Here is a 72,089-nt window from a genome sequence, read left to right on the forward strand (position 1 = left end):
TGCACGTGCTGGTCAGTGATTATGTCAGGCATGATTGGCCACTACCACAATCATTTGAGGAAAAGCACTTCATACTACAAAAAATATGGGAAGAGCCCCTGCCAGAGGATCACCGGTATGGAAGGAAGATTTATGCAAAAGGACCTCAAGGGCAGGTTAGACCTCCTATAGTACCTGCCTTTACCTCTGCGCGTTTTCAAGAGGAAACTCTCAGGCAATTTCAGCAACAGTACATTGAGAGGCACCCATGGGCAACCCCAGTCAAAGCATCAGATCAAAAAGGGGTGGAAGGATTGGGATTTGAAAAGAAGAATTATAGGAACAAGTCACCAACATTCATAGCTGAAGGTTCAGGTTCCCAACCGGCCGTGCCAGGTGTTGACCGAAGGACGCGAGACCGCTCCCTTAGAGCAACCGACCGATCAAGAGAGCGGGACCACCACCCACAGACGCCGCTAGCACTCAAGGAGTGGAGTAGTGGGGTGACAAGGAGGTAACGGCCACCCGGGTCTATAAAAAAACACCTCTTTTTCCATGCCCAGGGTGACGGGTCCTTTGTAATGCAGTATTACTGAATAGGAACAGGGAATTCAACACCCTTGTCTCTCTCTCTCTCTCTATCCCTCTCTCTGTGTGTTCTTAAGTATGTAAGGATGGTGAGGTATCCCCATTCTAGGGAAGCTCAGCGTGTTTTAAAGTAGTAAGTCTATCTTGGAATTACATGTGTTGCGGGTAAAATTAGTGTGTGTGTACTTGCAAGGGTGTGTGTGCATGTACGTTCTACAGGACACGCTGAAGAGTGCTCAAGGAACCTGAGGGGGTACTTGCCACCCCGGGTAAGGCCTTGCCCGTGCCCTAGGCAACACTAGGATATCTATCATCTTAAAAGATTAAAAAACACTTCCCAATAAGTATAGAAAAATCATAGGAAATTGTTTTATAGAATGTCCCTTGAGCACCAATTATGCCAGAGGGAATCACCACGAACTCATAGCGGCCTTGTTCGGTTCTAAAAGCTGTTTTTGGAATGTTGGCCTAAAAAATCCAAACTTGGTGGTAGCCACTCTTCAAGTTGAAGCATCTAGAACTTGTTCTTGATTGTAAGCTTGTTTCATGATCTATATAGTCGATGCACAATTGGTGCGACCTTTCCTTATTTATGACAGAGAGGATGGGTGATGCGAATGGAGATGACCTCAGACGGATCAATCTAGCCTGATCCATCTCCAATTTCCCTTCCAATGCTTTTGATAAGCAATAGGAAACTCGCTGGGGGGTTTTGGGTCAGGAATGAGCATGATCCAATGGTCTTTTGGTTGATAGGGTGGAACTTTCAGAGGAAGGTCATCTCTTAACAGGATGTGATGATACCTTTTCAATCCCGGGTTCGTGTTCTAGTTGTGATATTGTGGCGTTGGATCCATAAATGAAGCCAACCTGCTTGGGATTATAAGTTGCAAAATGCTTTGAAGAAACTCGAACATACAATAATGCAATTTTGGCTCCCTTCTTGATGACTCACTTTGCCTTGAGATGTGAGATGAATGGGATACCTAGAAGACTCTAAACATCAGTGAGGGTGACTAGGGTAGGCACACCTTTTGTGATGAAGAACGTGCTCATATTGCTATCTAATCATTAGCAAAATAAGGGTTCCCAAGGATCATGTCACACCCTATGAGGGGAGCGGCAAGAAAATGTTGCTCAAATGCTACTTGTTGAACAAAAAATTGTTCCTTTTTTTGCCACCTTTTCGGTGATCTGCATGCGGATACCTGGTGTGAACCCATCAACATCGAGCACAAAGGGCAGCATGATACACTCTAACTTGGCATCTAGATGTGGAGACAAGATCCGTTGTGCTACCAGTGTTGAGGATAATGGTAAATATGTGGCCCTTTGTACCACCACGCTTGTGGCTGGGACTACTGAGGTTTTTGAAGCTAGGGTGGTTGGTTTGATTGACGCTTATTGCCTTTCCTTCCACATCATATAGTCCTCCTTCCCTTGCTGTTGATATGACATCACAAACAGCTCTGTTCAACCATATAGGCCTTTTGCTTCTCTACGTATAGTAATCCACCTATTATCCTTGCCCTTTGTTTTTGTTGGGAGTCATCTAGGCTTGCAACTATTGCTTAGTTTCTCATTCTTGTTGTTGTTATTACTGTTGTGGCCCTTCCCATTATGCTACTGCAAAGAATTCCCACCTATTGCTTGCTTTGGCTTACCGTCATTTAGCTCTATCTCCTTGTTTTGTGTCAGTGCCAATGCGTCCTCATATGTCTTTGGGTTGAGATTTTTGATCGCATATATGATTTGAGGAATCCAACCCTCAAGTGAAGGCCCAGAGCTTCTACTTATCCGTAGCTTCTATTTGCTAAGCTAAGGTCAAAAGTTTGTTGAAGTAACTCAAATTTGGCATTCCTTTCTACTTGAGTTCAACAAAGTCATCCTCCAATGTAGTGAGTTATTGTGGAGGGAGAAAATAGTGCTTGAAATTTGAGATGATTGTGTCCCAATTGTAATGTTCTCCAGTCATATTTTGGCATATGAGGGTTCTATACAGTCCAATGCTGCCACCATGGCACAGCCTTGCTTGTGAGATGAGGGGCTGCTAGGTGAACCTTGTCCTACGGGTCCCTAATCTTAGCTAACATAAAGTGAGCCATAAATTGTTTGATGAACTTATTGACTACACCATTTTATCACTTACCATCATACTTGATGAAGCTAGGCAAGCTGCAAACCAAGGGTTGAACTGTGATAGTACTACCTGGTTCTTTTCCACCGTCATAGGGAAAGAACTCTTGTCCCCCTTTGCAACCGGATTGCCCTCATCCTCGACCTCCTCCTCAATCCCCTCTACGATAGGATACTAAAACTTCAGGTTTGGGGGTGGGGTCTATGGTTCTCCATTTCCCAAACTTGGTGCTAGAATGCATTCTTGTAGGGCTATCACCTACTGTTGTGTCATGACCTATGTGATAGACAAGAAATTCAAATTTTGGGAATTCAAGGCATCTGCGAAAATGTAAATGGATGGTATCCATCTTGTCTAATACCTGCGATTGGATGGTACGGATTTGCTCTTGTACTTGTCACTCCATGGTACCTCAGTTGTAGGAAATGGTAGGTCGAGCCCAGGAAATGGTGTTTATGTTTTTCTTGTAGATTCCATCATTTCTCAAGCTTGGAAACAGCAAGGAAACTTCATTTTTTTGTCCCAAACAAAAGGTTGAATTTGAAGGCCATGTGGTAGATATTAAATGTTAATAGTGTCTTTATGAAACATATTACATGCAAATCTCCCTTTCTATTGACACACAGAGAGCCACAAATCCATCACACACACACACACACACACACACACACACACACACACACACACACATACACACACACACACACACACACACACTATGATGAGAAGGATAAATTTTCCTATAAAAGCAACCACTGAAAGGAATTTACAATTAAGAGTGCATCTCTTCTCCTTGGTGTGGCCATGTTGGAAAGGTTTGGATAGGCAAGTAGATTGTGAATGAAATGAAAAGTGAATATGAAAAGCTTAGATTTGTCAAAATATCTAAGTGTTAACAAAATTTTAAAACTACAAGAGTTTCAAGAAGAAGACATGGTATTTTTGAAAGTAGACGGAAGAAAAGCTCTATTTGACTCGGAAAATTCAAGAAATGGGGACCTTGTTATGGAGGACCATCCATTGGATTGGAGATCAAGCTTATTGCATAAAGTTTTGATGTCTTAGTCTCCTCAAGAAATACTTGATAGACACTCTAGTCTTGCAGAAATCAAATTCAAAATAAAACTTTTAAGACATTGTGTCCTCTCTCTGTCTCTCTCTTTGTCAAATGTAATAAAGCAACGAAATATACAAACATAATTAGTTTATTTGTGCACATACTTGCTCAAGTAAAACTTGCCTTACAAATTAAACTTGTTCTGTAACTAACTTTGCTTTTCTTGTTTGAGTGACACTTGTTTAAAACCTATCTTCAATGACAACAACAACGATGCCTGCAAACCAGGTACATACTCTCTCTCTCTTTGTCAAATGTAATAAACCAATGAATTGTACAAACACAATTAGTTTAATCGTGCACATACTTGCTCAAGTAAAACTTGCCTTAACATCCAAGATGCATAATAGCATCTTGGATATAAATTAAAAAAAATTATTTTTACATCCAAGATGCATAATAGCATCTTGGATGGAGAAGCTAGAGAAAGATAGCAGGCTAGAGAGAGAGAAGCTAGAGAGAGAGAGAGAGAGAGAGAGAGAGAGAGAGAGAGAGAGCAAGCTATGCGCGAGAAGGGAAGGGCCAACTGGGTTTGGAATGTTTTGAACAAATGCATTGTAACGGCATCGTTCCAACTGAAGTGACCTATGCCTGCATCCTCAAAGCGTGTGCTGCTGGAGCCATTGACAAGGTATGGAGGCAGGGGCTATTGGAGTATCATATTGTGGTGTGTGGTGCTCTCGTGGTCATGTATGCCAAGTGTGGCGCTCTTCATCAGGCGCAAAGTGCTCTAGAGAAGCTCCCTTCTAGGAAAGTTCTGTCCTGGATTGCTATGATTGCAGGATATGCAAGGCCAACACGCTCTGCATGTTTGAAGCTGTTGACAAGGGGAAACAAATCCATGTCGAAATTTCAAGGCACGGGTTGCTGCAGAAGCAGATCGAGCTGGGCAATGCTCTAGTGGACTTGATGTTGGGCGCAAGGGGAAACAAATCCATGAGACATTGCAAGGCAGAGGCGAAGGCGCACAGAGAGAGAGAGAGAGAGAGAGAGAGAGAGAGAGAGAGAGATTAAAAAAAAAGGAAAGGGAGGGGGGGGGCGGAGTGCCAAGCACTCGCCCCCCCTTCCTTTTTTTTTTTATAATGTAGTTTACTTTTAAGCTCCTCCCCATCTAACTAATTAATGCAATTTCATTTAAGATTGGGGAGGCATAATTAATGAAATCAATTTCATTTAAGATTGGGGAGGCATAATTGCTGAAGTAAAACTTGCCTTACAAATTAAACTCTTTGTGTAACTAATTTCGCTTTTGTTTTTTGAGAGGCACTTGTTTAAAACCTATCTTCAATGACAACAACGGAGCCGAAACCGAACTAATAGGCGCTGTAGTACCGGCAGACCGGACAGCGGTGCCGGTTCACGGCAAGGTGGGCAGCGTGGTTCGCGAGGAAGGCTGCCCAGAGGCTGCATATGCCTACCCCTTTCAGAGTGTGTGCGACGTGCCAGCACAGTTCGATGTGGAGTACCACCTTGTGGCTCCTTTCAGCAATGCATTGATAGCCAAAGGGGGATTGACGGCAGGTTTCGGCTCCTCCGTTTCTTTCACGGGCAACCAACACCGACTGCTTTCACTGTCACCAACACCGAAACCGAGAAGAAGCTTGGGTGGCAATTTAGTGCTTAACCAAAATTAGTGTGCTGCTCTGCTCTGGTTTCGGCTCCTCCGTTTCTTTCACGGGCTGTAGTACCGGCACCCATGCAATAGCTTCTCTGTTGGAGAAAAGTTACGGTAGCTTCTCTGTTGAAGAAAAATGTCTCTCACAGTTATGGTACCTTCTCTGTTGGAGAAAAGTGAAGAAAAGTGGCGGTCTCGTGAATCATTAAAAAGTTGAAAGGTTTAAAGTTATTTTTCCACTCTGCTTTGTGATAGGGCTCTAGAGAAGATAGGTATGGAACTTGGCGAGTATGTAAAAAGGACGTAAAAACAATGCACACTTGTCTTTTTGGCGGCATCCTTAGGGATAGTTTTTTTTTACCAAGTATGGGAATGTGAAAGCAACCCTGGGAAAGTGAATTATAGCCCATGTGACCAAACTTATTGTACAATGTATAATGATGCTAGCCTGACACTTTGTTGCGTTGTTGTACTCTTTGTGGAGACAAGTGAACGGCTTTCAATAATGCACCCTTGTTATCAGACACACACACATTTGTTACTGGCAATCCATATGAACCATACCAGCATCTACTAAGCATATTCCACATCCTCTGAATATCATCAACAATAAGAGAAAAGATCGGAACTTGGAGATCAGGATGCAAAAAGGATAACTTTCGTGCTTTGTTGTGTGAACTTTGTGGAAGCAGTAAAAGAAAGTATAGAAAGTGAATAGCCCATGTGACCAAATTTACATTACAATGTAAACAATGCACAATTGTCTTGAAGTGATCATTTTTGCGACATCCTTCGGAATAGTTTTTGTTTTATCGAGTACAGGAATGTGAAAGCAACTATGGGAAAGTGAATTATAGCCCACGTGACCAAATTTATTGTACAATGTATAATAATGCTAGCTTGATAGCTTTGTTTCTTTGTTGTACTCTTTGTGGAGATAGTATGTGAAAGTGAATGGCTTTCAATAATGCACCCTTGTTGTAATATATATATATATATATATATATATATATATATATATATATATATGTGTGTGTATATATACATACATATATATATATATATGTATGTATGTATATATACATACATATATATATATATATATATATATATATACATACATATATATATGTATGTATATATACACACATATATATATATATATATATATATATATATATATACATACATATATATGTATGTATATATACACATATATACATATATATATATATATATATATATACATATATATATAAGGAGATGGAAGAACGTGAAGCAAAAACATAGCTCTGCACACACGTTGGCTTTCTTCTCGCGCGCAGCTCTGCAACACTTCCCGGGATTCAATTCAGGTGCTTTTTTTTTTCTTCTGAGTTATGGCTTCGAGTACCCTCTCTGAAAACTACCATCTGCATTCAAGGTGTTGGAGCATGAGGCAGCAAGCCCTTTGCTACCTGATACAGAGGTTCTTAAGCTTCAGCCTTTTGATGAATCAGTTTTAAAATCTGTGCTTGATGATGCTTTCACGAAAGACCCTTCTGTAAAAGGGGACTGAGTTGTACATATTGTTCCTCAAGTAGCATGGAATCATATGAATGTGTTTCATTCAAGGGGGCTTGTCCTGTACTACACGGGAAAATTGCCGCTCATTAAGGATGTTGCTATGGCCATCGATGCTGGTTTTCAATACTTTGCCATCGACAAGATTTTTTATGCAGGGCAAGGGCTCTTTGAAGTTCTACTTCATAATCCGGAAGATAGAGATCAATTTCTCAGCACTCCTACTATTCTATTGCATCAACAGGTTGTGCATGTATTTCCTTGGAAGCCAGTGAGACTCATAAAGGAAGATCTTCTCACTAACTCTCCGGTATGGGTGGAGCTGTTTGATTTGCCTGCCTTCTTGTGGGCTGGCATCAATGATATAGCAGGCTCACTTGGGAAAGTGCTTTTCTCACCCTCAATTAACTCTCCTAACAGGAACAAGGTTTGTATCATGTGGAAGACAGATGAAAAATTCCCTTCCACTAGAGATTGACATCGGAGTGGACAGGATTGTTATTTATTTGAAATGGGGATCTCTTACAGGAGCATGATCTCATTGTGGTAATATTGGGCATTTCTCCAAAAACCGTCCTACTCTCTCAGCAGTTGACATAAAGCTCATTCCCAGTTATCCTGGAAGTAAAACGATGGTTCCTTCTGAGCACATCTTTGGGAAAACCCGGCTCCCTGCGTCACAGCCTTCATCCCCTCCTTCTGTTCCTAGACAACAGGGGAGGCCTCCTATGCATGCTTCTCCTCATAAGGGACATATGAATCCGGTCAATCAGGCATCTGCATCAGTGCCTCCTTCTACTTCCAAATCACCTGACAAAGGGAAGAGGGCTATGGATTCTGATGGGTTTACCAATGTGTCGTACAGGAGAGCTCTTACTAAACCCCGAACCAGGTACTCCTTTTCCTCTGGCTATTCTAATTATAATAATTATGCTGCTCTTGCTCAGGATCTTGCGTTAGAGGAAACTATGCATACAAATAATAGCTCAGTTAATCTTGAGATTGTCATGAATGATTCAGAGCAGTCTAGGGAGCCAGGGGAGATGGTTCCAAATACCCAACTTGCATGAAGATTGCTTCCTTCAATGTGAAAGGCCTTCATAGTCTTGATAAATTGAAGGCTTTATGGAAATGGATTTTAGAGCAGGATTTTGATGTGGTTTGTATACAGGAACATAAGCTGCATGATAAGGCACACTCGGTGGGTCATTGTCATCAGTACTCTCTGTTTTATGGTGGTTCTCCTGATGGCTACTCCGGTACATTGATAATAGTAAAGGATAATCTTAATCCTACACTTCTCCTTAATCATGCTTCAGGCAGAGGGCTCTTTGTCTCATGTAGATATGATGGTATTTCTATCTCGGTTGGTAACTTTTATGGGGCCAATAATTCCAATGCTCGATGTCAGTTATAGGATTGGCTCTGTACTGTTAATATGGTGGATGGTTTTCTCTGTGGGGATTTTAACATGCTGGAATTTTCTCATGATTCTGCAAGGTGCAGGTGTTTTGTTAGCGACAGAGAGAGATGTGTGGTAATCTGCAAGTGCTCATCTATGTTTACTTGATATGTGGGTTCAGTGCCATGGTATGGATTGCTGCGGATACACTTTCCATTCCGTGTCTCACTCTAGAGCATGGTCATGGCTGGACTGTATCTATGCTATGGGCCTTGAGACTGGCTGCCACCAGTATGTGATGTGCAGGTATGTAGCGCAATGCACCTTTCAGATCACTGCCCGCTACTCCTTCACATGGTTGTGTTTGGTTGGCAGCATGCTATGGGCGCTATGCATCAAAAACGGCTGCTTATGGTTAATAACACTCATCTTGGGCGGGGCCTTTTTCATAATACTGTTATCAACTTATTGCAGTATATTCAATCGCAGCCCTTCAATAATTTGCAAAAGTGGCAGGCCTTTACTACTGAAATGCAGCATGTCATTCGTAAATGTGGCAAGTTTTATGCTCAGCAAAATCGCAATCATATTGCTCATGCTCAAACTGCTTTGGTTCGCCTTTGGGAAGCGGGTAATGTAAGGCTTCTAAATAAGCAGGAAGAGGCAGAGCTTAGAAGATAGGTTAAAATTTTGCAAGAACATGACACTGCAGAGGCATCCAAAGCGAGGTCTATGAAAACTTACTATATCGCGTGCGTTCAAGGCCTATTTTAAAAATCCCTTATCTGTGAATTTTTGAATGAATTTATGTATCCTTTTCTATTCAAATCTGTATTTTTTTTCCAAAATATAAAAAATAAATCCCCTATTTAAATATATTTTTGTAAGTTTTATATATTTAAAATATATTTCTATTGAACTCATCTGATAGGCAATTTTTTTGTAAGTGACCCCCCCGAGGGTAATCTTCAAAACTGGTTCCTCGGATGCCAATTTCTAGGGTTGATTTTCCTCCAAAATTCGTAAAACCTTCTCCACATCCAACAAATTGTTGCTCATATGTTGTTAAAAAAACTAGGATATCATCTTAAAATATTAAAACACACTTCCCAATAAGTATAGAAAAATCATAGGAAATCGTTTTATAGAATGTCCCTCGAGCACCAGTTATGCCAAAGGGAATCACCACGAACTCATAGCGGCCTTGTTCGGTTCTAAAAGCTGTTTTTGGAATGTTGGCCTAAAAAATCCAAACTTGGTGGTAGCCACTCTTCAAGTTGAAGCATCTGGAACTTGTTCTTGATTGTCAGCTTGTTTCATGATCTATATAGTTGATGCACAATTGGTGCGACCTTTCTTTATTTATGACAGAGAGGATGGGTGATGCGAATGGAGATGACCTCAGACGGATGAATCCGGCCCGATCCATCTCCAATTGCCCTTCCAATGCTTTTGATAAGCAATAGGAAACTCGCTCGGTGGTTTTGGGTCTGGAATGACCATGATCCAATGGTCTTTTGGTTGATAGGGCAGAACTTTCAGAGGAAGGTCATCTCTCAACAGGATATGATGATGCCTTTTCAATCCCGGGTTCATGTTCTAGTTGTGATATTGTGGTGTTGGATCCATAAATGAAGCCAACCTGCTTGGGATTATAAGTTGAAAAATGCTTTGAAGAAACTCGAACATACAATAATGCAATTTCGGCTCCCTTCTTGATGACTCACTTTGCCTGGAGATGTGAGATAAATGGGATACCTAGAAGACTCTAAACATCGGTGAGGGTGACTAGGGTAGGCACACCTTCTGTGATGAAGAACGTGCTCATCTTGCTATCTAATCATTATCAAACTAAGGGTTCCCAAGGATCATGTCACACCCTATGAGGGGAGCGGCAAGAAAATGTTGCTCAAATGCTACTTGTTGAATAAACAATTGTTCCTTTTTTTGCCACCTTTTCGGTGATCTGCATGCGGATACCTGGTGTGAACCCATCAACATCGAGCACAAAGGGCAGCATGATACACTCTAACTTGGCATCTAGATGTGGAGACAAGATCCGTTGTGCTACCAGTGTCGAGGATAATGGTAAATATGTGGCCCTTTGTACCACCACGCTTGTGGCTGGGACTACTGAGGTTTTTGAAGCTAGGGTGGTTGGTTTGATTGAGGCTTATTGCCTTTCCTTCCACATCATACAGTCCTCCTTCCCATGCTATTTGACATGACATCTTAAGCATCTCTGTTCGACCATATAGGCCTTTTGCTTCTCTAAGTATAGTAATCCACCTATTATCCTTGCCCTTTGTTTTCGTTGGGAGTCATCTAGGCTTGCAACTATTGCTTAGTTTCTCATTCTTGTTGTTGTTATTACTGTTGTGGCCCTTCCCATTATGCTACTGCAAAGAATTCCCACCTATTGCTTGCTTTGGCTTACCATCATTTAGCTTTATCTCCTTGTTTTGTGTCAGTGCCAATGCGTCCTCATATGTCTTTGGGTTGAGATTTTTGATCGCATATATGATTGAGGAATCCAACCCTCAAGTGAAGGCCCAGAGCTTCTACTTATCCGTAGCTTCTATTTGCTAAGCTAAGGTCAAAAGTTTGTTGAAGTAACTCAAATTTGGCATTCCTTTCTACTTGAGTTCAACAAAGTCATCCTCCAATGTAGTGAGGTATTGTGGATAGAGAAAATAGTGCTTGAAATTTGAGATGATTGTGTCCCAATTGTAATGTTCTCCAGTCATATTTTGGCATACGAGGGTTCTATACAGTCCAATGCTGCCACCATGGCACCGCCTTGCTTGTGAGATGAGGGGCTGCTAGGTGAACCTTGTCTTATGGGTCCCTAATCTTAGCTAACATGAAGTGAGCCATAAATTGCTTGATGAACTTATTGACTACACCATGTTATCACTTACCATCATACTTGATGAAGCTAGGCAAGCTGCAAACCAAGGGTTGAACTGTGATAGTACTACCTGGTTCTTTTCCATCGTCATAGGGAACGAACTCTTGTCCCCCTTTGCAACCAGATTGCCCTCATCCTTGACCTCCTCCTCAATCCCCTCTATGATAGAAGACTAAAACTTCATGTTTGGGGGTGGGTTCTATGGTTCTCCATTTCCCAAACTTGGTGCTAGAATGCATTCTTGCAGGGCTATCACCTACTGTTGTGTCATGACCTATGTGATAGACAAGAAATTCAATTTTTGGGAATTCAAGGCATCCGCAAAAATGTAAATGGATGGTATCCATCTAGTCTTATACTTGCGATTGGATGGTACGGATTTGCTCTTGTACTTGTGAGTCCATGGTACCTCAGTTGTAGGAAATGGTAGGTCGGGCCCAGGAAATGGTGTTTATGTGTTTCTTGTAGATTCCATCATTTTCCAAGCTTGGAAACAGCAAGGAAACTTCATGTTTTTGTGTCCCAAACAAAAGGTTGAATTTGAAGGCCATGTGGTAGATATTAAATGTTAATAGTGTCTTTAAGAAACATATTACATGCAAATCTCCCTTTCTATTGACACACAGAGAGCCACAAATCCATCACACCAACACACACACACACACACACACACACACACTATGATGAGAACTCGGGGGGTCCACTAATAAAAAATCATCTGTATCACGTGCGTTCAAGGGGTAATAGAAAACCCCCTCTACCTACATGCTATCAACTAATAAAATTACCCCTCTTTCTTAAGGAACCTACAGGTTTTTTTCAAAAGTGTAATTAAAAATCCCCTCTTGTATGTAATCCTATAGGTTTTGTCAATTAAAAAAACCCTCCTGTTGAACTCACGTGCTACACTTACATTTTTTTAGGTGCATCCCCCGAGGATGAGAAGGACAAATTTTCGTATAAAAGCAACCACGGAAAGGAATTTACAGTTAAGAGTGCATCTCTTCTCCTTGGTGTGGCCATGTTGGAAAGGTTTGGATAGGCAAGTAGATTGTGAATGAAATGAAAAGTGAATATGAAAAGCTTAGATTTGTCAAAATATCTAAGTGTTAACAAAATTTTAAAACTACAAGAGTTTCAAGAAGAAGACATGGTATTTTTGAAAGTAGACGGAAGAAAAGCTCTCTTTGACTCAAAAAATTCAAGAAATGGGGACCTTGCTATGGAGGACCATCCATTGGACTGGAGATCAAGCTTATTGCATAAAGTTTTGATGTCTTAGTCTCCTCAAGAAATACTTGATAGACTCTCTGGTCTTGCAGAAATCAAATTTAAAATGAAACTTTTAAGACATTGTGTCCTCTCTCTGTCTCTCTCTCTCTTTGTCAAATGTAATAAAGCAACGAAATATACAAACACGAAATATACAAACATAATTAGTTTATTTGTGCATATACTTGCTCAAGTAAAACTTGCCTTACAAATTAAACTTGTTTTGTAACTAACTTCGCTTTTCTTGTTTGAGTGACACTTGTTTAAAACCTATCTTCAATGACAACAACAACGATGCCTCCAAACCAGGTACATACTCTCTCTCTCTTTGTCAATGTAATAAACCAATGAATTGTACAAACACAATTAGTTTAATCGTGCACATACTTGCTCAAGTAAAACTTGCCTTAACATCCAAGATGCATAATAACATCTTGGATATAAAAAAAAAAATTATTTTAACATCCAAGATGCATAATAGCATCTTGGATGGAGAAGCTAGAGAAAGATAGCAGGCTAGAGAGAGAGAAGCTAGAGAGAGAGAGAGAGAGAGAGAGAGAGAGAGAGAGAGAGCAAGCTATGCGCGAGAAGGGAAGGGCCAACTGGGTTTGGATTGTTTTGAACAAATGCATCGTAATGGCATCGTTCCAACTGAAGTGACCTATGCCTGCATCCTCAAAGCCTGTGCTGCTGGAGCCATTGACAAGGTATGGAGGCAGGGGCTGTTGGAGCATCATATTGTATTGCGTGGTGCTCTCGTGGTCATGTATGCCAAGTGTGGCGCTCTTTGCCAGGCGCAAAGTGCTCTAGAGAAGCTCCCTTCTAGGAAAGCTCTGTCCTGGATTGCTTTGATTGCAGGATGTTCAAAATGGGCAAGGCCAACAGGCTCTGCATGTTTGAAGCTGTTGACAAGGGGAAACAAATCCATGTCGAAATTTCAAGGCATGGGTTGCTGCAGAAGCAGATCGATCTGGGCAATGCTCTAGTGGACCTGTATGTTGGGTGCAAGGGGAAACAAATCCATGAGACATTGCAAGGGAGAGGCGAAGGCGCACATAGAGAGAGAGAGAGAGAGAGAGAGATTAAAAAAAAGGAAAGGGGGGGGGGGTGGAGTGCCAAGCACTCGCCCCCCCCTTCCTTTTTTTTAAAAAAATGTAGTTTACTTTTAAGCTCCTCCCCATCTAACTAATTAATGCAATTTCATTTCAGATTGGGGAGGCATAATTAATGAAATCAATTTCATTTAAGATTGGGGAGGCATAATTGCTAATGGGATGTATAAACAAAAAAAATTATTTATATACTCAATACATAATGGGACAAAAAACAAATTCCACGGGTTTTTTTTTTCCCGTCCCGATCAAGATGGTGGTGCCCAATTTTTTTCCCCGGCCCTCGACCCCTGTCGTCCACCGCCCATAAAAAATAACTAATAAAAAAAATCCCCTCCCCCATTTTTTTAAAAAATTGAATGCTTTGGACTATTTCTCTCTCAAGCTTCTCTCTCTCTCTCTCTAATTTCATATTCTCTCTCTAGTCACCCCTACCTCTCTCTCTCTAGCCTCAAATTCTCTCTCTAGTTGCCATCTCTCTCTCTCTCTCTCTCTCTGCCTCTGCTGCGCCTGCAGGCTGCAGTCCACACATTGCATACATGTTCATGAGACCACCACACTTGGCATACATGTTGACGAGAGCACAGCCTGCACCGGCAGTAGAGCACCGCCTGCACCGCACTTGGCATACATGTTGACGAGAGCACCGCCTGCACCACCACACTTGGCATACATGCGATGGGGCAGCTTACACTTGGCATACATGTTGCTGAGAGCACCGCCTGCACCGCCTGCACCACCACACTTGGCATACATGCGATGGGGCAGCTTACGTTTTAATGGTGAATATATATGCAGCACCCCAGCTGGCGGCCAAAGACATTGAAGCCATGAGAATAAGGAATAAAGCATGGAAGCTTGCAGCATGGACTGATCCAAATAATAAGGTGCAGAGCATGCACAGAGCAAAGAGATCGAGTTGAAGCTAGAGGATATGGAACACAAAATGTTGCAGGCAGGCTTCTTCCCAAATGAGTTGGGTGTCACGAACCCCTGCCTTTTATTCTCGCCATGGATTTGTTTTGCCTTGCCGTCTGCTCTGCAGAGAACCAGAACGAGAGAGAGAGAGAGAGAGAGAGAGAGAGAGAGAGAGAGAGAGAGAAAGTACACAAAAATTTAAAAAAAAAGGAAAGGGGGGGCGCGTGCCTGGCACACGTCCCCCCCTTTCCTTTTTTTTTTAATGACCATCCAACTTTGCATTTTGGAACCAGCAGCCACAACTAATTAATTAATAGCATTATTTTTTACTTGTTGGGAACCATAATTGCTGAAGTAAAACTTGCCTTACAAATTAAACTCTTTGTGTAACTAATTTCGCTTTTGTTTTTTGAGAGGCACTTGTTTAAAACCTATCTTTAATGACAACAACAACGATGCCACATACTCATCACAACTCTGTTTAAGACAAATTGAATGGTTCTCAACTCTTTACTCCCATTCCACTACCTAGCATTATACAACAACTAGCAACACCTAAATAACTTCCATGTAATTTTTGTCCATTCTTTAATACGCGAAGCTACTAAAAATTACAAATCACAGTGTTTGTTAATTTGTCGCTTTGTGTGGTGCGTATAATTTTCTTAGCAGAGTTTAGGCGTGCATACCTAGTTGTCAAATGTAATAAGCTCAATGAAGTGCACAATCTCTCTCTCTCTCTCTCTCACACACACACACACACACAAAAGAAGTTGCAAGCTCTCTCTCTCTCTCTCACACACACACACAAAAGAAGTTGCAACTGAAGCTGCTACTTATTGAAACTGTGGCACAACCACAATCCTCCGCAGGAGAATATTGATGTTGTTCTAGTAGACCCTGCGTAGGAGGAGGGGCAGGTTCCCTGAAGATTCAGAGCCAGAAGGCACAATCCAGGAGAATGCAAAACCGGAGTTTGAGCCGATGCCGGTGAGGCCAACGAGGGCGGGAGCGAGGAAGAAGTAGCTTTCGCAGCGGGCGCCCGTGGTCTCTGGGCAAGGCAAGGGGACATTACAAGCTCTAGCCAAGTGAAACTCGGTGGCATCGTCATCGTCCACAAAGGAAAGGACAACGGAGCGGTGCCAAGCACTAAATTGCCACCCAAGCTTCTTCTCGGTTTCGGTGTTGGTGACAGTGAAAGCAGTCTCCAAGGTGATGTTCTCGGAGGCGGATGACGAGAGCGCTGTCAACTTGAACTTGTACCCTTCATCGCTCTGGTTGCCCGTGAAAGAAACGGAGGAGCCGAAACCTGCCGTCAATCCCCCTTTGGCTATCAATGCATTGCTGAAAGGAGCCACAAGGTGGTACTCCACATCGAACTGTGCTGGCACGTCGCACACACTCTGAAAGGGGTAGGCATATGCAGCCTCTGGGCAGCCTTCCTCGCGAACCACGCTGCCCACCTTGCCGTGAACCGGCACCGCTGTCCGGTCTGCCGGTACTACAGCGCCTATTAGCGCCACCATGGCACCCATGCAGAACATGAACATGAATATGCTGCAGAGCACCAACCAAAATTAGTGTGCTGCTCTGGTCAGCATATATACATTAATTAAGCTGCAGTAAATCATATTAATCAGAGAGAGAGAGAGAGAGAGAGAGAAAGAGATACCCAAAATTAGTGAGTTGTTCTTAGCATATAAACATTGATTAAGCTGCAGTAAATCATATTAGAGAGAGAGAGAGAGAGAGAGAGAGAGAGAGCGCTACCTGCGCGCACCAGCCATCGTCGCGGATTTTGCTTGTTGACAGTTGTAGGTATCTGTTGAGGGCCGAGGCTGGAGCTCAATTTATAGTGATCCCAGCTGAGTTACCGCTTGCCCCGTGCGCGTGTGTCACGTGTGGGGAAAAATGTTTCTCACAGTTACAATAGCTTCTCTGTTGGAGAAAAGTTACGGTAGCTTCTCTGTTGAAGAAAAATGTCTCTCACAGTTATGGTACCTTCTCTGTTGGAGAAAAGCGAAGAAAAGTGGCCGTCTCGTGAATCATTAAAAAGTTGAAAGGTTTAAAGTTATTTTTCCACTCTGCTTTGTGATAGGGCTCTAGAAAAGATAGGTATGGAACTTGGAGAGTATGTAAAAAGGACGTAAAAACAATGCACACTTGTCTTTTTGGCGGCATCCTTAGGGATAGTTTTTTTTTACCAAGTATGGGAATGTGAAAGCAACCCTTGGAAAGTGAATTATAGCCCATGTGACCAAACTTATTGTACAATGTATAATGATGCTAGCCTGACACTTTGTTGCGTTGTTGTACTCTTTGTGGAGACAAGTGAACGGCTTTCAATAATGCACCCTTGTTATCAGACACACACACATTCGTTACTGGCAAACCATATGAACCATACCAGCATCTACTAAGCATATTCCACATCCTCTGAATATCATCAACAATAAGAGAAAAGATCGGAACTTGGAGATCAGGATGCAAAAAGGACAACTCTTGTGCTTTGTTGTGTGAACTTTGTGGAAGCAGTAAAAGAAAGTATAGGAAAGTGAATAGCCCATGTGACCAAATTTACATTACAATGTAAACAATGCACAATTGTCTTGAAGTGATCATTTTTGCGACATCCCTCGGAATAGTTTTTGTTTTATCGAGTACGGGAATGTGAAAGCAACTATGGGAAAGTGAATTATAGCCCACGTGACCAAATTTATTGTACAATGTATAATAATGCTAGCTTTACAGCTTTGTTTCTTTGTTGTACTCTTTGTGGAGACGGTATGTGAAAGTGAATGGCTTTCAATAATGCACCCTTGCTGTAATATATATATATTTATATACAAACAACAATAGTAACGAGGTTTACCAGCGTATATACCAGCGTATCGTAATTTGGATCATTGATGATGTCAGACGATGAAGGAAGAACGTCGACTACTTCTCTTCCAAAGGCAGATGATAGAGGGAAAGCAGCGGCTAGTGCGGGCTCCAGTATAGAGTTTGCAGATCTTACAATGGCCAATGTGGCCAGTTTAATTTTGGAAAGGGATGAATCTTGACAGCAGAGGAGAGAGATAGTGATCAAAAGGAATCGCATGAAGACTGCCTATCAGAGGCAGAAATCAGAGGCAAAGATAGGCCATTCAAAAATCTCTCATTTGAGCTTCATTTGCACAAGTTAGACGGAGATAACGCTTTTCATGCTAATTCACTAGATTGTGCATTTGAATGGCTTTTTGTGATCCATTTTCAAATCTAACATGATAGATGCAGTGTACAGACCATCTTCCGACTCAAATCCATCGATTGCCAGCATATTCTCCACTAGAACTTTCTTTTCATTCGCTGTCGTCAAACATACTACTGGGCTAGCCACCGCATATTTTGCTGCTATGTATGCCACATCCACTGAACAGAGTGGTATCAACTTGGCATTTTCCTTAAGAAATTATTCCTCCTCATCATCCTCCAACTCTTCCACCATATTCATTGTTTCGCAAATCACCGGCCATATTGCACTTCTGAGTTGACTACATTCTCGCAAGGAGACCTTCACTTTCTTGCACTCCCAACAAATGCTCATCTGATTAAACTCCCAGCTATGCTGCACCTTTGCTTGGCGCAACTAGGGTCTGCCCAACAGCAGATTATATTCATCATTGGCATCTTCCATGCACATTACCACAAAAGACATAGAATAGATTATATTCATCAATCGGATTATACCTGCTGAACCCATCCAGAAAAGAATAGATATCATGCCCTGCTACATCATCCAGAATTGAGTCCATGTATGGCAGTGGAAACATCCAGGATGGTAGCCGCATTTAGCTTCTTGTAGTCCACACAAATCCTCAGCTTCTTGTTCTTTTTCTCCACAATGACGATCGAAGAAATCCAATCCGAATTCTCTATGGGTGCTATGAAACCAACTTTCAGCAATCTATCCAGCATCTCCTTAACTTGCAGATTAAGATTGACTGCATAGACTTATGATTGATAACAATAAGAAATAGACAGAAACATAATAGACTGCAAATTAACCTTGCTCTTCACACAACCAGTGCGATCTCTCATTATCTACCCCAAAAAGAAAAATAAATTTCCCCATTCCCGCTTATCCCTGCCTACTAGGGATTCGTTGAAGAAGGGATGGTCGTCCATGACCATCCTCGCCATAAAATGGCTGCGAAATTTTTTCCAGAGTCTCCTTTGTACGGAGGACTCTCAAACGAATGAAAAGATAGACTAGGCTTTACTCCAGTCTCAAGGGAAACAAATAGGCATTAAACAGGCTTTTTCCCCAGCCGTAGAGGGAAACTTTCACACGAATAAGCATAAAACGTTCTTTTTCCCTAGCCGTAGAGGGAAACTTTCACATGAATAAGCATCAAACGGGCTTTTTTCCCAGCCGTCGTTGAGGGTAGACATCTTAATAACTAGAAATTATTTAAATACAGTAACTTTAAAACAAACTTCTCTTATGGACAATTCATTTACTCAATCCATGGCCAGATTATGGCCAATCAGGAACAACTAGAATCCTCCAAAAAAACAACTTTTGTGACACCACCATAGATTGAAATGAACTAAAGCTAAATTCATCTTTCTTTCCTTGTGCAAGCAGACTCACAAAGCTATCTTACACTTTTAGACATTTTGGGGTTACACCTACATTTCAAATGGCAACAACACAAGCACATCCTTCTCTCTTCCTAACTACAATGTAAATGTATCAAACAACGTATATGCATCCTTCCCTCTTCCTAACTACAAAGTAAACGCATCCAATGAAGTGTATGCATCCTTTTCTCTTCCTAACTATGATGTAAACGCATCCAACAAAGCATATGCATCCTTTCCTCTTCCTAACTACAATGTAAACGCATCCAACAATGCATATGCGTCCTTCCCTCTTCCTAACTATGACATAAATGCATCCAATGATGTGTAAACGCCCTTCCCTCCTCCTAACTATGACGTAAACGCATCCAAAAATGTGTATGCATCCTTCCCTCTTCCTAACTACAACGTAAATGCATCTAACCACGCGTATGCATCCTTCCCTCTTCCTAACTATAACGTAAACGCATCCAAAGATGTGTATGCATCCTTCCCTCTTCCTAACTACGACGTAAATGCATCCAACAATGCATATGCATCCTTCCCTCTTCCTAACTATGACGTAAACGCATCCAATGACGCGTATGCATCCTTCTCTCTTCCTAACTATGACGTAAATGCATCCAACAATGCGTATGCATCCTTCCCTCTTCCGCACTATGAGGCATATGCATGCAATGACGTATTTACATGCATTTACTTTTCCTAACGGTGTATGTATGCATGCAATGATGCATTTACATGCATTCCCTCTTCCTAAGGATGCTATGTTTGCATTCCCTCTTCCTAACAATGCTATGTATGCATGCAACAACGCATTTACATGCATTCCCTCTTTCTAGAAATGTATGTATACAAGCAACGATGCATTTACATGCATTCCCTCTTCCTAACGATGCTATGTATGCAAGCAACGGCGTATTTACATACATTCCCTCTTGTTAACGGTGTATGTATGCAAGAAACGACGCATTTATATGCATTCCTTCTTTCTAATGATGTATGTATGCAAGCAATGATGCATTTACATGCATTCCCTTTTTCTAACGATGCTATGTATGCAAGCAACGACGCATTGACATGCATTCGCTCTTCCTAACAATGTATGTATGCAAGCAACTACGCATTTATATGCATTCCCTCTTCCAAACAATGTTAAGTATGCAAACAACGCATTTACATACATTCCCTCTTCCTAACGCTGCTATGTATGCAAGCAGCGATGCATTTACATGCATTCCCTCTTCCTAACGGTGTATGTATGCAAGCAACGATGCATTTATATGCATTCCCTCTTCCTAAGGGTGTATGTATACAAGCAACAATGCATTTACATGCATTACCTCATCCTGACGATGCTATGTATGCAAGCAACGATGCATTTACATGCATTCCCTCTTCCTAATGGTATATGTATGCAAGCAACGATGCATTTACATGCATTCCCTCTTCCTAACGATGCTATAAATGCAATCAACAATGCATTTACATGCATTCCCTCTTCTTAACGGTGCTATGTATGCAAGGTAGTGGAGTTAGAGCAACCCTCAACATAACAAGGAATTTCTCAAGAAAAGGCATAGCCACTTTGAGGGCAAAGCAATGGGATCCTAGCATCATCTAGTGACCTACAATGAAACCTAGAGTTCTCTTTAATGGCATAGTAGGGAAAACCTTAACCTTCTTTAGGCAATGGAAATTTGGCAACATACAAAGCAATGACTACATAGCTATATTCAGCCAATGAAGTTCATAGCAACTTCAAGTGAAGGGTCCCTAGCAATGTGCCAAGCAATGAACTCTTAGCAATAACCAAACAATGGATTCATAGCAATGATCAATCAATAGGTTCATAGAAATAATCAAGCAATAGGTTCATAACAATGATCAAGCAATAGGTTCATAACAATGATCAACAATAAATTCAAACCAATGATCAAATAATAGGTTCATAACAATGATTAACAATACATTCAAAGCAATGATCAACAATAGATTCAAAGCAATGAAAGACTCATAGCAAGATGAAAGAAGAGGAGAAAGAGAGCCAACCTACCCCAATTGGGGGCAAAGCTTGAGGGTTTGGATCCTTGAATAGCCCCTTGCCTTGATTCTTTGCTTTCCTCATTCCCTCTTCTTGCCCTTGCCTTGATTCTTTGCTTTCCTCATTCCCCCTTCTTGCCCTTGCTTTGCTTTCCTCATTCCCTCTTCTTGCCCTTCTTTGCTTTCCTCATTCCCTCTTCTTGCCCTTGCTCTTGCCCTCTACTTGCCCTTGCTTTGCTAGTGGCTTCAAGGGTCCAAAAGAGAGAGAGGGATGCTCCCAAGCTATGTGTGTATGAGGATTACTTCCACTAGCCACAAGCCTTCCACCGCCAATGAAAAAGCTCTCCACCTTCCTTCTTGACAAGCTTCCCTTTGCAAACCCCGTCTTTCCTTGCTTGCCTTCTTGCCTTGCCCTTTGCTTACCTTAGCCTTCAAAGGCTCCTACCCAAGCTCGATGGAGAGAGAGAGATGCTCAAGCGCCTCCTCACGGCTGTCTGCACGTGTGGGTTCATGAAGGAGAGAGAGAGAGAACGTTGGCAGCCGATTTACAGACATTGAGAGAGAGAGATGCACTTCTTGGCTAAAATTTGGATTTCTAAAGCTTAGAGAGAGGGAGAAATGCTTCAAGGCTATGGGTTTTTTAAAAAAAGACTAAGAGAGAGAGAGAGACTACATTTTTTTCATTTAGAAGGGATGTGAGAGAGAGAGAAACTTTTTCCCCAAGCTAGGAGGTACATGCTTCATTCCCTAAGCCTTTCACCTTTCTATCCTTCTCTTACACAAAATAAATTCATGGTACAAGGTGCCCTTCTCTCTTTTCTTCCCCTCCTTTCATCCTTACAAGTTAAATTCTTCTTACAAATTTGTCTGTCCTTTTTGACAAACCCAATTTCTATGCTCAACTGCATGTCCCCATCCCATTACTTCCTTATCAAGGCTAGTTGGTGCTCCAACTAGGATTTAAAATCCCAACGGAGCTGCGAGTTCCTGCGTTAAATCCTTGCCCACGCAGTTTTATAAAAAATTTTTACCAAGGTCCGGGATTTAATTCAAGCGATTGAAAAATTTTGTGGTATGGCCGTCTTCGTGTCTTAAAAGAAAAAACCTCCAACGCAAAGCGAGGATCGAGCGGTCTTGTACACCTCGCTGGAGTTCTTTTTAAAAAAAATTTAAATGTACCATGGGTTTGGATTTAAAAAATAAATCTTTAACTCTCTCGATGCAACCCTGCTCATAATTAAAAAATTTGACTGACACATAGAGAACAAATTGAACCCATATTTCTGCTGCTGAACTTGATCCATTAATTTTTCAAAAGAGCATCCATATTACATCAACGGAGGGGGGAATTTAAATTACAAAAACTTTTGGAAGTCGGTAAAAGCTGTTGATTTAAAAATATATCATTCGAGGGCGGGGAGGGCCCTTACAAACTCCCCAATAAAACAAAAAAAAATTCCTTACCTCGATAGATATGGAAATTTCTTTAGAAGCTGGTCCCAGTCCTCCCAAGAAGCCTCTTCAGCAGGGTAGCCCACTACACCAAAACTTTGCGTAGTGTCCTGGTCCTCAGCCGCTTTTCTTAGGACTGCAAGATAACTTCAGGTTCCGCCAGTACCTCATCCTACGACACAAAAGCGACATCATCAACTCCTAAAACATGCTATGGATCAGGACATACTTCTTTAACAAGCTGACAGGGAAAACATTATGAATCTTAAGGTGCGGTGGGAGCAATAATTCATAGGCCTGATGCCCTATCCTCTTTGTGACTTGATAGGGGCCACAATATCTAAAGGCCAACTTTCTGATCTCTTAGGCTTAACTCTTAGGAAAACCATTTCTCCCACTTGAAACTCTCTGGCTGATCTTTTCAATTTGGCGTAGCTCTTCTGTCAATCAATGGCTACCTTGAGATTTTCTTTAATTGACTTGAGTTGTTGGTCCATTTCTTCAAGCATATCTTTGGTAGTTGGCATTGAAATCAAAGGATCTGACAACTTGAGGGGAGTTAGAAAATCTTGTCTAAACAAAGCCTTAAAGGGAGTCATGCCTAAGCTTCTGTGATGAGATAAATTGTAGGCAAACTCTGCAAGGGAAAACTAATGTTAATTGACATTAATGTTAATTGCAACGACACATACACATGCAAAGACACATACACATGCTTTCCTCTTCCGAACGAAGACCATGCAATGATGCATTTACACGCATTCCCTCTTCCTAAATATACTATGTATGCATTCCACGAAGCATTACATGCATTCCCTCTTTTGAATGATGATGCAAACGCATGCAACGACACATTTACACGCATTTCCTCTTCATAAATATACTTTGTATGCACGCAACGATGCATGACGCATTTTCTATTTTGAATGATGCTATGTAGGCAAGCAATGACGCATTTACATGCATTCCCTCTTCCAGGAAGTCTAATAATGTCAAGAAGTGCATGAACGTAATAAGTAATGTTGCACCTTTAATCTGGAGGTGCCACATGACGTGAGCTGTTACTGTCATGGAGGCCCTCCATGATTGAGAGAGAGAGAGAGAGTGTGTGTGTGTGTGTGTGTGTGCGTGAGAGAGAGAGAGAGAGAGAGAGAGAGAGAGAGAGAGAGAGAGTCTACGGATTGTTTGCTGCAGCTCCCGAGAGAGAGAGAGAGAGAGAGAGAGAGAGAGAGAGAGAGAGAGAGAGTCCAGGGATTCTTTGCTAAAGGTGCTCGGGCATGTCAGAAAGAGCGAGAAACAGAGATCGAGGGAGAGCAAGAACCGTTGCAGAAGATCCCAATTTTCATTCAAATTGTAAAATTTGACGTTCTTGAAACATACTATTTTTTTATTTTCTCAAAAATGGTAAACTTTAAGGTTCTTGAAACCACTTGGAAAGAAGTGTCAAAGACATTGGTTTTTGTACCACCTATTCATGCTTCCACCCTTGATTGTTGTTTCCTTTTCTCTTCTCGAAGTTGATGGGCTTCCTTTTCTCCTGTGGTTTCTTCTTCTCAGAGTTCACTTTGGGCTTCTTGTTGCTTCTTTGGTGATGCCGTCCTATTTATAGGCACTGGAAACATTTTCTAGAGTTAGGTAATTACCTACCTCTCAAGTGACCATCCAATAAATGAGCCTAATTAACACACGTGAGATGCCATATTCTAACATAGAGATCCTCTAGTTTAGACCATACCTCAAAGGCACTATTGCAAGTTTGCACTGCCGGGGAGACTTCTGGTGATACACAAGGAGGACCCATCAAAGCTGCACAAAAACACCTCCGCAAACACGCCTATTGAAAGAACCAAACCGAGCCCTTTAACCGCTCTCAGAAGACACTCTCCAAGAAGAAAATTCAAGAAAATGCACCAGAATACCCTCTCTGAAGAGGGGAATAGCCGAGGAAGAAGTAGGCCGCAAAGCTGCTTGTAGGGTACCTTTGGAAAATACCTCCGATACCATTGTCCAAGGTTGAAAACAACCCAAAAGTGCAGAAAATAGCAAAAAACAGCCACCAAATAGCTTCTCCTAGTCACCCGACGCCCCCCGCACAACAGTCAAGAGGCCACCACCTAGCAAAATGCTGATGAAAGAGGGATCCACAACTGAAAACGCTGATGAGATATAGTCCGGGGCTGAAAATCGTTGTAGGAAGGAAGGTGCCAATGCTGAAAAACGCGGAGGAATAGCAGTAGATTGATGTGCAGATGCTTTAGCCTTCACATAACTAGCCTTCACATAACCAGCCTTGTTGGAAGCCACTTACGTTTATGCTCCATGAACTAACTCATTACTTGCTCTTGAATCGGCTCTTCGGCTCTCCAAGAAGCTACCCTAAACCCTAAACCAGTTGCAGGTGCCCAGCAAGAAATACGCCCGGCTTAATGCACACATCGTCATAACATGCATTGATCCATGCATTGATCTCCCACAAGCGACCTTGCATAATGAGCGTCCTCGTTACATGCCACAGATCTTTGTTTATTACATTTTTAAAATTGTTCAATGAGAGAGATGCAGAGAGAGAGAGTAGTATGTCTCATCTATTTTGTATATGCAGGTTTCTATATTCTCGTGGAGCTACAGACACACCTCTTTGATACACCTGCAGTATGAGTGATCCCACCAATAGCGCTCACCCGAGCGCCGCAGACATAGATCGCTTCTTGCTTTCTCTTTCACTTGATCAGCTAGATCAGGTGTTAGGCAGAGCTGCGACTATGAGGAGATCCAGTACATCTCAGTCGCGATCGCGCTCATAGCAGACTCCTCCTTCAAGATCGCGCTTGCACCAGACCTGTCCTTTGCACTCAGAGCATACCGTTGCGTCGGCCATGAGCCGACGTAGTCATCGTAGCAGACTTTCACGAGAGTCTAGGCCCGATTGTTGCGACGGGGACGACGATGCAGTTTCTCCTACACATGCGGCACAGAGTGCTCAGAGCACGCCGAGGAGTGTCCCGACCACTATACAGGAGACGCCTGAGGTTTTGGCCAACGAGGGTTCTCCTTCTCCAATCAGGACTCCGACAGTTTATGGCAGGAAGGTGCCAGAGGGATATTCATACCTCATCGATCGTACAACCGGTGAGATCATCATGACCCCTAAGGGGAAGAAGGTTATGAGACGCATGCACAAGTTGTGGAGACAGATCTTTTGACACACTGTCATGGTCTCTTGGAGGTCCTTGGATAAATCCTCCAAGGACTATATTATCAGTACACTACATCATGAGTATGCCCTCTAGGGGGGATGCTTTTGATGATATTTGGATGGGTGTGCACATGCACGACTACATCAAGCATCGAAGTTCAGACACACGGACTACAGATACTCAACCTGCCTGGCTTGACAGAGAGGAGTGGAGGGGTATCAGAGAGGAGAGGATGACCACTCCAGACAGGTGGCAACAGCAGCAGAGGGACGCAGTCAGAGCTCGAGTGGAGGCTAGATCCTCCCATCACCTTGGGAGTGGCGGCTGGGCCAGTTTCGAGGAGGATTTTGTAAGATTCTTGCACTAAACACTCTTTTACTTATGCATATTTTGACTGGCCAGCCGCGTGTTGCATAAAATCTGACTTTTGATTTGAATTTATGTTCAACAGTATGAGATCACTGGGAGAGCGCCATCTCGGTTGTAGAGGGCATATGGACAGAAGCAGGGCTTTTTGGCCACCATTGCAAACTCTCCAGGTGGATGTGAAGTTTGATGACAATAAACCTGAAATGATGGGAGAGTCTTATGCTCATCTTATGATGGGCCGAAAGATGGAAAAAGAATCGACCTTGCTAATCCTAGTGAGGAATCGAGGCCTATCTATATTGCCACAGATTTGACTCCTGAAGAGGAGGAGTTGTTGATCTCAACGCTCAAAGAATAGCGAGACATTTTTGCATGGAGCTACAAAGACCTGAAAGGGGTAGAGCCGACTATATGCCAACATACTATCCCCATGAAGGACGATGCAAAACCGCGAAAACAAAGGCCTTACACGTACAATGATAATTTTGGAAGAAAAATCAAGGAGAAAATTGATAAGCTGCTAGAGAATGGGTTCATTTACAAAATTTAGCACACTGAGTGGGTATCACCAATTGTGATTGTGTCAAAAAAGAACGACAAGCTGCGAGTCAGTGTTAATCTTAAGCAAGTAAATGCTGCAACCGTAAGAGATAGCTACCCTCTACGTATCACTGACCATGTGTTAGAAAGAGTAGCTCGAAAGCAAGCTTACATTTTCCTTGATGTTTTTTTGGGCTATAATCAAGTGTCCATAGCACTACAAGACCAACACAAAATAGCTTTTGCCGCTGAATGGGGTATTTTTACATACTAGGTTATGCCATTTGGGCTAACCAATGCTCTAGCCACATTCCAGAGGCTAATGGCTCATGAATTTAGAGAATATCTGTGGGAATTCCTTGAGATTTTCATGGATGACCTGTGCGTACATTCAACTAAGTGAGCCGATCATATAGACCACATCCAAAAAGTCTTTGAGAAGTGTCAAATTTACCAAATCTGTCTCAACCTAAAGAAATGCAAGTTCATGGTTCGACAAGGCAAAATTTTAGGGCATATAGTGTCCAAAAATGGCATTTCGATGAATTTAGATAAGATTAGTGTAATTGTTGAACTTCCTAGACCCGTAAACCCTAAGGGAGTACAATTTTTTATGGGCCATTGCGGCTATTACAGGCGGTTCATTTACATGTACGCCGAGATTGCAAGACCTTTGTATGCTTTATTGGTTTTCTTTGAGTGGACTCTAGCATGTGAGGAATCATTTGAAAATCTCAAGACAACATTAATTTTGGCACCTATTTTAAGGTCCAGATTGGGATAAGGTCTTCCATGTGCATATAGATGCATAGGATGTATACTAGCTCAACCGAGAGAGAAAAACATGGATTTCCCTATCTCTTATGCCAGCCGACAAATGAACATTGCGGAAAAGAATCACACCACAATGGAACGCGAAGGTCTTTCAATGATCTATGTTGTTAAGAAGTTCCGCCATTACCTCTTGGCAAGCGAGTTTGTATTTTTTGTGGACCACCAAGATCTTCTATACCTTGTAAATAAGCCATGATCCACGGGACACATTGTGCAATGGTTTGTCATTCTTCTTGAGTTTGATTTCACTGTTGCCGTAAAAAAGGGGTCTACTCATCAACGGGCCGATCACTTGTCTAGAATCACTTCCGGAGAAGAGCCATGTGGAGTAGATGATGACCTTCCAGATGCGGTTCTCTTCCGGGTGGAAATTGTGCCTAAATGGTGTGAACGAATTGTTCATTTTTTGACTTTGTTTACTCAACGAATTGGAAGACGATCTTAATACTAAAACTGAATTTCGAGAGGCTAGTAAGCGCTTCCAACTTCTTGCGGGAAGATTGTATTACTTAGCTGATGACGGAATTTTGCGTTTAGTAGTTTGCCTAGATGACTACCCCGTTATCTTGAGTGACTCGCATGTGAGCTCCTGCGGTCTCCATTTCTCTAAGGAAAACATGACCCGATGAATCTTATGGCAAGGATATTGGTGGCCGATGCTTCATGATGATGTTGCCAAGTTTACTAGAGACTGTAAAAAATGCATTTTTAAGAGACCTGTTCCTCATGCCACTCTTTACCATCTTAGTCCCAGTCCTAGTTAGAGTGCGTACATAATTGAATATCTCAAGAAGGGAAGATTGGAAGATTCCACACCTAAGCATTGACAACAGGCTCTTGTTGTAGAGGCTGCAGCCTATACTTTTGTAGGAAAGCAACTCTACAAAAAAGGCAAGGACGGTAATTTGCGCTTATGTGTGTGCGAGAATGAATACATTTCCATATTATGCCAGGCACAAGCGGGAATAGTGAGTGGGCATTTTTTGAGGGAAACCACAGCACAAAACATCCTTTGGTTAGGTTTATGGTGGCCCACTCTATTTCATGATGCACAAGAATTTGTTAAGTGTTGTGAGCAGTGCCAGAGGTCTAACACTCCTACCATGTACGACAATATGCCATTACGGCCTATGATGAGTACAAGAGATTTTGCCAAATGGGGAATTTACAAAAGTTGTCGAAGGATCTCGAAATGATTGGGAGATCAAATTGTAAAGTGTACTATGGGCATATCGAACGGGATATAAAACATCGATTGGCACCACGTCTTTCAATTTAGTCTTTGGACTAGACGCTATCCTGCCAATAGAATTCTTGGTACCAACTTTACGCGTAGCAACTTCCCTAGACTGGAACGGACTCAAATTTTTTGACAGGGTAGAACAATTGGAATGCCTTGACGAGACACGATAACAAGCCGTTGTTGGCATGTATGCGGAGAAAAGGCATCAAAAACGTTGGCACGACAAGAATGTATGAACTAAAGAGTTCCAAAATGGGGACTTAGTGTTGCTTTACACACTCAAGAATTAGAAGCGTAAATTAAAATTGAGAGGACTCGGTCCATTTGTTATTAATGAGATCACCACAGGTGGTACAGTACGATTGGAAACATTGGACGGTGAACCAATGGCAACTTTCCTCAACGGTAGTCACTTGAAAAGATTTCATGAGCCTTTAACGGATGGTATGTTTGAGCGTATGCATGCAGCCAAGAACAGGAAGTTGGCACTCCAACAACTCAAGGAAGATGCTTAAGTGGAAGCCAAAGAATGGATGGCTAAAGCCGGATGCAGATTCAATGGTCGAATTACAAAGCAACAATGGAGACGATTACATTGAGCCACTGCTAGTGTCAATTGGTATCTCTTCTCCCACACTTTTGTTTACAGCCATTTTGGATTCAGGGGCGGATGTTAATGTCCTTTCGGCAGAAGCTTACCAACACTTGAGTGCTCATAAGTTGCTACCTTCATCAGCTAACTACAAAAACACTTGAGTGCTCATAAGCTGCTACCTTCATCAACTAACTTTTGTGTAGTTTCACAAATATAGAATTCGACTACTTAGGGGTACTCACAACTACTATATATCTACAAGGTTGCCAAGAAGACCGCATTTTTTACGTGTCGGCAAAAGCAAAATGTGCACAGGAAGTCATACTAGGCAGGAACTCGATGGCCAACCACAAGTGCTCTATTGATTGGGAAAAGTAGGTTATCAACGTAACTATGGATCAACAAAAGTTGACACTACTTCCTCTAAAGGAAACAACAAATCCCATTGTTAAGAGGAAATCAGTTGCAGATAGCTCTCAAGTGAATACGCGTAAGCTTCCACAACAACAACCACTCAGAATATTACACACAAGGGAACCAAGCCTACCACCAATTTTTACCCATACCAGAGGTTTGGGAGCTAGCCAAAGGTGGCTACCTAAGAAGCTCAAAAAAGCCCAAGGGTATTATGAGGAAAACCGACAACTATGGTTACCGAATAAGGATCAACTTCACACACCTTTAGCATCAAAGTATCAGTAGATACAAGTCTGATAGAACCAAAAACAACAAATACAAACCCTAAACACATGATAAAGACACAACCAGATAGACTTACTACCAAGCAATGGCTACCCAAGAACAAGCTACTGCCTGTGCAAGACGAAAATGTTGTTCGACACTTAGGAACTACCAAAGTAAACCAAACTTCTGTCAAAGTGCCAACATCCAAGATAATTATTCCAACAAGCCCAACAGATTTCAATATTGTCCTTCTTGCAAAACAAAACGGCAAGGAGCTCATGGATCTAGATACTACCAAGGTCGAATACTTGTCCACAGTCCCAGAATTCACAGGCCATTCAAATATAAGTCCATAGACAGCTCTTAGCTCTTGGTCCTTGATAATGATGTTCTCTACCTTGCGATATAGGGAAACTATAGATCACTCATTGACCAATGTGTATGAAAACACAATGTCATCCGAGGACTAAACCCGTCTAGAGCTTGGAAACTTCCTTCTCAGGAGTATGCACATTAGCAAGCTCAAATCACTAGACTACCCCTTTCTTATCAAAGCTCAACACCTCCCTCAATCCCTTACACACATACACTTCAACTAAGAGAATAGAAATGAAGCCCACAATCCCACATGCCTTGCTACATTCCTAATCTACATACCCTAGCATTCTCTAGCTTCATTTGATTGATTGAATATACTTTCCTAATCATGCAAGCACCTCGGGGGGTTCACTCTATGAAAACTTACTATATCGCGTGCGTTCAAGGCCTATTTTGAAACTCCCTTATCTGTGAATTTTTGAATTAATATTATTTATCCTTTTCTATTCAAATCTGTAATTTTTTTCCAAAATATAATAAATAAATCCCCTCTTTAAATATATTTTTGTAAGTTTTAAATATTTAAAATGTCCTTCTATTAAACTCTCGTGATATGCACATTTTTTGTAAGTGACCCCCCCGAGGCAAGCACTCAAACAATGTGAATCCCACTTGTTCCCACAAGCTCTAGCAAGCATGCAATCCACGATTGTCAAGCCCACAAGCTAAGAGAAGGAGTCAATCCAATGGGTAGCTCATTGCCATGGGTATGGGCAAGAGCAAGCTTCAATGGAGACCTCCACACACTACCCACAAGCATGCATAAACAAGAAAGCAAAGCATTCAACTAAGCAAGACTTAATCTACTTCAATACATAAGCGATAGAGAGAATAAGGTAGAGACTTCTCATTAATCCAAGGAGCATAAGCTCAATAGTACATAAGAGGGAAAGAGAGGGAGCTTAATGCTTGAGAGCTCTTCTCATTAGCATCTCTTGACAATACACAAGGAAGTAACCCAAAATTCTCTACAAATGGGTTTATATAAGGGAAAAACTCAAAACTGCCCATACTTGGGCGGCCGGGCACTAAGTGGCCAAATGAGATTAAATATACAATTTGGAACTCCATGTGAGCCCATCAAGTTATATTAATGTTCCCTAGACCTGGGCTTCCCATATATACATAGAAAATAATAAAAAATTGGTTCCCGAGATTTTCTCGTAAACTGCACACTTAATTGATGGTCCCGTTCCGCTTTGCATAAGATTTGACGGAACACTCCCCCCTTCCTTGACTGTGTCCATCCTTGGACATGCTACTTGGTTGTGTCCTTCTTGTCCTTTATGCCCTTGCCTCCTTGTGTACTTTTGGTGCGAGGCCTAATCAACGAGATTCCTGTGGCCATCTCTGAGGGAACCGGTCTTCCAAGGCCTGTGAGTGGTTGTGGGGGTGGTTGAGGCCTTTCCCTAACAGGCACCTCCCCTATAGGTGGAATGTGTGCATTGCCTTGATCTTGTGGTTGCGAAGCTTGAGCTTGAGGATGAGGTTGTGCCCATGGGTGCTGCCTTTGGCTTCGTCCTCCTTTGTTGACCCTGATCACTGTTCGCTCTACATCATTTATGCAATTCAAGATGTTTTGCAGTGTAACCTCAGTTTGCCTTGTTGGCACATTTGTCCATCGGAGTTTCTTGTACATGTCATGCTACATTCTGATTTCTTCCGGATCTGTGAGAAGTGGTGCATCTAGTAGCCTTCGTCGGATAAATGAATGCCCGACAGGTGCTTCTGGGCCAAAATTGTTTGAGATGTAACTTGGAATGAAACCGGTGGTCATCATCTCCTCAAATGCTATTACATAGGGGCTACTGAGATGGCAAACCCGCTCGTATAGTCCATGCACTGTCTGGGGAAGGGGGAACTCATTAAGGTCCCATGCAAGCTCTTGATCACCAAGGTTGTACTTGTAATATCTGGGGTCCTCCTTCTTCTCATTCTCAAAGCAAGTAAGTAGAGTGTGGATGAGGCATAAAAACTTACAAAGCATTAGCACACTGAAGTCAGGCACCCCTTTGTAATACTCAATGACGTGCTCACATAGATTTGTCAGCCACTCATCGTTGATCTCTGTATATCCCAGTGGACTCGGCAACTTAGGGAAATTCAGTAGATGCAGATTTTCCTGCTGCATCTTCTCAAACTCTCGCCAAGTATGTCTTCTCTCTGTTGGGCAATACATGGGGTCAATCCGCATCTCCCTTGGGGAATCATAATAGATCTTCAAAGTCCCAGCCCTCTTCTTCATCCACTTTGCTGGCCATTCAAGCTAGATTTCCCACAAAGACTTGTGGTACATGCTTGGTGGCTTTACATATCCACAACGTACTTGCTCAGGGTGTATACTCTGCAAGCCAAACAAGTAAAAGACAACGATGAGGACACATCCAAACCAGGGAGCTCAGAAACGTCAAAAAGAAAGAAAAAAACGAGAAAATTGAGGAAATAGAGAAAGACAAATAGCTCACAAGAATCAGACTTTGATCAGGGTTTGAAAAGAGTAATAGACTCGAGAAAAAATGAGGGTAAACAAAAGCAAAACCAAACAGAGACTCAAGGAAAGAAAGAAGCAGGGAAACTAGCTTCAGAATCAAAAAGCAATGAAGGAGGATCGATGATTGTTGACAAAGTTAACGAGACTCTCGATGCCCTTCTAAAGGCATGGAATAGTCGAGTAACATCGAAACACCAATCCCACCCAAGTTAACGGAATACCCAGACCCCCTACAAGAAAAGATTGATTTGGTGAGGCACCAACAATTGATTTGAGACAGGCAGACAACCTTTGAGGGTCCTCATCCATTTCAGCCTAGGAGAATGAGCATGACGCAGCCAGTTTTAGAGACTATCCAAGAGGTGCCTGAAACTGAGCGTGATGAGAGCCAACAGAGTGGTGAACAAATCTTGCCAAGAGAGGAACCTGCTGAGGTAGAACCAGAAGAGTTAGAACTTGAAGAGAACATAGAAATCACCTCCATTGTTTCTTCTCTAGAAGACGAGATGGCTGATGAACTTTGGCAACAAGTCAGAGATCTTAAAGAAAAGGACAAGCTTTCAGCTAAGACAACTCCACTTTCAGTAGTGGGAATGACGGAGTATCTTGGAGTAGCGAGAAGCTTATCTGATATCCAGTTGCACGCAGGAGGAGATCAAGATAGTGAGGCCAACACCTTAGCTACATTACCATCCTGTTTGGGTGAGTATGAAGCTAGGACCGAAATTGTCCAAGTGCCTCAGTCTAGACAGATAACTCCTGATAGGAAAGAAACTGCACATTTGTAAGCCATATTATCAGCTCTTGTCACTGCAACATTACCACTAGCGGATTTTCTAAAGGTTAAACCAAAGCTGTGGCAATATGTGGCTGAGTTGATGGATAGCAGAGGCCTTGCGTTAACAAAAGAGCTGGTTGCTAAGGAGCAACACAAGGACAAAGTGAGTTCTATCCGGCAACAGTGTGAAAGATGCGTGGATTTGTGAGGTACCAAGCCAGGATCTACTGGAAGAAGATAGGAGAAAAACCGATCGATTGATAAATATCAAAGACTACATTCCGATACCTTTTCCTGAGGACAACATAGATCCTTATGAGTGGAATCACACTTTAGCCACGATGGATGTGTGTGCTTTGCCACCACAGACTCAATTTTGTGATGAAGAGGGCTACAAAGTTGTGCCTGTGAGAGTAATGATGGTGGTACAAAACTGTGAGGCAAGTACTTCCAATGTTGTATCACCTTGTAAGATCAAGTCACAAGACCCTAACACTCAGAAGAGGAAAGATGGAGGGCAACAACAGAAGAAACACTGTCCACAACAATTCAACACTCATAAACCGAGAATGTTACTAGCAGCTCAAGGCTACCATGAAGGCTCCACTCATCTCTCGCTTCCTAAGAAGAGCTTAGTGACCCCATCGTTTAGCCAACGACAGAAGAGAACGAAGACAAAGAAGAGAAGCTCAAGGACCAAGCTTGGGAAGAACAGTGCTATGCCAACAACAACTACCATGTGGATATCCAAAAGAGTACTTCAAGCTCAAGGATACTACAAAGGATCCACCCGTCTCTGGTTGCCAAAACAAGATCTGTGTCTTCATTGCTTCAGCTCAAGCGTGACCAGGGCACTCCACAGTTGCCCAAAGGTACTACCTATCAATGGAGGCCAATCAACAAGGAACAAAAGAAGATGTTACCAAAGGCTCCAAACAAAGCCGGACAACCATTGCAAATCTGGGACAACAAACAGCCGGCTGATACCTCAAGGCCATCAATAATGAACAAGGGAAAATGGGTGCCAAAACTCACACTTGAGGTTGGAAGGTGTTCCTTAGTGGAGGATCTTGCTTCAACTTCAAACACCATCATGATTAAGGACACAACCACCACTCAGATCAACAAGAGATTCAAGAATCCAACAAGCACAACCACGTCACTACTGCACCCCACTCTTGAGTCAGGTTCTGAATATCTAACCATAAAGGAAAGAGCCGCCATGCTCTGGCAAAACTCTTCTTTTTCAAGTCAAGTCAAGTTGCTACACTTTAAGCTGCTAGCATAAGAGTCGGAGTCGGGTAGCTAAGCCACCAAATGAGCAAGGCATTAGTCCTACAGCTTCAAGTAATATCTGTGCCTAGACTGCATGTAAATACGTTTTTCGTTTATTTTTGTTTGTTTTTTTACGTCCTGGTTGGTGAGCGGGATATATTAGTGCACCGCTTATGCCGGATGGGTAAGCAAAGAGTCGAACTCTATTTCACTAAATGGAGAAAAAGAAAAGTCCCTTCACTCATGCACAATACACTCTACTTTTCGGAACCTCGACAGAAAATGCCACTTGACCGTACAAATGTGAGCCTAAGTACCGTCTTGTATGGTTAATGTACTCTGTTTCTACCTCAAGTATCATAATATCCCTAAGAGCACATACACCAACATGCTTATCACCAGCAGGGCACTTAATAAAGATGAAGGCATTTTTTTCCATGTGGTTTTTCCCTTCGTCCATACACTTTCTTGTATATAAATCATTATGCACAAATCTGAGGCGATACCAACAAAAGATATCTTCAGTCCCATCCCTTGCTATTTTGCACCAATGCTCGATCAACTTGCTTCAAGGGGGAAAAGGGAGCTTACAAGCATATGGGCAGTGAGAAAGAGTATCCTCATCTTCAAAAGCCACTTAACCAACTACCTCAGAAAATCTCTTGAGTACCCTTAGGATTTTTGCGCACCACATACGTTTCTTGTTATGCATCCTCTGTGAAGCATCTAGGGCTCAATCTGAGCATTGCATTAGGCATGCTTCTGAGTGATACCCATGCACTTAAAGCACAAATAAATACAGGTACCACAAAGCTAAGGAGAATAAGAGCATTTCTATGAATGCACTTCTATTTTAAAAGGTTGTAGGTACTTCAAGTTATCAAGCTACCTCTGCAGAGCAGCAGCACCTCAAGAAGTTTCACACTTCTACACTTTCAAAGCCAAAAATCCAAAGAGGTACGTCCAACACCCAAAGGTTTTCACAACACGTCTCACCCACAACAACAATCAGACTTGGGGGAGTCAAGTCTGCTATGTTGGTTAAGTTTCGTAGTAGGATAGTGGTACGTTTTTCAAAAATCCATTCATATGTTTGTTGTTACTAACCTTTTAACCCACACATTAACTTCATTACCATAATCACTATGGTTACAAATTCAATATGTGTAAAGCATGCAAGTAAGCAAGCAAATCAAACACTTGCAATTTAAGTGATGCTTCTTTGACTTAAAACAAAGAGCCATGCAAAACCATGCGTGACTGACATTCATAAGTTTTTCACTAACCTACTGAAGCAATCAACTTGTGAAAGGATTTTTCGTGACTACAGTTGGCTGCCACTTTTGCTAACCATTCTTGTGCAGCACCACCGCCACAAAAGAACAACTACAGACACCTTTGAAGCACTATACTTCAAGCATGTCCGAGGACGGACATGGTTTAGACTTGGGGGATTTTTTGGGGAACAGATGCCTTTGGTCCTTACAAGTAAACACGCGACAAATGCATGAAGAAAAGAGTGCCATTTGTTATGAAGAGCTGCGGGAGCGACATGACAAAACAAGAATGTGGGTACGCCAAAATAGGAAGGTTTCCATTTTTGGATCTTTTAAGCCCTTCGGGTTACGGGATACAAGGAAAGTACCGCATGAGAAGCTAATGTAAAGAGAGCGAGAGCTACAAGGAAAGAGAGTAGCAGCGGGAGCGGGAACCCGAGAAATCGGTTTTTGAAGACTTTTCCTATTTTTAAGTAAATCCCGCCTAAGTGCAATGTAATAAGTGTCAGGAGGGAAGATGGGCTCGTAAGAGTTCCACGATGTATAATTCTTAGCCTATTTCCCCGTGTTTTAGCCATTCTCTTAGTGGTGTCCGCCCAAGTGTGAAAATACTAGTAAGTTTTGACCTACGTATATAGGTGAACACAACTAAGAAATGAGGGCTTTTTGGTTTTCTCTAAAGAGCTCTCCATTTTAGCTCTCCTCTACTCTAAGCTAAGCTTCAAGCTTCCATAGCTTAAGTACCCATTGTAATAGATCATTTATGATTAATGAAGAGGGCAATGGCTTCTCTCTTCTTCTCTTTCACCTTCTCTTTGTTTATGTGAGCAATGCATGAGTGATTCTTGCTTAATGTGATTATCGGGACTTCTTCCCCACTTTTGCTCAGGGCTTCATTTACCCTTTGTGGTATTTCCTGACTTCACGGAGCTCTGTGCAGATATTCAGTTGTTGCCTCAGCTCTTGTTCTTGCTCTTCTTGCTTCTAGTTCTTCATTATTTGCAAAAGGTCTGTCGATGAAAATGTTATCTAGCTTTGTCTCTTCCTGTGCTTTCTCCATTCTTGCCTTCTTGCTTTTATTCTCATGTTCTTGTTCAAGCTTCCACTTTCGTTGTTGGCGTTCAATTCTTTCTTTGGCTTCAGCTTCTTCAGCTCTTTTTCTTTCATAAGCTTCATACACTGTTAGTGTAATTGATTAAGCTCTTATAAATTGTTCTTAATTACGACAATAGCTTGTGTATCTGCGCATAACAATTGTAGTTAATTAATTTAATTAGATAGGTCTTTCAATTAGCATAATCATGAGCACTTGATAGACATGAGCATAAAGAGAAAAGACACATATTGAGGGGCCGATTTCTTGAGCCCACGAAAGGCTTTGTATTAATCTTTAGCTCAAGCTCATTTAAGAGTCATTGCTTGAGAATAATACATCATAAGAACCATGGGTTCTAAGATCTCCAAAACCCATACAACTTGATAGCTTTAAGGAGCTTCTTGTAAACATTCTCCTATTCTCAAGCCCTCAAATACCACACGGGCAAAGAAGAACTTTCAGAGAAAAGGAGTAGAGTTCATGTAGATGAAGGAGTAAGCTTTCATGGAAAGCTTTATAAACTATTTAACAAAATAGCTACCAAGGAAGGTAGCATAAGCAAGCTATGTATTCTAGAAGGAGAGAGTTCAAGCATGTAGAGCATGAAGAGAGCTTTTTGCAAGATGGTCTCTATTCAGCCTGCCTGATCACCTCTGTAAAAGGCGCTTTTGGCTTTGATCTCTTCTACAAAGGTGTAGACCTTGAAATTAGCTCAATTTTCGTATAAAGTTTTTTGAATTCCAACCTTCTATGAGCAAGTTATGCTCATTTTAGTAAAGACTGCTTTCTCCCCCTTTTCAGAAATAGCAGTTTTGACATTTTTGGAAGGAGGGAAGGTCCTGAAGCATGGGGATAGGGAGCGACCTCTTTTGGGATTTCTTTTGGGACTTTTGAAGGGGTAAGTGAGGCTTCTTGGTCCTTGACACCATCCACTTACCCTTCTTGCCCAGAAGCCCCCGTTCCCACTACCGTAAGCCATAAATTGCTCATTTTTTGGTCTCCCGGGAATCCGTTTGATCTCTCGAAAATCATAATAAGATCTTAGAAAATTTTCCTTTGCACTTTTGAAGTAGCATTCACCTATAAGCACCTCCTATTGCCTGAATGCACCACTTGCTCATTTACCCTTAGCTTTAATTAACATTCTCTCTCTAGAAATAACTCATTTCTAGTGAGATAATATCCGTTTAAAAGCTAGTAACTTATTTGATGCACTTGTAAAGGTTTATATTTATTTTAGCATTTAGTTATGCCTAAATATACCCCCTTGCATAACATTAGCTTTCCTTTGCTCTCTCTCTCTCTCTCTCTCTAGAATGGCCACTTTTTAGAGAGATAAAGTCCTAAAAAGCTCATCAAAATACAATTTGATGACATTACCCCGCCCTTAAATCATAGTCATCCTCAACTATGCATGTATTTAAGGAAAGGCCTTAACATTTTAGCATTTTGCTTTGGATCCACTTTTAGCTAAATTACACCATTCCACAATAGATGTAATCTACTTGGTACTTGGGAGACACAGCTGCCGCAGCGTGTAACACATGATAGCACATTAAAATACCATTCCGCAATAGATTGATAGTCTATTCAGTGCTTGAGAGACAAAGCTGCCACAAGCGTGTGTCACTCATACATGCATGTACTTAAAAACATTTAAAAACAGAATGAAGACAAAAGAATAGAGAGAAACCCTACTTCATTACCTTTGTTTTACATACTTGTCATGTATTATAACCTTCCATTTGGTTATAAGCATTTACAAGTGTCATTGAGTCCTTAAGCTGCGGCTCAACCATCCATTTAGCATCATCAAAAGAATGATTCTTAAATTTAACTAAATACTTACGGAGAACTTCACCATTTCGTAGCAGCTTATCTTCATGCCTAAGGATACTCTCTGGTTGGAGAATTTCCTCAAGCTCATCAAATTCTGGTGGGTCTTCTATAATAGGATTCGTAGGGGGAGTACCCTTATAAATCTTTAACAAGCTTACATGGAAGGCATTATGAATATGCCAGTGATCCGGCAACTTTAGCCTATAAGTTGTTTCATTTATCCTTTCCAGAATCTGAAATGGACCATAGTAGTGACGTGCTAGTTTGGCATAGTACTTTTGGTGAGCTGAGGGCATTCCTTGCCAATCTTTTCTCGTGGTCTACCATAGGCGAGCCTTGGGAAACTTGAGCAAGACCCAGTCATCTTCCTTGAAATCAAGGGATCTTCTATGCTTGTCATCAGCGCTCTTTTGCTTTTCTTGGGATGCCTTTATAGCATCTTTTATCTTCTCAAATGACGTTTGAAGATCACGCACATATTCATCTACGACAAATATGTTTTGATGCATCCTCAAGATTGGGGGAACTTTTGTTCTACCCTCAATGATCTCAAAGGGAGACTTTCCCGTAGAGCTATGCACCATATTATTGTATGCATACTCTACTAGGGGTAGGTACTTTTTCCCTTGGTTGTGATGTTCTACATCATTAACATAGTTTTCTAGTAGATCCAACACAATGGAATTGACTACCTCACTTTGCCCATCCGTTTGAGGGTGATAGGTTGATGAGAAGTCCAATCTTGTACCCATGTTCTCAAATAGTCCTTGCCAGAAGAGACTCGTTAGGCAAGGATCTCTATCTGAGACTATTGACTTTGGCAAGGCATGATACTTAAATATCTGCGAGATAAATAGAGTAGTCATATGGGGTGCCTTGATAGTCTTTTTGACAGGTATAAAATGTGCTTGTTTTCTAAACCTGTCTACTATTGTCCAAATACCTGTATTACCATGGATAGATTTTGGTAGCCCAAAAATAAAATCCATAGAAATACTCTCCCAAGGATCATCTGGTATAGGCAATGGTTGTAGCAGTTGTGGTTGCTTCCCTCTATCATACTTCACTTTTTGGCACGTCAAGCATTGTGAAACATAAGCTTGTATGTCTTTTCTCATTGACGGCTAATAGAAATATGTCTCTATAGCATTATTTGTTGCTTGAATTCCGCGAAGCCCTGCATAAGGAGGAGCATGGGATTCTAGCATAACCTTTTCTCTCAAACCTTGTGTAACACATAGCTTTGAGTCATAGAGAAGAAATCCATCTTTTAACATGTATGGATCTTGTGTCTTCACAATGGCTAAAGCAGACATGACATTGGCAAAATCTAGATTAGTAGCATATGCATCTATCATGTTGGATAGATCATTGTGATGTGCTATTGATATAGCATTTACCCTTGGTCTTACAGCGGCGAAGCCCTGTCAAATTTTCTAGAAGAAGCCAACGCTTAAGCTATGGCAAAAGATAAAGGGACAGAAGGAAAAGAGCACAGCGTACAAAGCTCCCAACCGCACAAGAAGGTGAAATACCACTGGAAGAACAACAAGGAGAAGCAGGAGAGCCTAGAGTGCCACCCTCCAATGCATTCACGTTCCGTCTAGATCTCTATGTAGCGGATTGCTTCGTGGATTCACACATCCTCATTGAAAGAGGGATCAGCCTGGCAAGAGGTTACTTTTTGGATACCAGGGGGATTGAAGTCAGATTCGACATCCCTACCAGAAGGTTTTTTGCAACTACATACCCTGGATCCGAATGCACCATTCATATGGGAAAGCCTGTGTCTACAAGGATATTTTTCTTTGCCGCCATGGGGGCCTGATTTGCAAAGAGCATGGGAGCTCCTTTCGACAATGGATGACGCCGGCAAGAGCAAAGTCACTAATATGGCAGTAAGGGTTGTAGAAGTACATGTCACAAGGGAACTAGTGTGCAACGCATTGCACCTTCCCAGCGACAAAGTACCCTTAAATGATAGAGCCCTGAAGACAGTCGATGATGTGCTCGTATGAGGTGGAACCTAGGTGGGATCAACTCCGCCACCAAGCCATCAGATTGGCACTACAAGTGTACATGCAGCATTTTCACTTTCCATACCCTCATAGATGGAGTGTGCCTGTTGGGGTCACCATTCCTAGTGGCTTCCAATCAACTCTCATCTTATTAATGAAGAAGAGGTCAATGCGGAGAGCTTAACCCGGCTAGCTCACGGAGGATACCTTGCGGTGTCAATGCAAGGGAATCTCTAGCTTAGCAATGGGAGATGACTAATGGTCACTCATCCACTAATGCACACACACACACACTAATCGAATGGGTTTAGCTATGGAGAAGCTAACCCACTCACTCTAATCTCACTCAATCACTCTCAATCAATGTGTTAAGCTATCTATTGACTAACATTCACAAGCCTACAAGCACTTGATCAAAGCCCACAAGTCTAATAGATTAACTACTTAACCCACAAGCCTTAATCTAGCACACAAGCCTTTTCTTAATCAAGCAATGTAAGGAATAGCATTCATTGGCAAGCATTTCTTCATCTAATCAATCATACACATGCATACAATGCTTCAATGCAAGCCTAATAAAGCCACAATCAACCTACACTTAACTAATTAAGAAATAGAATGCTAATCAAGAAGCAACAATATCACACACACACACAACCAGCCCAAAATAGAACCTTGCAGAGAAGCTGGTCGAAGTGAAGGACGTTGTATAGCTGCTGCGCTCTGTAGATCTATAGCTGCAACACTCTCTCTCTCTCTCTCTCTCTCTCTCTCTCTCTCTCTCTCTCTGCGCTTATCGCTTGCCACTAGCTAGTACAATATGCACTAGCGCTCTGAGCAGCTCTCTCTCTCTCTCTCTCTCTCTCTCTCTCTCTCTCTCTCTCACTGTGATCTCTGCGTAGCTAAATGCCTTCAGTAGATCGACGTGGCACGAAATTGCAATAGTCTGCACCTTAGCTTCTTGGCGGGCAATTTGTCGCTCAATCATGAAGATAAGGTCTAGTTACCTAGCTAGATTGAGGTTAGTTCAGGTATAACTAATAGAGGGCCATTCACACATGCATCAAGGGCCTTTACACACCAAAATCACGACCGCCAAATAATTAGTTTACTACAATGGTTTTAACTAAGCAAGAAGCAAAAAATTCCACAAAAAAAAAGCTGGGTGGTTGCAAGATAGAGGTGACCCACTTTTGGCACTTTGTAGCCAAGTGTGACATAAACTACAACTCTTAAAATTGTTATCACATGGACACACAGGACTATGAATATGTTACCCCACCTTAAAAATACAACAAATTGGCATCATTTGAATACTTGGCATATACTTAGCCCCACCCACCAAATCGAAAACGGTCCTTGGGGTGGAAAAAGGAAACAAGGTGAGAGCTGACGACTTTCCATTACTCAATTTGACCCAAATGTTTTTTGTTATGTTCATAAAGCAAAGGTCTTACATATATATAAGAATCACTTGAAGTTCACATATTTTTTAATTATTACAAATTATTTACACTACTTTTACTGAGCCTCTAACAACCTGATGATAACTTTCAAGGAAGATCTAAAAAAAATCAATCGTTAACTTTATGTTTAAATCATACTAGCACATTCTATTAACTTTTTTCTAGCATTTGACCATTGGATCTTGAAAGTTGATATGTAGATCATTGAAAGTTGGTGAACGCCAAATTGACACTTTTTTAAGAGATTTTTTTCAAGATAAAAATTTATAAAAACTAGCAAAATACATTTAAAAAATCCCAATAAATCAAATTAAGTTGTACACATACTATATATTTGGTCTGCAAAATGGCTTGATAATTGGATCTATGAGGTGAAAGCTATAATGTTTTTTTTCTTTTTATTGTCATGCAGAAAAATTTGCGACATCTAATACCTATGATATGTCCGTCCACCTACATTTTGAGTAAACAACCTTGTTTTTGATCATCTTTTGTAATTGGGATCTCCAATATGGGTTTTATGTGCCCACCAAATCTTATCTCCAATGGAGCTTTCTAGATATGGAAACTAGGTGTTTCAAAGTGAAAAAATGCCTGTTTTTGTGCTGTCCAGAGAGGTTCAAGGTGACAAAAGTGGGGTACCCTTAACTCGCTACCACCCTGCTAGGTTGTGAGTCTCAAAGAATACCTTGGCGCATTGCTCTTATTTTGGACTTTTTTTAAATTTGAACGAAAAATAAAAGCCTTTTAAAGAAAAATATACAAATAATTTTAGTAGCTTGAAATAAGAAGCACAACAACTGCAAATAATGATAATGTTAGACAAGAAAGTGAATTATTTCATCAAAATGTTTAATTTTTCGATAATTCTCTAATCTGGTGCAATCACCAAGGAAACGGCCGTTAACTCAACATACATTACGTCCTCATCGGAAAGTGAAGCATCCAATCAAATGGGTGATTCCACTTCCATGGGAGGGAATACTAATCCTTTTATGCCATCTCCAAGCGCAAACAATCCGACCTATGGATTGGACATAAAACTTGTGCACATAGGAGAGAATAGGCATGGGGCTCAATTGTACATGGACCCCCAAAGCAGATTGGCTGTAAAGATGGAGGATATAAAATCTCCACTTGAGACCGAAGTGTGGGTCAACTTCCAGGGTGACCGCTACATGAGTCTCGGTGGGATAGAATATGTTTTAACTCCTTCTTTTGAGCATATGACCAGTTTAGGACACATCTATCCACAAGGGACGGACCGAGCAGCAAGGACGGAGCCACACCCCGGCTTCCAAAGCAAGGCGGACAAACAGGGACCAACACCTTCAGCACCACCGATACCCACGGCGGAAACCGCTGTCAACCAAGAGGTGAATTCACAGCGGAGAGAAGAGGTATTTTACAGCTTCAAAATATCTCGTATTCATGTAGACAATCAATATGTTGCCCTGTATGCTGACATGTCAGGAACAATTTATAAAACGGTAATTTACGCGGGTAAAGATGTGTTTGCCTGGAGTTATAAGTACTTGAAGGGAGTGGATCCGACAATTTGTCAGCACACTATCCCTATGAAAGATGATGCTAAGCCCAGGAAACAGAGACCTTACACGTATAATGACAATTTCGGTAAAAAAATCAAGGAAGGGATAGATAAACAGCTGGAAGCGAAATTTATCTATGAGATTGAACACACAGAGTGGGTCTCACCCATTGTGATTGTACCCAAAAAGAATTGAAAATTGCGAGTCTGTGTCAATCTTAAATAGCTGAATGCTGCAACAGTGAGGGACAGCTATCCATTGCCTATCACAGACCATGTGTTAGAGCGGGTAGCGGGTAAAAAAGCTTATAGCTTCCTTGGAGATTGTCAGGCCTATGTACGCACTTTTGGTTGTTTTCGAATGGACTCCGGAGTGTGGGGCTTCATTCAAAAAGCTCAAGAAGGCATTGGTTAGTGCACCCATACTTAGGGCACCTGACTGGAACAAGGTTTTTCACGTGCATATTGATGCATCGGCATTCGCAATCGGTTGCATTTTAGCTCAACCAGGTGATAAGAATATGGATTTTCCAATTTCTTACGCAAGTAGACAGTTAAATGTAGCTGAGAAGAACTACACAACTACGGAGCGAGAGGGGCTTTCTATGATCTATGCTGTAAAGAAATTTCGGCATTATCTTTTAGCCACCCAATTTGTGTTTTTTGTTGATCATCAACCGCTTTTATATCTAGTCAACAAGCCTTGTGCTACAGGATGGATAGTGCGGTGGTTTGTCATTCTCCTTGAGTTTGATTTTACCGTTGCAGTTAAGAAGGGTTCAATGCATCAAAGAGCAGATCATTTGTCAAGGATAACATCAGGAGAAGAACGCACGGGAGTTCAAGATGACCTTCCAGACGCTTCACTATTTAGGGTTGAATTAGTACCTAAATGGAGTGAACAAGTTGTTCATTTCCTAACAACAGGAACTCTAAACGATGTTGAAGACAGTTTGGAAGAGAAGACTGAGTTTATAGAGGGTTGCCAAAGGTTTCAACTTCTTTCGGGAAGGTTGTATTACCTAGGTGACGATAAAATCCTTAGATTAGTGGTATGCCCTGAAGAATATGAAGACATCATGAGCCATGCTCATGTAAGCACATGCGGCTTCCACTTTTCTAATGAGTGCACAAGAAGACAAATTTCTTGGCAAGGATTTTGGTGGCCTACACTTAAGGAAGATGTGGCCAAATATATCAATACCTGTAAAAAGTGCCTTGAAGGGGAACCTATTCCCAATGCAACGTTTTACCATATAAATGCTTTACCTAAGTGGAGTGAGAGCATTACGGAATATCTCAAGACGGGAAAGATGGATGATACAGTTCCTAAGCATAGGCAACGATCAATGGAGGTAGATGCAGTCACTTATACACTTTTAGGTGAAGAGCTCTACAAGAAGGGAAAAGATGGGAATTTGCGCTTATGCATATGCGAGCATGAATATATCCCAATCTTACAACAAGCACACGAGGGAATCGGTAGTGGACATTTCTCAGGAGAAACCACTGCTAGAAACATTCTTTGGTCAGGTCTTTGGTGGCCAACACTTTATCATGATGCTCAAGAGTTTGTCAAGCGGTGTGATCAATGCCAAAGATCTAAGACCCCAACCATGTTCGATAATATGCCTTTACGGCCTATGATGAGCACTAGGGCTTTTGCCAAATGGGGAATAGATTTTGTAGGACCGATCAAGCCACCCGCGAGAGGCTCTCATGCTAAGTATATCATTGTAGCCACAGACTATTTGACAAAATGGGTGGAAGCAAAAGCCACAGTCAAAAATGATGCAAGAACCACGGCAAGATTCCTTTACGAGTATGTATTCACTCGCTATGGACTTCCAATTGAGATAGTAAGTGATCAAGGCAAACACTTTATCAATGAATTGATTGAATACTTGCTTGCTGAGTTCATGGTCATTCACAGACGGTCAGCTCCATACCATCCCCAAGCAAATGGACAAGCGGAAAGCACTAACAAGATACTTGCTTGCTGAGTTCATGGTCATTCACAGACGGTCAGCTCCATACCATCCCCAAGCAAATGGACAAGCGGAAAGCACTAACAAGATCCTTTGCACAGCATTGACAAAGGTAGTTGAGGGATCTCGTAGTGACTAGGAGAAAAAACTACACAGCGTATTATGGACTTATAGGACGGCTTACAAAACGTCGATCGGCACTACACCTTTCAACTCGGTCTACGGACTAGATGCCATCCTTCCTATTGAGTTCTTAGTACCTACACTACGTGTTGCTACGTCCCTAGAATGGACTGGACATGAATTGGCTAGCAGGATAGAGCACTTAGAGAAATTAGATGAAACAAGGCTACAAGCCATTGCAGGCATGTATGCCGAAAAAAGAAGACAAAAACGCTGGCATGATAAGAATGTAAGATCAAAAGAGTTCCAGCATGGAGATCTAGTGTTACTTTATACACTAAAAAAACAAAAATGAAAACTCAAAATGCGAGGACTTGGTCCTTTTGTCATCAATGAGATCACCAATGGAGGGGCAGTAAGGTTGGAAACACTCGATGGTGAACCTATGGGATCATTTATCAACGGAAGTAGATTGAAGCGCTTTCATGAGCCTTTAACAGATGATATGCTTGAGCGTATGCACGCAGCAAAAACAAGGAAATTAGCGCTTCAACAGCTTAAGGAACAAGCTCAAGCTGAAGCCAAGGAAAGAGCTGCAAAAGCTAAAGCCAGGAGATTACAAATCTCCATGGTAAAGTTGAAAACTTTGGAGGTGGAGGACTACACGGAACCATTACTGGTATCCATTGGAATCTCTTCTGCAAACATCAACTGCACGGCAATCTTGGATTCAAGAGCGGATGTCAATGTGCTCTCCCAAGAAGTTTGTCAAAGCCTTCAGGCCAACAAGCTACTACCATCAACTGCCATTTTGAGTAGCTTCACCAATTTAGAGTCGGTTTGTCAAGGGATCCTCACAACAACATTATATCTTCAAGGAAACCAGGAGCCTTGTACTTTCTATGTTACAGCCAATGAGGATTGTGCTCACCAGGTCATACTTGGAAGGAATTGGATGGCCAGGCATAGATGTACAATTGATTGGGATCAACAAGTCATCAACCTAACCATGAGCATCAAAAGGCTCACCATTCAACCATTTCAGTGCAACAAACAGCCTGTTACAGTGGAAGCAACTGAAGCCAGCACTTCTCAGGTAGCATTTCCACAGCAGTTACACAAGCAAAAGTCTAAAACTAAAAGAAGAAGACCTAACAAGCCAGCACAAGGAGTACACTTCCAACGGGCATACAAAACTCAGAAACGGTGGGTCCCAAAGAAGTTACTCAAAGCCCAAGGCTACTATGAAGGTAACCATCAGTTGTGGCTACCAAAGCCAAGCTTAAGGAGGTCAATTCCAAATCCACAGGTAAAGAACGCACCACACAAGGCAGCAACCTTTGAACTCAAAGCATGTCAATCGCATTCAGAGGCTTCAAGTTCAAAAGCGGTAGCACCAACAAAGAGCAGGCCGATGATACATCAATACTGGAAACCAAAACAAAAAGTGGTACCAAGCCAAGAGGAAGCTATTGTGGTCAAAGAAGTTATGTCCATTGGTACACCACCTCAACAGAAGGGTTTGACAAGAGATCGAGCAATACCAACTCCACAAATAAAGGGCAAGGAGAAAATGAATGAAGACTGCATTCCTCCTTCCAACTTCAAGGCACTGCCACAAACAAAGTAGCCTGCTGTCCACCTCGAGACTTCAAAGAAGACATTCAAGAATCCAACAAGCACAACCACGTTGCTACCGCACACCATTAATGAGTCACATTCTGAATGTCTAACCATAAAGGAAAGAGCAGCCATGCTCCGCCAACACTCTACTTTTTCAAGTCAGGTCAGGTTGCTACAGTTCAAGCTGCGAGCATAAGAGTCTAGAGTCGGGCAGCTGAGCCACCAAATGAGCAAGGCGTCAGTCCCACAGCTTCAAGTAATACCTGTGACTAGACCGCATGTAAATATGTTTTTCTTTTATTTTTGTTTGTTTTTATGCGTGTCTAAGTCCTGGACGGTGAGCGGGATATATTAGTGTGTTGCTTATGCCGGATGGGTAAGCAAAGAGTCGAAGTCTATTAAACTAAATGGAGAAAGAGAAGAGTCCCTTCACTCACGCACAATACACTTTATTTTACGCAACCTCTACAACAAATGCCACTTGACCGCATAAATGTGAGACCATGAACCGTCTTGTATGGTTAATGTGCTCTGTTTCTACCTCAAGTATCATAATATCCCTAAGAGCACAAAGCAGTAAACAACAACATGCTTATCACCAGCTGGGCACTTAATAAAGATGAAGGCAATTTTTTCCCAAGTGGTTTTTTCCCTTCATCCATAAACCTTTTTGTATATACCATAATAATCAATATGCACAAAACTGAGGCCATACCATCAAAAATACTCTTCAGCATCGCATATGGGTTGTGAGAAACACATCCTCATCAACAAACGCCACTTAACTGACTGCCTCGGCAGATCTCTTAAGTACCCTTAGGATTTTTTCGCACAGCATATGTCTTTTGTCATGCATTCTCTGTGAAGCATTTAAGGCTCAACCCGAGCATTGCATAAGGCGCGCTTCTGAGAAATACCCATGCACTTGAAGCACAAATAAATGCAGGTACTACAATGCTAAAGAAGATAAGGGCATTTTTATGAATGCACTTCTATTCTAAAAGGTTGCAGGTTCTTCACGATATCAAGCTACTTCTGCAGCAGAACCTCAAGAAGTTTCACACCTCTACAATTACAAGGCAAAACAACAAAGATTCGGCAATCAACCAAGTAGTTTACAGAGCATGTCTCACCCACAATAACAATCAGACTTGGGGGAGTCTTCTGTGTTGTGTCGTAGTAGTACAGTGGTAAGTTTCTCGGAAATCTTTTCACATGTTGGTTGCTACTAACCTTTTAACCCTCACACTAACTTCATTTTCATACTCACTATGGTTACCAAAAATATGTGTAACACACACATGTAAGCAAGAAATTCAAACATTTGCCATAAAAATGATACTTCAATGAATTGAAGCCATGCACAACAGCCATACGTGACTAACTTTCATCCGTTTTACACTAACTTGCTGAAGCAATCAACTTGTGAAAGATTTTTTGGGACTATTGTTGGCTGCTAACCTTACTTGTGCAGCAACACACACAAAAGAACAACTACAGACACCTTTGAAGCATGTCCGAGGACGTACATGGTTTAGACTTGGGGGATTGTTCGGGGAACAGTTGCCTTTGGTCCTTACAAGCAAACGGGCGACAAATGCATGAAGAAAAGAGTGCCATTTGTTATGAGGAGCTGCGGGAGCAATATGCCAAAACAGGGATGTGAGTACGCCAAAGCAGGAAAGTTTCCATTTTTGGGACTTTTGAGCCGTTCGGATTACGGGTTACGAGGAATGAAGAGCAGGTACCGCACAATGAGCCAATGTCAAGAGAGAGGGAGCTATAAACAAAGAGAGTAAGCAGCGGGAGCGGGAACCCGGGAAACTGGTTTTGAAGACTTTTTCCTATTTTTAAGTGAATCCCGCCTAAGTGCAATGTAATGTGTGTCAAGACGGAAGACGGGCTCGTAAGAGTTCCACAATGTATAATTCTTAGCCTATTTTCCCATGTTTTAGCCAATTTCTTAGTGGGTTGTCCGCCCAAGTGTGAAAATACTAGAAAGTGATAGCCCTAGGTATAAAAGTCAACACAACTAAGAATTGAGGGCTTTTTGGGTCATTTGCAAAAGTGAGCTCTCAAAGTCTATACTCTCTCCTCTAACTTGAGCTAAGCTCCAAGCTTCCATGGAAAGCTTCAAGCTCCCATGGAAAGCTTCTTATGTAGTTAATCTTTTATGATTAATACATGGCTATGGCTTCTCTCTCAGTGTATCTCCTTCTCTCTCTCTCTTTGAATGAATGTATGGCCAAGCATCAATGCTCATGTGTGATTGAGTAGTTGATAAGCTACCATTCTATTTATTTCTTTGATTAAGGATTCTTCTCTATTTGTTTAAGCATTGTTGCTAATCATTCAAGCTTGTGGGTTTGCAATAAGGGTATGGGAAGCATGTATGGGAATGTAGATGAATCTTTGTTTAACTTGCTTGCTTGAGTGTGTGTTTCTTTGTTTGAATGAGTAGATTAGCATAAGCATTGTCATTGTGGGTTTGCTAATTAGCTTGTAGTTAATGAGCTTCTTGCAAGAGTAATGTGTATGCTAAGAGTTGAGTCCATTGAGCGAGTGTGAGTAGCATAAGGTGGTGAGAGTGAGTGGATTAGCTTCTTCATAGCTAATCTACTTAGTTAGTGTGTGTGTGCATAGATTTAGGACCATTAAGCTACCCTTTGCATTAAGCTACAAACTCCCTTGACTTGACAAAGCAAGGTTTCTTCCATGTGCTAGCCGGGTTAAGCTCTCCACAAGTTGACCTCTTCTCCTTCCATGAGATGAGTGTGTGTGGATGCCACTATCCAATAGTGACCCCAACACACGTGAATGGATTTCCTATGGTCAAAAATTGCGTTTCGAACGCGCCCGCGCACATGTTCGGTGTCGGATGGGGATGAAATTTGGTACGCCTCTCCAACATGATGTGTTTGAGAGGCGTACCAAGTTTCATCCCCATCCGTCACCGAACAAGTACGCGGGCGCGTCCGAAATGCAATTTTTACTGGGCACATGAATGGATTTCTTATGATGTGTTTGAGAGGCATACCAAGTTTCATCCCCATCCGACACTGAACATGTGCGCGGGCGCGTCCGAAACGTAGTTTTTTACTAGGCACGTGAATGGATTCTATGGTCAAAAATTGTGTTTCGGACGCGCCCGTGCACATGTTCGGAGTCGGATGGGGATGAAACTTGGTACGCCTCTCTAACATGATGTGTTGGAGAGTGGTACCAAGTTTCATCCCAATCCAACACCGAACATGTGCGTGGGCGCGTCCGAAACACAATTTTTGACCATAGGAAATCCATTCACGTACCTAGTCAGAAACTGCATTTCGAACGCGCTCGCGCACATGTTCGGTGTCCGATGGGGATGAAACTTGGTACGCCTCTCCAAAACATTGTGTTGGAGAGGCGTACCAAGTTTTATCGCCATCGGACACCGAACATGTGCGCGGGCGCGTCCGAAACACAATTTTTTACCATAAAATTCATTCACGTGCCTAGTAAAAAATTGCGTTTCGGACGCGCCCGCGCACATGTTCGGTGTCGGATGGAAATGAAACTTGGTATGCCTCACCAAAATGGTGTTTTGGCAAGGCGTACCAAGTTTCATCCCCATCCAACACCGAACATGTGCGCGGGCGCATCCGAAACGTGCCCATAGAATCCATTCACGTGCCTAGTCAAAAATTGCATTTCGGACGCGCCCACGCACATGTTCGGTGTCGGATAGAGATAAAATTTTTGAATATAGGAAATACATTCAGGTGCCTAGTCAAAAACTGCATTTCGGACGCGCTCGCGAACATGTTCGGTGTTGGATGGGGATGAAACTTGGTACGCCTTTCCAACACATTGTGTTAGAGAGGCATACCAAGTTTCATCCCCACCTCACACCAAACATGTGCGCGGGCGCATCCGAAACACAATTTTTGACCATAGGAAATCCATTCACGTGCCTAGTAAAAAATTGCATTTCGGATGCGCCTGCGCACATGTTCGGTGTCGGATGGGGATGAAACTTGGTACGCCTCTCCAACACATTATGTTGGAGAGGCGTACCAAGTTTCATCCCCATCCGACGAACATGTGCATCATGTTGGAGAGGCGTACCAAGTTTCATTCCTTTCCGACACCGAACATGTGCGCGGGCGCGTCCGAAATGCAGTTTTTGACTAGGCACGTGAATGGATTTCCTATGGTCAAAAATTGTGTTTCGGACGCGCCCGCGCACATGTTCGGTGTTGGATGGGGATGAAACTTGGTACGCCTCTCCAACATGATGTGTTGGAGAGGCGTACCAAGTTTCATCCCCATCCGCCGACACCGAACATGTGCGCGAGCGCGTCCGAAATGCAATTTTTTACTAGGCACATGAATGGATTTCTTATGGTCAAAAATTGTGTTTTGGATGCGCCCGCGCACATATTCGGTGTTTGATTGGGATGAAACTTGGTACGCCTCTCTAACATGATATGTTGGAGAGGCGTACGAAGTTTCATCCCCATCCAACACCGAACATGTGCGCGGGCTTGCCGAAACGCAATTTTTGACCATAGGAAATCCATTGTCAAAAACTGCATTTCATACGCACCCACGCACATGTTCGGTGTCGGATGGGGATGAAACTTGGTACACCTCTCCAACATGATGCATATGTTCTGTGTCGGATGGGGATGAAACTTGGTACGCCTCTCCAACATGATGTGTTGGAGAGGCGTACCAAGTTTCATCCCCATCGACACCTAACATGTGCATCTTGTTGGAGAGGCGTACCAAGTTTCATCCCCATCCGACACCGAACATGTGCGCGAGCATGTCCGAAATGCAATTTTTGACTAGGCATGTGATTGGATTTCCTATGGTCAAAAATTGTGTTTTGGCATGCCTGCCCACATGTTCGGTGTCTGATGGGGACGAAACTTAGTACGCCTCTCCAACACAATGTGTTGGAGAGGCGTACCAAGTTTCATCCGCATCCAACACCGAACATGTGCGCGGGCGCGTCTGAAATGCAATTTTTGACTAGGCACGTGAATGGATTCTATGGTCAAAAATTACGTTTCGGGCGCGCCCGTGCACATGTTAGGTGTGGGATGGGGAGGAAACTTGGTACACCTTTGCAACATGATTTTTTGGAGAGTGGTACCAAGTTTCATCCCCATCTGACACCAAACATGTGCGCGAGCGCGTCCGAAACACAATTTTTGACTAGGCACGTGTGGATTCTAGGATCTTCAAACCTTTCCGGTTACAGGTTACACGGAATGAAGAGCAGGTACCGCATGAGAAGTCAGTGTCAAGAGTGAGAGAGCTATAAGAGAAGAGTGTAAGCAGCGGGAACGGGAGTCCGAGAGACCGGTTTTGAAAACTTTTTCCCATTTTTAAGTGAATCCCGCCTAAGTGCAATGTAATATGTGTCAAGAAGGAAGATGGGCTCATAAGAGTTCCACGTTGTATAAATTCTTAGCCTATTTTCTCGTAATTTATCCATTTTCTTAGTAGTGTCCGTCCAAGTGTGAAAAACCTAGTAAGTTTTGACCTAGGTATATAAGTGAACACAACTAAGAATTTGGGGCTTTTTTGGTCATTTGTAAAGAGAAGAGCTCTCCATCTCTAGCTAAGCTTATCTAAGCTCCAAGCCTAATTGTGATTAACTCTTTATGATTAATACATTGGCTATGGCTTCTCTTCATTGTGTTCTCTCTCTCTCTCTCTCTCTCTCTCTCTCTCTCTCTCTCTCTCTCTCTTCTAGTGTATGAATGAGAAGCAATGACTCCTTGCTCATGTGTGATTGAGTAGTGGATAAGCTCTCTAATCATTCTTTCATTAGTGTAAGAGCTTTGTCTATTGATTTAAGGATTTCTAGTCTACTAATCTAGCTTGTGGGTTTGCTTATTGGGCTTGGGAAGCATGTGCGGGATAGTAGATAGATTCTATGCTTTCTTGCTTGCTTGAATGTGTGGGTTTGATTCTTAAATGTGTAGCATTGCTTGCTTAATCACATGCTTAGTCTTCTTTGTTATTAGCTTATGTTAATGAGCTTGTAGTGAAGGGAATGTGTGTGTGTGTATTTAGCTTAATCTAGAGAGAAGAAGAGGTTAGCATAGATTGTTGAGTGAATGAGTGAGCATCATCATTGCTTTGCTCATTTGATTAGCTTGTAGGAGTGGGTTAATGACTAGATTAGTGCCCTTGATTAAGTTAACTACTCTCTTACATTGACACGGTAGGATTTCCTTCATGTGCTAGCCAGGTTAAGCTTCCTGCATTGACCTCTTCTCCTTATCCATAGGGTTGAGAGTTGTGTGGATGCTGCTACGCTATGGCGGGCCCATCAGTGGATATTGAAAGAGAGATGCATGCAACTGGGGTGGCACATAAAAATAATATGTACACAACATTGAAACGGGAAATGCATGCCATTGTGAAGGCAGAGATGAATGTATTGGAATGTATGATGCAAAAAAGATTAGACGATGCACTTGCCACTTTTGAATCATAGAAATCAAAAGTGGAAAAGTGCATAAGTGAAAAGGATGCTATGATAGAAGAACTCAAGGGAGAACTTACAACACGTAAAAGTAGGTCAGAAAAGGATGGGGCAAATTAGCCCTCAGTGATAGAGGAGCTGAATAACATTAAGGAGAAGGTGAAAACATTTCAAAAAGAGGAAGAGCAAAAATCACGGGAAGCCTCCTCATGGGCGGATGTCCTCACCAAGACACAAAAGAAGGTTGATGAAGCGGAGAAGTGGATTGAGGTTGCAAAGAAAGGGAAAGGTGGCCTGCATGATGCTACACCCTCATCAACATGACCATAGAGGAAGAGAAAAAGAGGAAGACAAGGGCTCTTCATGTCCGTGTCACGGGTCTCAAAGACACTGACAAAGTGGAGGAAGAAATGAAAGAACACTTGAAGCGCATGAGCATCTCCGAGCCTACACACATAGGTGCTTGGAGAGTGGGGAAGAAGGGGAATGAGGGGAGAGGAAGCTCTAAGGAAAGAGCGCTCATCATACGTTTCCCTACAATGGAGGCTAGGAAGGAGTTCTTGAAGAAGAGTCCTACACTCAAGAAGACTGGGGCACAAATAGCACAGATGCAAGAGATGATGCCTGAGATCAAAGCAGCCAGGGAGAAGGGGAAAATTGCTTTCTATAGAGGAGGAAGAGTTGTGATTGTGGAGAGACGCACCACATGATGGTGCGCAACCTATGGGACCAGCCTAAAACTAGCAGCATGGAACTGTAACAGGTCATTGAAGCTAGATGTATCATGTGGGCGCCTTTAAAGATAGCTTCAAAGGAAGAGACATTATTTTCTACTGAGAGACACACCAGACTCTCGGTGGCACATTACCTAGGGTGACAAGATACCATTGGGAGACTACTTGTAGACAGGAGGTGAGATTAGAGCATAGAGGACGTGGGTCAGGAGGTGTGGCAACCTTATTCAGGGAGGAGTTGCAGTTCCTCATTTGTATTGTTTGGAGAGATGAGCATGCCAAATATATGTGGGTCAAGGTGAAAGCGGAGACTGGAAGGTCACTCTATATTGCCATATGCTATTTTCCCCCAGCACATCTCACTATGCACCGCCCAAGGGGCAATCACCATATATGATACTGGATGAGGACATATGGGAATTCTCTAGGGATGGGGATGTCATCCTTCTGGGGGATTTTAATGCCAGGACGGGCCACTCTCAGACAGTCTTTTACGATACCTCAGAGGAGATGTTGAGAGAGTTGGATGTCAGTGATTTGGGATTGGCCAGGCTTTCGCAGGATGAGAAGCACATTGGGTATGGGGGATATCTGACAGATAATAATGGGGACTGCACATGGACTGGCCATTTTGAATGGCCTACAGAGATCTCCAGCATTGAGTGGGTTCACTTGTTTTCCTCACAGACATGAGGCTAGCACAGTGGATTATGTTTTGGCTCAGCTCAGTTTTATACCCTCTATTTAGGACTTTATAATCGGCCCTAGGCCTATTGGGGTAGCAGTAGATCACGCCCTCCTCACCTTTACCATCTCATTCTAGTTTAGTACAGCTCGGTTGGCACAGACATCTATGCATACCCAATACACTTTTACATCGGAGACTGACTCTTTCTATAGAGATGGCATATACAGACACTTAGTTATTGAGGAGCCGGGACGTCCATTAGAGGAGCTCACCCAAATATTGACAGAGACATTACATGATGCAGCAGAGGCATACCCACACACCCAGCCTGAGCACAGACGTCGTTCGGGGAGCATGCCCTAGAACAGTTGGTATGATAAGGAGTGTAGAGAGACGAGAGCCACACTTCAGAGAGAGGTGCCTCTGGAAGTCATCACTCATAGACAGTCATAGATTTCCTTCCGACGCCTAGTACGACAGAAGAAGAGGACTTATCATGCTCAGTTAGAGAGAGAGTTGTACCAGCTATTCTTGAGTCAGGACTCAGGCGAGGCATGGAAATTTTTCCATGAGCACTCCCCTCCATCGGCTTTCACATCCACTGATATTTGGGGTGATTATGCATCATCTCTTTACACAATCCTAGGAAAGCCTCCTCTACCAGATCCTTCGGAGCCATGCCCACAGACATGCACTTTCTTTACCATCGAGATGGTAAAGAAAGCTATTGACAGGATGAGAACTAGGACAACATATGATCATGATGGATTGGTGGCGGAGCACTTCATACATGCTAGAGATATGCTAGCAGAGCTTCTTGTAGTGATGTTCAACCGAGCCATGTGTGAGGGTTTTCCTGACACTTGGAGTATGTCCACTATTGTGTCCATCTTCAAGGCAGGAGACCCAATGATGCCTGGGAACTACCGCACTATTATGTTTGGGCACACATTGGCCAGGTTGTATGCATCCATTCTTGAGCATCAGTTGAGTAGATGGGCAGAGAGAGCAGGCATACGAGCATCAGGACAAACAGGTTTCTGGAGGGGCTTTTCTACTCTTGATCACATATTGACACTTAGAGCTATTATTGAGGAGGGCAGATCACATGGCAGGAGGATTTATTGTACCTTTGTGGATTTTTGCAAAGCATTTGACATAGTCCCTAGAGCCCAACTGATGCGCAGACTACAAGAGATGGGTGTACCCACAAAGCTGATTTGGGGGGTCATGGCTCTGTACAGGATAGTTGTGGGACAGGTTTGTACTCCAGAAAGGTATCTGAGCTGATTCACTCCACTATTGTGGTGAAACAGGTATGTCCACTCTCCCCTACTTTGTCTGGTATGTATGTAGATGAGGTTTCAGATTACATCAAGAGGGGGGGTGATAGAGGAGCACATGTAGCAGGGACATGGATTTCATTGCTACTGTATGCAAATGATATTGTGTGGATATCGGATTCACGAGAGGGGATGCAACGACATTTGGATGCATTGCACACATTTCCTAGTGATAGCGGCTTATCGGTGAACCTTGGCAAGACCAAGGTTATGGTGTTTAACACCACACCACAGTGGGTGAGGCGATCTGCAACGACCATTTCATGTGGTCCGAAGATGGTGGAGTATACAAATGCATACACCTACCTTGGAGTGGACTTTAGTGGTCGAATGTTTTCTTTGAGGAGAGCAACAGAGACTAGACTGACGAGAGCATATGCAACTCTGGGGAGGATGGAGAGGATGTGTTTGCACGTTCAGTTTCAAGAACCTCGAACAAAGCTTTGGCTTTTCGACACCAACACTTTGGTCACATCAGCTATGCTATATGGGGTGTAGATATGGGGACCATCAGTAGATCATCATAGCCGAGTTGGCAGTACTGATGGATGAAATGGTATGGAGAGACCTCTGGTCTCTATGATTTCTCAGATGATTAAGGCCAAGGCCTTTGTACCGCATGCAATTATTTGTGTAGAGCTTGCTGCTCCCCCATTGTTCATAGAGGCATTTACCAGATCTGTCTCTTTTATACACATTATTTGGGATCTCCCCAGAGACAGATATGCCCGCCTAGCTTTGGAGTCTTCTCAACAGCTTGCCTCACAGGGGGAAACATCTTGTTGGTATGCACAGATGACATCTTGGTTTCATCTACATGGGTTTGACATGGATAGACTACCCCCTTTCCAGTACTCGCTAGACGCACCCTCCTTGTACCTCACGCAAACCGAGATTACCCGGCTCGTCAGGCAGGACTTGATTCAGTTAGACACTAGGAGGACATGGACACAGCCAACGCGTGAGCTGGACACAAAGATGGCTTTTATAGAGAGCATCTTCTCCAGCTCATAGAGGATGGATTTGTGACCAGACCGACCTACATGGACACTCATTTATCCCGATCTGCTATTGGTCAGATGCACACATCATCACATCAGTTATTACAGGTTGAGACTGGAAAATTTTGGGGGTACAAGCAGAGGCCAGAATTTGCCAGTTGTGTCATATAGAGCCAGAGACAGAGCTACATCACATATGTCATTTTCCAGTATACTATGAGATACGAGACCACTTTCGCTGCCTATTCAAAGAGGGTTTTGGACCACTAGCTAGAGTTATGAGATATGAGGATCAAGAGCTCGCACGAACCCATTTATGAATAATTTACATTCCGCACATTTAGGGGTTTTTACGGGAAATGCTGCGGGACAGTCAGTTCTCCTCGTTGAAGCTCGGTCTTCCATTTGATGAAGTTAGGTGCTTAATTTGAAGATAAAGACATAAGCTACACGCCAAACAAACCCACATGTCTATTCGACTTCGTTTGCACCATTTTTGGAGTAAAACCATAATGTCATGTTTTAGCATCCCGCATTTCCTGTTTTGGCAATTTTACCTATTTTGGCTTCAGCTGCTTAGGTTTGTTCTGGCCCTGTTCCGTTATTCCCAGAACACTCCCCCCTTCCTAAACTGGCAACCGGGGCGGTGAAATTTGACTCCCGGTGTCTTTGACGTGAAGTGACTGGAGGTTTGTTGTCGATGAGCTTGGTTGCCGTGGCTGTTTTGCTTTGCTTGATCAATGCCTTTATTGAAAGCGAAAAGTGAACGATGGTGCTAGACACCAAATATGGTCAAGGGGAAAAAACCCTGTGGCAGAAAAAGTGCCCTTGACTTATCGATCTTATTGTGTATGTACAGTTGTTGCTGGAGTCATTTTGCAGAATCTGTCATGCGGTGTACTCTGCATGGGTGGAAGCAAAAAAGCATGTCTAATGCATGTGTTCAAGAATGAAACACCCTATATGCTTTCAAGGAGTTTTCCATTTAAACAAGATGTTGTGCGAGAAAAGAGTAATGAAGGGTTATCTTAGGAGTTGTTCCCGCAAATCTAAAACAGAACCCAAGTGCTTCAAGACGAACAGGTACGGTAAAGGTAAACAGGTGCAGGTACAGGTAAAGAGAAGCCACTGATTCGAAGAGGAGTAAAGAGCTCAAGGAGTAAGCCTGCGGGACGGGATATTTTAGTTGAATCATTTTCTATTTTAGAGAAACCCGCCAAAGTGCAATGTACATACACATTTTTGTAAATGAATGGACTCATTGAGTTCCAAGTTGTATTTCCCGCAGCCTAAGCATTAGTTTTTAGCCCATCATTTTAGTGATGTCCGCCCAAGTGTGGGTTGTCCTATTTTAGAGAACCCTAAGTATATAGGTGAGTTTCACTAAAGTTTTGGGGCTTTTTGGTCATTTTCTTGAAAGTGAACTCTAAGTCTATCTCCTCTCTAACCTAAGCTTGGCTTCAAGCTTCCATAGCTCAAGCCTTCACTTTGTAAGTCTCTACATGGTTAATCAAAGTGAATCAAGCTTCTCTTTTATCATTGTTAGCTTCTCTCATTGGCATGCAAGCTTATGTTTAATGCTTGATTAAGTAGGGAATGTTTAAGCTTGTTTGCTAATCTTTTATGTGTGTATGCAATGCCTATTGATTAGTGAAGGTGTTAAGAGTAGGAAATGCTTAGCAATGTGTATTTCATTCTCTTCCCCTCTTCATTAATGTGTGTTTGAGCTCTATGTTAGAGTAGTATTTGCAAGTGCATTAGCTTATCATTAGCATGTGGGTTTGCCATAGACTAATGAATGATTGTATGAGCTTGCTTGAATGCTAAATGCGGTTGTGGGTTATGCTCTTTGCACATTTAATTGATAGAACATTGTGTAGGAGGCTAAGCTTGGTGATTAAGGGTGAGTGGGTTAATGCTTTCATTAATCTACTTAGTTAGTGTGTGTGTGTGCATAGGCTAGGAACCATTAAGCTATCCATAGATTAAGTTATTCATTCTCTTGCATTGACATTGCAAGATTCCTCCATGAGCTAGCCGGGTTAAGCTCCCCCCATTGACCACTCTTCTCCCTCAATGAGATTAGTGTATGTGTGGAAGCCACTATTCCATAGTGACCCCAACAATGGCGCCGCTACCGGGGAGCGGTAGCCTACGCTGGTGAATGAGTGATTTGATTAGGATTTAGCTTCTTGCTTCATCGGTTGCAAAACTGGTGGATTAGGACCGTGGGTTGGGTGTGTGATCCCAAGGCCACCATTAGTTAATTAAAAGCTTTTTTGTGATTAGTGTAGAGAGTGTGGGCTCTTTAAAAACCCTCATCTTGTGTATGCGGTTGAGCTACTCCCGCACCTTATTTTATTTCTTTGTTTGCAAGCTTTGTTTTGTTATGTTCATTTGTTAGGATTAGAATTAGGATGCTTGTTGCTTAGTAGATTTAGTTGCCATTAGTTTAAGGCTTTAGGTTGCTTGTTTTTGCAAGTTTTAGGTAAGTGCATTGTGATATAGTGCATGTATTTGATTTCTAATCTTTTTTGTTTTGTGATTGTTTTGGACAACCATTTGCAGCACATTTGTGTGAATAGGTAAGGGCCTTTGGAGGCCACCTTTCTAGTTGTGATCCGGGCACTTTCCCGAGGCCGATGGGCTTGTGTGGTAGTTGTGATTATTAGTATTACTCTTAGCACAATCAATATTGCAAAGAGGTTGAGTGAGATTGAATGTGGAGCTAGTTAGAAGTGCAGAAACTGCAGTTGCCGGAGCTGTTACTTCTAACTTGGCCTCCATTTGACCTCCAAATACCTTTTTTCAGTTCTGATTGTGCAGGAAGAGCTTATTGACCATAAGGGACCTGAATCTGCCAGCCAGTTGCTCTCTGGGAGTAGATACACAAAATGGCGCCTCTGTGATTCAGGGTACCCAGAGACATGTTTTCTGTGAAGTGAGGTGCTAGGAACAGTCCATTTGACCCCTGGAATTGAACTGTCCAGACAGATCTCAAAAATATTAAAAGCAGAAAATGGCGCCTCTGCAGATGGCGCCTTTGCTATTCTGAGCAGCTGGAGCATCATTTTGACATTTTAAGACCACCTCTGCAATGCCCATGTTATACTCTATCCAACTGGCACATTAAACCATCAAAATCTCTTAAAAAAAATGGCGCCTTTGCAGATCAAGGTAGCAGGACAGGCAGTTTGACAATTCTGACATGACCAGTGTGTTCCTTAAGCTTTTCTCTATCCAATGGTATATTTAAAAGCTAAAAACACATTTTTCTAGTGCATGTTAGAGTCAAAACACTGCTTACAGCACACCAAACAGACAAAAATCAACCAAGTCCAAATCTGCAATTATTCCATAGCCCTGCAAGTTGTCAAAACATTCATTAACTAACATCCACTCAATATCTTGTAAAATACATCCTTTGTTTCTCTTAAAACCCACAAAAATCATTAAAAAATCATAAAAGACTTAAAAATTCATAAAAAGAAGCAAAGAAGGACAAAAGGGGGAAGTGTTGCACTAGTGCTTCATAGCCCACATGCAACTAAGGTCCGGGAAGTCCATAGCTTCCGGGTCCTCCAAAATCTCTAAGGTTTCTACCCAAGGGAGCGGTGTGAGGACCCAACAACCGCTTGGAGCTATCCTTGAAGAGTTAAATTTAAGTTCAACTCATACTAATTCCTCATCGGATAGCGAGGCATCCGACAACATGGATGACTCTTTCTCCACGGGAGGTAACACAAACCCTTTTGATCAAGCTAAAAGTATGAACAGCCCAATCAATGGGTTGAACATAAAACTTGTGCACATTAGGGAGAACGCACATGGAGCTCAGCTCTACATGGATCCTCAAAGCCGGATTACAGTGAAAATGGAGGACATCCAGTCACCCTTAGAGGCCGAGGTGTGGGTCAATTTCCAAGGTGACCGCTACATGAGCCTCGGGGGGAATAGAATATATTCTAACACTTGCTTTTGAGAACATGAATAGGTTGGGCCAGATCCTCCCGCAAGGCAATGAGCGAGGAGCGCAAACGGAGCCGTACCCCGGATTCCAAGGAAGAGCCGGCATTCAAGAACCAGCTCCATCGGCACCACCTATCTACACAGCTGGAGATGCAACCCAAGGCGAGGTGAACTCTACAAAAAGAGAAGAGGTACTCTACTCATTCAAAGTGACTCGCATTTACATTGATAATCAATTTGTCGCTTTGTATGTGGACACGGCTGGAATTGTATATAAAACAGTAATGTACCATGGGAAAACATACCCTCATGAGACAAGAGTGCACGCTTGGGGTATCAAGGGAAAAACAGGACTCACGTTGTTGGATGACTGGGGTAAATCTTACCACCGGTTGAGTGAGGAGAGTCTAGGGCAGTACACTTACCAGGGACAGGCTGTATTTTATACGGGAGGTTTTCCTGCTATGCCATGGGCACGACCTGCAGACACTGCTAGACCGGAAGAGACTGCTTTTAGAGCACCTACTCCTACCTATGGGTCACCCCCAAGGGATTTTTTTGAAGAGTTGGGCTTAGGTCCACCTCCGATTGAAAGAAGCGCTATGCATCCAAAAGCACCACAAGTAGGACCTAAACTTCCAATTGGAGGGAAAGCGGTCTCATACATGGATGAAAGTGGAGCACATAGGGAAGGAGCACCTTCAGTTCCATTTGACATAAAAGGGGGATTTAAACCTGACAAAATGAGAGGGAAAAAGGACACTCAGTGGGGAAAACAAATAAGACCCACAAGTCTGCAAAAGTTTTGCAAGAGGTTTAGTGGGAGCGGAGATCCTTACGACCACGTGGCACAATACCGACAATTGCTATTCGCAGAGGGTGTCACAGACGTACACACTATGGTACAAGGGTTTGGATTGACTATGGAAGGAAGAGCATTGTCTTGGTTTCAAACACTGAAGCCATCTGTGCTCTATGACTTTGAAACACTTGTGAAAAGGTTTATAGAGGCCTATTCCAAGATTGGGATTAAACACAATACAGTCACGCAAATCCTTAGCTTTAAGCAAAAGGATAACGAAACCGTTAGGGAATGTGTTGACCGATTGAGGCAGTACATAGTACGGTGCCCTGATTCAGAAACACCCAGTCCAGAGCGCCTAATTTCATGCTTTCTTGAGGGACTAAGGGACAGGCAACTGTATACACATTTGTTTGCCAAGGGGCATGTGGACTTTGACGAGTGTTGCTTTGATGCGCAAAAGTTTGATGACAATTGTGAGTTTGCAACTCAAAACTCAAGTCAAAGGTCTGATTCGGGAGATACGAGCAGGAGTGCAGACCCTCAGGCAATCGCCAATCTTATCCTACGAGGGTTAAGGCAAGACACAAGGCAAAGTCAGTCTTATAGACCGTACCAGCAAATGGCTCCTTTAAGGATGCATACATGTGGGACATGTGGGGGAGACCATCCTATGGACAAGTGTAGAATCACCAACCCACTGAAATGGTGTGAGTATTGCCGAAAAATGACGAATCACGAGTCAAATGAGTGCTATTATCGTCCGGGTTACAACAGAGGGGTAAGCAATACTCAACCACAACTCACAAATCAAGCTCCTCAAACCAACACAACCACGGCTGAGAGGGCAAGGCCTGTTTTAGGTACACAACCCACTCCTCCAGGAACAACAGCCTTTAGATGTATTGAGGATCAAGGACCTTCCCTTGAGATGGTCCCTGTGACTCCTTATTATGTAGAGGAACCTTCACCATCCCCATCTTACACAGACCAGCCAATTGACTATGGTTATGAAGGCAATGATCACATGGTAAGCATGAATGCACATACGTTGATGTTGATGGCGAATGGGGCCTTTAGACAACAAGGCAATTACAACAACAACAAAAGGGGACCCCCAAACCAAAACCACCAGTAGCTGGGCCATGTTTCAAATGCCAACAAGATCATTGGATTAAGGATTGTCCCATTGACAAGGAGGAAAAAGCGCAGGCAAGAGCGGCAACTATGAATTGGCCAAGAGTACCTAGGTACTGTGCTGAGTGTGGAGTAAATCACCTTTCTAAAGACTGTCCAGTAAAAGCGGCTGAGAAGCCATTTACACCTACGTCTTTGGGAATGATTGGGGTGATTCCTTCACCTACCTCCTTTGAAAATGAAGGCGAAACTAAACCAATTTATATAGTGACACATGCCCAAGCACAAAGAGCCAAAGAGACCTTAGATCAATTGATACTAGAGTGCCAAAAGGAACCGGTGCTCAGAGAAATGTGAAAAGAGGAGCAACAAAAACAAAAGCGAAGACTGAAACAAACAAGAAAAGGCAACAAAAACAAAACCGGGGTAAACAGTGGTACCGAAACATCCGAAACAGGATCATGGGAGTCCATCATCCTTGAAACACCTGAAGGGGTACGAAAAGAGTATGTAGTTAAATCCCCAACTGCTGAAACAGAGAAAACAAATGGAAACCAACCAGCACCAGTGTTAGTTGTAACACGGGCAAGGGCAAGAATGGAATTAGAACAAAAAGGGAATCAATCTACAAAAGAAAGTTCCAGTTCACACAAAACCAAACGAAAAATGAGACACTTGAGGTCGAAAAGGACAAAAGAGAGTTCACCAGAGTCTAACTCGGATCAGGGCATAAGAGAAGTCATAGAGTCAAGACAGAACATCACTCAACAAAACCAGGGTCCAAAAAGAACTAACAAGGGACAAGAAGCAGATGAGCCTGCTTCAGAGACACAAAGCAATGAGGGAGGATCGGTCATTGTTGATAAGAAGAATGAAACACTCGAAGCCCTTCTCAAAGCTTGGGACAGCCGTGTAACATCTGAGACACCCATCCCTCCTAAGTTGCTAGAATACCCAGACCCCCTCCAGGAGAAAATTGATTTGGTGAGGCATCAACAATTAATTCGAGACACGCAAACTACTTTAGAGGGTCCTCAGCCATATCAACCTAGGAAAATGAGTGTAATGAAACCAGTTTTGGAGACCATTGAGGAAGATCCAGAAACTGAGCTTGAAACAAACACGCTGGGTAATGCACCGATTCTACCAAAAGAAACACTGTTGAGGGAAGAACATGTAGTAATGGATCCACCTGAGCTACAACCTGCCAAGCATGTACCAGAAGAGGTGGAGTTGGAGGAGATTTTTGACATCACCTCTACTGTTCCCTCTCTTGAAGGAGAAATGGCAGAGGAATTATGGCGAGAAGTCAGAGAGCTTAAACAAAAAGACGAGCTTTCCAACGAGACAGCACCACTTTCGATAGTGGGCATGACTGAATACCTTGGAATTGCTAGGAGTTTGTCTGACCAAGAGTTAGTTGATGATGAAGACCAAGACGTCGAGGCCAAGACGCTAGCTACATTACCATCCTTTTTGGGTGAATATGAAGCAAAAACAGACATTGTACAAGTGCCTCAGTCTAGGCATATAACTCCAGATCGCAAGGAAACAGCTCATTTGCAAGCCATTCTATCGGCTCCTGTGACTGCGACATTACCATTAGCGGATTTCTTAAAGGTGAAACCCAAACTATGGCAATATGTGGCAGAATTGATGGGTAGCAAAGGACTTGCATTAACACGGGAGCTAGTCGAAAAACAACACCACAAAGATGAGGTGATTTCTGTAAGGCAAGTACCCTTTAACAAGGTAAGTGCCTACCAGGAACGCAATAAGGACAAGGGCAATGCAACGCTTCCAGTTGAATACAATGGAATAAAAACCATGGCTATATTGGATACGGGAGCTGGCATTGGGATAGCAACCAAAGCTATGTGGGAGAAATGGGGTAAATTAGCTTTACGAAAAACCCGCATGGACCTGCAATTGGCAGACGGAAACTTGGAAAGACCTTTGGGATTATTAGAAAATGTCATGATTAAGACCTGCGGAATAGACTTTGAGCATACATTTGCTATTGTTGACTTCGGGCAGGATCCTAATTACGAAGTGATCCTAGGACGACCGTTTATGCGGCAGTTAATGGTCTTAGAAGATTGGGGATATGATTACCTATACCTCAGGCATGAGGATGTGACGACTAGAGTCAATCTCAGGGATCATACATTCCGAGATGTGACTAGAACCCCAGTAGATGAATTTGAGTCTGCTAGTTCGGATCTTACGCCACGCACAAGCACAGCTACAACCAGTGCAAAAGACGCATGGATATGCGAGGTGCCAAGCCAAGATTTGCTTGAAGAGGACAAGAGGAAAACTGATCAATTGATCACTATCAAAGATTATATTCCTGTTCCTTTTCCAGGCGATGACATAGACCCCTATGAGTGTATACATACTCTAGCCACATTGGATGTGTGTGCTTTGGCACCACAGACACAATTCTGCGACGAAGAGGGCTATGAGATTATACCAGTAAGGGTTGTCACAATTGTACAAGACAATGGGGGCACTGACTTTAGTGCACCGGAATCGTCTACACTTCGGAAGTTGGATAAAACGGATATATCAATAGTAGACTTGTCTACGGATGACTCAGATTATCCATACCTCGATTGTGACACCGACGGTTACAGGAATGAAAGCGATTTGGACTCATATGGAGATGACATTGTATCAAAAGAGGAGCTTGCAAAAGTGCGTCTTTTGTTGCAAGGTCGAGAGGCTATCTTGTTAGATGAACAACCATTGAGCCTAAAAATGAAACGAAAACAACAAAGGGAGAAACGTAAACAGAGACAAGCAAACTCAACAAAGGGTAGGAAACGACAGCCCAAGCTTGATGGCAAAAACGAGTACCTACACTTTATAGGAGCTCGTGATGCAATCAAGTCTTACAACAAATGGAAAACTACATTGGGTTTGGTGAGAAAAACTGACAATGTGAAAGAAAACACCAAAAAGAGGGGTAAAAAGAAAATAGCCAAGTCCATTGTCAGCTCAATGGGAGAAAAACAAAGCACAGCATTAGGCAAAGAAAATAAACCTGAGAAACCAAAGATGACCAAACTTGAGAGAAAGGTTTATTACGGGGATTGCAAAAGAATGTTACGAAAATCTTGGGAGTCTGAAGATGATGAGAGTGATGAAGCTGAAGATGAAATGGACATCCCATCCAATTTCAAAAGCTACACTATTCAGGATCGGAGGATAATGCTTCAAAAGCCCAAACGGAAGAAACCGGAAACAATGGGAGAGTCGTACGATGGGCCGGAAGATGCAAAAAAGGTTGATCTTGCCAATCCGGGTGAAGAGCCAAGGCCGGTCTACATAGCTACGGATTTGACAGCTGAAGAAGAAGAGTTACTAATCTCTACCCTGAAAGAGTATAGAGATGTGTTTGCCTGGAGTTACAAGGACTTAAAGGGAGTAGATCCAGCAATCTGCCAACATACTATTCCTATGAAAGACGACGCTAAACCCAGGAAACAGAGACCATACACCTATAATGACAACTTTGGTAGAAGAATCAAGGAGGAAATTGACAAACTACTGGAGGCAGAGTTCATTTATGAGATTGAACACACGGAATGGGTCTCACCGATTGTGATTGTACCCAAGAAAAACGGAAAGTTACGAGTCTGTGTTAATCTTAAGCAAGTGAATGCTGCCACAGTAAGGGACAACTATCCACTGCCTATCACAGACCATGTGTTAGAACGGGTAGCGGGAAAGAGAGCTTATAGCTTCCTTGATGGCTTTTCCGGTTACAATCAAGTGTCAATTGCACTCTATGACCAACACAAGACAGCTTTTGCTACGGAATGGGGCATTTATGCATATCATGTTATGCCATTTGGGTTGACCAATGCACCCGCCACTTGCTCATGCTTTCAGGGAATACCTCAGGGATTTCCTAGAGATATTTATGGATGACTTGTGTGTACATTCCAATGAGAGGGCGGAGCATGTAGAACATCTACGCAAAGTCTTCGAGAAGTGCAGAGTCTACCAAATTTGCTTGAACCGTGAGAAGTGTAAGTTCATGGTGCGACAAGGTAAAATTCTAGGACATATAGTGTCCAAGAATGGAATTTCAACGGATCTTGACAAAATCAGTGTGATAGTCGAGCTTCCACGACCCAAGAATGCTAAGGGAGTACAAATTTTTATGGGCCACTGTGGTTATTACCGGCGTTTCATCTATATGTACGCTGAGATTGCCAGACCCATGTATGCACTTCTAGTTGTGTTTGTGTGGACACCGGAATGTGAAATTTCATTTGAGAAGCTTAAACAAGCTTTGGTGAGTGCACCGATCCTTAAAGCACCCGACTGGAACAAGGTTTTCCATGTTCATATTGATGCATCAGCATTTGCAATTGGTTGCATCTTAGCTCAACCTGGTGAAAGAAATATGGATTTCCCTATCTCTTATGCCAGTAGACAGCTAAATGTAGCTGAGAAAAACTATACAACCACAGAACGCGAGGGGCTTTCTATGATATATGCTGTAAAGAAATTTCGGCATTATCTTTTAGCTACCCAATTTGTGTTTTTTGTTGATCATCAAGCACTTTTGTATCTAGTCAACAAACCTTGTGCTACGGGAAGAATAGTGCGATGGTTTGTCATTCTCCTTGAGTTTGATTTTACCGTTGCTGTGAAGAAGGGCTCAACTCATCAAAGAGCGGATCATTTGTCAAGAATCACATCGGGAGAAGAGCCTACGGGAGTACAAGATGACCTTCCAAACGCTTCACTATTTAGAGTAGAGTTAGTGCCAAAATGGAGTGAACGCATTGTTCATTTCCTTACCACTGGATCTCTAAAAGAGGTGGAGGAGAGTTTGGAGGAGAAGACAGAATTTATTGAGGGATGCCAACGGTTTCAACTACTTTCGGGTAGATTGTATTACCTTGGTGACGATAAAGTGCTTAGATTAGTGGTATGCCCGGAGGATTACAAAGATGTCATTGGCCACGCTCATGTCAGCATATGTGGTTTCCATCTTTCTAAACAAAACACAGTACGAAGAATTTCTTGGGAAGGATGGTGGTGGCCTACTCTTCATGAGGATGTTGCTCAATACATCCATACTTGTAAACAATGCTGTGACGGAATGCCAAGTCCGCATGTAACTCTTTTCCATATCAATCCTTTGCCAAAATGGAGTGACAGTATTGTGAACTACCTCAAAACCGGCAAATTGGACGATACAATCCCCAAACATAGAAAAAGATCGATCGAAATAGATGCAGCCACTTATACTTTTTTAGGTGAGCAGCTCTACAAGAGGGGAAAAGATGGGAATTTGCGCTTATGTATATGTGAGCATGAATATATACCTATCTTACAGCAGGCACATGAAGGCATAGGTAGTGGACATTTCTCAGGTGAAACCACTGCCAGAAATATCCTCTGGTCGGGCCTTTGGTGGCCGACTCTTTATCATGATGCTGTGGAGTTCGTGAAACGGTGCGATCAATGCCAGAGATCGAAAACCCCAACCATGTTCGATAATATGCCTCTAAGGCCTATGATGAGCACAAGGGCTTTTGCCAAGTGGGGAATAGATTTCGTAGGACCGATCAAACCACCAGCACGTGGCTCACATGCCGAGTATATAATTGTGGCCACAGATTATTTGACAAAGTGGGTTGAAGCTAAAGCCACTGTGAAAAACGATGCAAGAACCACCGCTAGATTTTTGTATGAGTATGTATTTACTCGTTACGGTCTACCGATTGAAATTGTAAGTGATCAAGGCAAACACTTCATCAATGAGGTGATTGAATACTTGCTTGCTGAATTCATGGTTATTCACAGGCGGTCAGCTCCTTACCATCCACAAGCAAATGGACAGGCCGAGAGCACTAATAAGATCCTTTGTACAGCATTGAGAAAAGTCATTGAGGGATCTCGTAGTGACTGGGAAAAGAAGTTGCATAGTGTACTATGGGCGTATAGGACAGCATATAAGACGTTGATTGGCACTACGCCTTTCAATTTGGTCTATGGACTGGATGCTATCTTGCCTATAGAATTCTTGGTGCCTACGTTACGAGTCGCTACATCTTTGGAATGGACCGGACATGAACTATCAAGTAGGATTGAACACTTGGAGAAATTAGATGAAACAAGGCTGCAAGCCGTTGCAGGCATGTATGCCGAAAAAAGACGACAAAAACGCTGGCATGATAAAAACGTTCGTTCAAAAGAGTTCCAGCCAGGTGATTTAGTGTTGATTTATACACTAAAGAAACAGAAACGGAAGCTCAAGATGAGAGGACTGGGTCCTTTTGTCATTAATGAGATAACCAATGGAGGAGCCGTTTGGCTAGAAACACTTGAGGGGGAACCGATGGATTCTTTCATCAATGGTAGTCGATTGAAAAGATTTCATGAGCCCTTAACACAAGATATGCTTGAGCGTATGCATGCAGCCCAGACAAGGAAGCTAGCTCTTCAACAACTCAAAGACCATGCTCAAGCTGAAGCCAAAGAAAGAGCTGCAAAGGCTAAAGCCAAGAGAAAACAAATCTCCATGGTACAGCTCACGACTGCAGATGAAGAAGAAGACTACATTGAACCATTGTTAGTCACCGTTGGACTAACTACCGCAAACACCCCGTGTACAACAATTTTGGATTCTGCAGCGGATGTCAATGTACTATCTCAAGAAATGTACCAACAAATCAAAAGCGGCAAGTTACAACCAACTACCGCAATATTTGGCAGCTTCATAGGTTCTGAATCTGAAAGCCAAGGAATTCTTGCAACAACCTTGACCATTGATGGAAGTATCGAGGATTGCACCTTCTATGTCGCTGCAAATGAAAATTGTGCTCATCCGGTTATCCTTGGAAGAAGTTGGATGGCCAAGCATAAATGTTCAGTCGATTGGGATAACCACACAATCACTATCACAATCAAAGGAAAAAGGATAGCTGTTCAACAAGGTGACCAAAAGATGGAGCCGACTAAAAGAGTGCAAGCATCTACTTCTAGTGCACCAGTGAACACCAAGGAACAATACCAGGTGTCGCACACCCACAAATTAGAGATCAAAAGACCGCAAAACCGGAAGAACAGAAGAAGTACAACCAAAACAACAACCAAGTGGATACCCAAAAAGTGGCTAGCAGCTCAAGGCTACTATCAAGGCAACAGCCTATTGTGGCTTCCTAAAATAAGCCAGTCTCCAAAGATTGTAACAGGTATGCGGGGGACTAAGATTCAAAAGCCACAAGACAGCAGCCCTCGAGTTGCTATCTCCAAAATCAACAACCGTGTAAAGCTACCAGTCAATAAGAAGTATGTTTGGCAGCAAAAAGCTTCAAGTGAAACCAAACCAACACCTTTTGCGGTTAGGGAGACCTACAAACATCATCCCACTGTGCCAAGCACCGCCACAGCTTTGGAAGAAACACCGACACCGCAAAGAAAAGGCAAGGAGAAGATGGTAGAAGATGATATTACTACAGCTTGTCTGAAAAACAAGCCATTGCTACGTTCACAAGCCACCAAGCATCCAAGGCAGGAGCTACAATCGTTAATCCCACAAATACTCAGGCCAAGCCCAGAAGCAGCAACCATGAAGTCAAAACCGGTTAGTGTCCAAACAACTCTACATGCTTGGGACACTTTCAGGACCTGGTCGGCAAACAGTCAAGTCGCCGATTACATCGTTAATTGGCAAAAGAAAATTGAATCGGGCATTTCCAACCACAGTGTGCTTGGATTTTAGTCCTATTCTATCTTCATTATTATCTGTGACTAGACTGTGTGTAAATACGTACTTTTCAATTGTTTTTGTTTGTT

At 42.5% G+C, this 72,089-nt stretch overlaps 2 protein-coding genes and 2 pseudogenes across 4 annotated transcripts in view; 3 read left to right on the plus strand and 1 right to left on the minus strand.

Moving 5' to 3' along the window:
- Positions 1 to 15,427: 15,427 nt before the first annotated feature.
- LOC147622554 (uncharacterized) lies at positions 15,428 to 16,526 on the minus strand. The gene is made up of 2 exons (XM_086822094.1): positions 16,385 to 16,526; positions 15,428 to 16,171 (listed from the first exon to the last, which is right to left on the minus strand). The coding sequence occupies exons 1-2, from the start codon at positions 16,399 to 16,401 to the stop codon at positions 15,505 to 15,507; spliced, it is 684 nt and encodes a 227-aa protein (XP_086678220.1). The 5' UTR covers positions 16,402 to 16,526; the 3' UTR covers positions 15,428 to 15,504.
- A 37,894-nt stretch (positions 16,527 to 54,420) lies between these two features.
- On the plus strand, positions 54,421 to 55,298 carry LOC147622555 (uncharacterized; annotated as a pseudogene).
- Positions 55,299 to 55,365: 67 nt separating this feature from the next.
- Positions 55,366 to 57,851, plus strand: LOC147622556 (uncharacterized; annotated as a pseudogene).
- A 4,065-nt stretch (positions 57,852 to 61,916) lies between these two features.
- The window catches only part of LOC147622557 (uncharacterized), a 59,288-nt gene continuing 49,115 nt past the window's right edge, over positions 61,917 to 72,089 (plus strand). Inside the window, exons 1-2 of one of the 3 annotated variants that reach the window (XR_015269577.1) lie at positions 61,917 to 62,261; positions 62,349 to 62,703. Coding sequence is in view for 2 of the 3 variants with exons in the window: in XM_086822661.1 (XP_086678787.1) it covers positions 62,067 to 62,280; positions 62,349 to 62,494 (360 nt within the window). In the remaining variant the exon portion in view is untranslated. Of the gene's footprint in view, positions 62,281 to 62,348; positions 62,704 to 72,089 lie in introns of those variants that run through there. The other 2 variants (XM_086822661.1, XM_086822660.1) reach the window with 2 other exon arrangements.

The sequence above is a fragment of the Cibotium barometz genome, chromosome 28 (genome assembly GCF_041138505.1).
Source record: "Cibotium barometz isolate CiBa-2024 chromosome 28, ASM4113850v1, whole genome shotgun sequence".
In the NCBI taxonomy this organism is placed as follows: Eukaryota; Viridiplantae; Streptophyta; class Polypodiopsida; order Cyatheales; family Cibotiaceae; genus Cibotium; species Cibotium barometz.